This window comes from Dipodomys spectabilis, unplaced genomic scaffold (genome assembly GCF_019054845.1).
Source record: "Dipodomys spectabilis isolate Male_0828 unplaced genomic scaffold, ASM1905484v1 ptg000062l, whole genome shotgun sequence".
Lineage (NCBI taxonomy): Eukaryota > Metazoa > Chordata > Mammalia > Rodentia > Heteromyidae > Dipodomys > Dipodomys spectabilis.
Window position 1 is genome coordinate 1,162,994 of NW_024870739.1, and position 71,658 is coordinate 1,234,651.

Genomic DNA, 71,658 nt, shown 5'->3' on the forward strand with positions numbered 1-71,658 from the left:
TGATGATCTCCGTTCTTAGGTCTTGGGATCAGGCTGAGAGTGTCCATGGTGCTCAGAGCATGGGGGTTCCTGATACCCACAGAAGCGCTGCTGAGAGGAGCCTATTGGGATACTTACAGAACTAGCCCAGGGCACCTCCATGCTTGGCTCTGCCTTCTAGCCTCATTCAGCTGAAGCCTCTTCCTATCACTGCAGAATTTAATGCAGAAAGTAACCACCAGGAGCCTCACCTCCATCTGAACACATATCCTTGTTTCTTCAAAACCTGTCATCACCTTTGTGATAAAGTTTTTCATCCTCCATTTCATAGAGACTATAGAACAACTCAGGAAAACAGCTTCGACTTCCATTCCAGAAACAGCCTGCACTTGAAGAGGTGTACACACACACACACACACACACACACACACACACACACACACACGATGAATGACATGCATTACATATTTCCATTCACAAAGGGAATATTTAAAGGTATAAAGGCATGATCAGACCATAGCAAGTCCAAGACCCAGCAGGATGAGCCTCCAATCTTCTAGCTACATATCTTGCAACTGGAGCATGAAGTGAGATGCAATGGGCTTGGGCAGCCCTGACCCCACATGGTCTTGTTGGCTGTGGCCCACAGAGCATCTCCGCTAGGGTCTCTCTTCTTGCTGCCTCTGGCTTTCTCATCAGAAGTTCCACATTTCCTGGATTCATCAGTTTCTTTGTCTCCCTGATTGCATCTTTTACTTCATGTTCACAGCTTCATGCATTAACTTCTCAGAGATTCCTTACAAGGATGTGTGTGTGTGTGTGTGTGTGTGTGTGTGTGTGTGTGTGTGTACACAAGCACACCAGTCCTGGGGTTTGAACTCAGGGCCTGGGCAGTGTTACTGATTTTTTTCCCCACAAGGCTAGTGCTCCACCACTTGAGTCACAGCTCTACTTCCAGTCTTTGAATGGTAAATTAGAGATAAGAACCTCAGAGACTTTCCTGACTCTGAACCACTATCCTCAGCCTGGTGTGTATCTAGAATACAGGCGTGAGTCATCAGCACCTAGCTCCCCACAGGGATTTTGGTCCTAGTATATATTGCTTGGTCTCCCAGGGTTTCTTGTGAAATCTAGATAGAAACCTCAATGAATCTGTAAGTAACATGCCTGCAAAATCAGCCTCACATATGCAATACTAAGGTTGACCACCAGTAGGGGCTGTTGTCAGTCATCAGATTACAGCAGCTGTGGCTTCTGAATGTTCAACAGCTGAATGTGGAGCTGCCTGGGGTCACAGATGCCTAGGACGCCTGGGGAAAGTCTCAAATGTGTGTATACTTTATACCCTTGAGGCTACTATGGGTGAAGCCTGGTCACTTCCTGGGATGGTTTCAAGGCTGCCTTTTAAATGTTGTCAATGTCTTCAATAGCCACATTTTTTTAGCTTACAGTTTTTATGTTTTTTTTTTTTATTGTAAAAGTAGTGTACAGAGGGGTTACAGTTACATGAGTGAGGTAATGAGTACATTTCCTATCAAGCATTGCTACCTCCTCCTTTGTTTTCCCCCTACCATCCCTTCCCTTCCCACCTACCCAACTTCCCCCCCCCCTCCCCACCAAGTTATAAAGTTTGTTTTCTACATAGTGTCTTGTACATCTCATTGTTTTAATGGGTCAACCTTTATCCTTGTTTCAGGATTTTTTAAAATTTCCCTTCCCCTTCCCAAATTAGAAAAATGTATATACAAGATGCAGGGCACCAACGTCAAATACAGTGAAAACAGGGGTTATACCGTGGGGGAAGAACATACAAGAGAAACAAAAGAATCACATAGTACATTTTAGATATGTTTAAAACAGTAGCAAGCAAGAAAAAAAAAGTTGTGTCCCTATCTTGGGGTTCATTTCTTATATGGTCATATGTACATAGCTTTTGACCTTTTCTGCTTGTCCTCAACTTATGCTAGTTATTGCAAATAAGGGAAACAATGGGACCTATGTTTCTTTGGGCCTGGCTTACTTCACTTAATATATTTTTTTCAAGTCTTTCCATTTCCTAACAAATAGGGCAGTGTCATTCTTTCTGATGGAGGCATAGAATTCCATTATGTATGTATATATATGTATATATATATATATATATATATATACATATATATGGCACATTTTCTTGATCCATTCATCTACTGAGGGGCATCTGGGTTGGTTCCATATCTTAGCTGTGGAAAATAATGCTGCAGTAAACATAGTTGTGCTGGTAGCTTTAGTATAGCCGTGTTTGTAATAGTTTGGGTAAATGCCCAAAAGTGGGATGGCTGGGTCATAGGGAGCTCTATGTGGAATCTTTTGAGGAACCTACACATTGCTTTCCAAAGTGGTTGAACAGGTTTACACTCCCACCAACAATGCAATAGAGTTCCCTTTTGGCCATGTCCCCTCCAGCATCTGTTGTTACTAGATGTCTTGATTATAGCCATTCTAACTGGGGTGAGGTGGAATCTCAATGTTGTCTTGATTTGCATTTCTTTTGGGGCTAGAGAAGTTGAGCATTTCTTCATGTGTCTATTGGCCGTTCTTAGTTACTCTTCAGAGAAGTTTCACTTTAAGTCTTTAGCCTACTTATTTATTGGGCAGTTGTTTCTTTGAGGATTTGTTGTTGTTGGATTTAGTTTTTTGAGTTCTAAGTATATTTTAGATATGAGACCCTTGTCCATTGTATGACTAGTGAAGATCTTCTCCCAATTCATGAATTTTCTATTGATCTTGTTAGCTATATCCTTTGTCATGCAGAAACTCTGCAATTTCATGCAATCCCATTTGTAAACTTTCCTTTGATTTGTTGTGTTTTTGGGTCTTTATTAAGAAAATTTTGGTCTGTGCCAAAGAGCCTTAGAATTTCTCCTATTCCTTCCTGTAATGTTTTCAGGGTGTCTACTTTGACATTGAGGTCTTTGATCCATTTGAAGTTGATTCTGGTGCAGGATGATATATGGGGATCTAGCTTTAGTTTTCTACAGGTGTTTAACCAATTTTGCCATCACCATTTACTAAAGAAATAGCCACATTTTTCTTTGGCCTAACATTACCTTTGCTTATTTTCTGGCCAAACTACACTACTACTACTACTTCACCTTGATCTTTTTCTCCTTCTTATTTAAAAATTTTTTTGACTTTAAATTTTTTATATATTTTTATTGTAAAGGTACTGTATAGAGAGTTACAGTTACACGAGTAGGGTAATGAGTAAATTTCCTATCGAGCATTGTTACCTCCTCCTTTGATTTTCCCCCACCATGACTTCCCTCCTCACCTCCCCAACTCCTCCCTGCCCCAACATTGTAAAGTTTGTTTTCAACATAGTATCTTGTATATCTCCTTGTCACAATGGGTCAACCTGCATCCCCAATTAAGCATTCACTATAACCCTTACCCTCCCCAAATTACAAAAATGTATATACAAGATGCAGAATACCGGAATCAAATACAGTGAAAACAGGTCATACTGTGGGGGAAGAACTTACAAAAGAAACAAAAGAATCACATAGTGCATTATAAGTACATTAAAAACAATAGCAAGAAAGAAAAAACCCCTTGTGTCCCTGTCTTGGGGTACATTTTGGTTAACATCATCTCATATGGTCGTATATACATAGCCTTTGACCTTCTCTGCTTGTCGTAGACAAGTACTAGTTATTGCAAACAAGGGAAACCATGGCACCTATGTTTCTTGGGGCCTGGCTTACTTCATTTAACATAATTTTTTCCAAGTCTTTCCATTTCCTAACAAATGGGGCAGTATCATTCTTTCTGATGGAGGCATAGAATTCCATTGTATGTATATTATTATAAAAGTGTTGTACAGAGAGGTTACACTTGTATAAGTCAAATAAAGAGTACATTTCTTTTTGAACAACGTCACCCCTTCCATTGTTCTAAGTTCTCCTTCCCATTCCCACTGACAAACAAATATAGTTCATTTTCAACTTAGTGTCCAGTGAGTACTACTGCTGCATTTGTTCACTCATTATCCCTCCATTCCTGTGCCTCCCCTTGTACTCCCAAAGCCATATAAAATAACAAACAACAACAACCCCCCAAAAACAGCTAAAAGGGAAAAAAAACCTCTTGTTTTCAGTTCCTGGACTTAATTTCAATAAATATTATTTTGTATGATTAGATGCACATAAGCATTGAACCTTTCTGTTCCTCTCCTAAGAATTCCTCCTTTGCTCTCACTGTGTATGAATGCATCACTGTAAATTGGCCAGAAGCAGTTATGAGTAACTATGCCACAGATCGAACACTGGGCTCTCTTCTGATTTCCTTACCGGGTTTATCTGTCTATCTTGTGAAGTGGAAGGGAGGGCAGTCAATGGGGACTGGAGTGCAGTGACCAAGTAGAGAAGGAGAGAAGTTACCTTTGGCTTTTGAATCCTGGGTGGGGTTGGTGTGTGTTAGGCTTTGCTCTCAAGAGTTGAAGACAATAATTAATTGAAATTGGAAACACAAATGGTTCTTTTCTATATCATCATTTTTTCTATATCATCATTCACTGAGATAATGGTTGTGTCACCCGAGGTGACAGTCTGAGGAGGTCCGTGAGAGTAAGAGATCCTGTTAGTGTCCAACTACTGCCCTGTCCCTGGGTACTTGTGCCAGTTTTCCCCAGTCACTGACACAGAAAAGAATTTCAGACCCAGACATGCAGTAAATATGCTAAGGTCCTAGCAGAGCTGGATTCTGCAAGCACAGGAGAAAGCAGACACATTTCTTGGCAAAGTGGCAGCACCGGACAGAATGCAATGAGCCTGCTAGCAGCAGGGGTAAACACTAACGTTGGGGAGTGGCTTAGCTTTAACATTCCTTTAGATACGGAATGCTCTCTTATTTTGAGAAAAGGATAAGCATCTTGTTGTTACAATGTTTCCATGTTGCCACTCTGGCCCCAACACATTAAGTCTTGGTCAGTTCCTACTAGATCTGGGTCTTTGGAACATACATGTCTGATTTTTCCTTTGCAAGCATTTCTTTCATAGAAGGAGACGTTTTTCTAAAGGTTTGTCTCATGTGAAAGATGTGCTCATTCTAGGCCCAATAATGTTTTTAAGCAAGTTCAGCAGTGTTGGTTTTCTACTATATGCTATCACTCAATGTTTCTTGAGGACCAATGAGAAAGTTATTACTGCTCCTATCACGTTATTCACTAATGTGTGTTTTGAAAAATATTGTTGCCATATATTACATTTAAAAGCAATTTCACAATAGCATTTCCTTTTCTTTTTTTTCCTTTTGTGCTGGTTCTGAGGATTGAACTCAGGGCCTGGACACTGACCCTGAGCTTTTTTGTTCTAGGCTAACACTCTATCATTTGAAACACAACTTCACTTCTGGCTTTTCTAGTGTTTAATCAGAAATAAGAGTCTCACGGACATTCCTGCCAGGGTTAGCTTTGAACTGTAATCCTCAGATCTCAGCCTTCTGAGTATGTAGGATTACAGGTGGGAGTCACCAGCACACAAAACACAGTGGCATTTACACATATGCATATACTATACTTGATTATATTGTTCACCTCTATCACTATTTTTCACTTCCTCCCCCCAAAAAACATTTTAAATGGTTGTGTGTGTGTGTGTGTGTGTGTGTTTATGCTGATCATGGGGCTTGACCATAGGACCTGGGTGCTATTCCTAAGCATTTTTTTTTTTTTGGTTGAAGGCTAGTACTCTACCACTTGATCCAGAACTCACTTCCGTCTTTTTGGTAGTTTATTGGAGATAAGACTCTCACAGACTTTCTCCTGTCAGGACTGGCTTTGAACTGCAATCCTCAGACCTTAGCCTTCTGAGTAGCTAGGATTACAGGTGTGAACCACCAGCACCTGGCATCATTCTCCTATTAACAAAACTTCAGTTCACACCCTCCATGTGACATATGTTGTTGGAGGAACAAAGAAAGAAGTGGTAGCAGGACATTCATGGCTCCTTTTCTTAAAAAGCCCCATTTAGTGTGGGGGAGACAAGCAGTGAATCAGCAGGGCTAATGTTACATGTTGATTGCTGGAATAGGGCAAGAGTGACACAGGATGATAAAACCGCACAAGGCCCTGCTACCTAACCCTAATGGAGAACATGGAACCACTTTCCAAAGGAGGAGAACTCTCAACTAAGACCTAGATTCCATCCCCAAACAGCCTTCTTCTCCACCTCTCTTCTGACTCCAAGAATCGATTCCAAATCCCAAATACACAACTGAGCCAACAGAAAAGCCAAGTCCAGCATGGACAGCAGGAAAGGCTCACATCCCCCACTTCTTTCCTTGTTCTGATTGACAAACACAGAGAGCCAGATGCTCTGTGCATCAGCAAACTGCAGCTGCACATTTTTCCTTTCTCTGGAATCCAAGAAGTTCCCTTCATTAGTTCTAGGCACTGACTAAATATTTTAGGTTTAAACACTCAAAGAACAAACATGGAGATAAGGTTGTAGGAAGTATTTTTGCTCCTGAGCCAATTCCCACAGCCCTCACTTAAAGCTCAAAAAAGCAGTCCCAGCTTGTGCACAAACCTGGGTAGACTCTCCTTTCTCACTGTCTGTCCTGAGGATACTGATGCCTTCCTTCTGTGAGGAATTTTCCCTAACGGATGCTTTGGCTAGATCCTTGGAATCTCAACCAGCTCCACACTGCAATCTCTTGTGAGGATTCCCTGCCTCCACTTCTGGGGCAGCTTCTTCTGATATTGGTTTGGATAAAAAAAAATAGCCAAGATAAACCCTTTATTTTATATTTATAAGCCTTTCACACTCCCGAAGCACATATGCCCATTTATTCTCAAACACCTGCAATGCCTGTTTTCATTTGCATGGGACAGGGAGGGCTCCAGCTTAGCACCTAGGAACATGAGTCTTGGCTCTACAAGGCAGGAATCTTGCCATCTCTTAGACATCTTTGAGATGCTGTTGTCCTCCCTGTACCTGTTATTGTCTCCTGGGTCTGTGAGAGCCAGAGAGGCTGTTCGTGCAGCAGCTCTGGTCCTGGGCATGCAACAACCAGCAGAGGTTCATTCATAACTCTAGAGTTGCAAGGCAGCAACATGTCTATGGATGGGGAATCTGATGGCTCAAGTGAGATCAGACAGAACCTAGACTCAAATATGAGTACTGACATTTGAGCTTTCAGAATCTCTCTGGGTCTCAACTCTTCTCCAAGAGTTCCCTGATCAGGTGAGGATGGGTCTCATTCAGGGCTTGGTACAGTTGATCTTTGCAGATCCAGTCCCAGGACCGGCTGAAGCTGAACAGCTTCCGCATCTGGTCTGGCCTGGTGGCCTGAGCCCGCACCTGCTCATACTGCTCCTCACTCAGCATGTGTCCATGCAGCAGGTCCAAGACAGGATCCACAGATGTCACTCGGGCCACCAGCTGCTCCCGATGCCTGTCCACAAAATGTGGCAAGGCCAGAGCATCTCGAGGTGAAGGTAAGTCTGGGAATGAGCAAAGAAAGACTAGTACAATAACCTCTGTCTATGGTTCCTATGTCTAACTTTTAAATTCATCTCATTTGTATCTATGACAATCTTCTCCTGGAAGTAGTTGCACATCAGAAAACCACTACTGTCCTGACTTATAGCAGCAACCAGCCTAGAATTTTTCCCAAGCAGGAGGTAGGGCTTAGGATAGGGCACTGAGACTGTGAGTGGTGGCATGCTAGGACCTTACTTAAGATGAGCTCCCAACAATGAGCAGACAGTGTAACCAAGACTTTCACTGTCTTGGAGAACTGTTACTGACCTGCTGGAGGTGGTGTGACCACATTGGCTGCACCTCTGATGTCTCCTGGAGGGAAAGAGAGATGAAGACAAATTCATAACAGCTAGTTACACACAACACAGCACAAAACTTCTACCTTGTTGAGATTCTTGGATTTGGAGAACAAATTACAGACAACTTGTGATCAAATCTGGATTAAGGACTAGGGGGCCTAAGACAAAATTCTGGGGGTCTCTTCTTTATGCACTTGTGAAAACTGAGGGACTAAAGCTGTGCTTGTAGGCTAGTAAAGACAAAGGATAAATCTAATGGGCAAATGAGAAAATATTACCATAATATTTTATTTTGGGTTTTATCTTGTCAAAGCCTGAGCTGGATATCTGGTGGAAAATTACTAAAGTCTCTTGGCAGATATCCTTAGCTATTTGAAATCCTTTTCTGAATAGAAATCTATTTCCTTGTCCTTCTATACTCACACCACATATACATATATTGACTTTGATGACAAAATCAAGCTCAAATGTAGCTTAGCATATTGGGAATTATCAATCAATTTTTTTATATCAATCAATTTTATCACAATATGCACAAAAAAGCAAATGGATATGCATAGTGGTCACTGCTCCTCATGTGAACAAAAGCCTGAAAATGTGTACTGACCTAAGTTTAGTGTCATCTAACAGTGCAGGGGAAGTAGACACAAGGTCTCCTATGTGGTGCTGGGAGCCTTGGTTTCATTAAGGCAGAGGGATGGGCTGTTCTTCAAACTCTTGTTCATTAGACAATACTATCCAATTTCAATTCATCCACAGGCTAGAGCATCTGGTGACTGAGTGGCCAAGAATTTCAAAGTAAAAATAGGATAAACTGCAGATGACTCAGATGCTTATAGGACTGCATATGAAGGGTCATGATTCCAGTTTTGGGTATCTGTAGTCTTTCCAAAGAGGAAGGAAATAGACTTGGGGGAGCCCTGAGGGACAGAATGAAGACAGAGAAGGAAGAAGTTGGCTTAACACAAGGAACAAGAACAATATTGCTAGTAATTGTTAAGGTGCGAGTGTTTATGAAAGGTCATTGCCTATGGTATGCATCAATAACATTTTATTTAACATTTTCAACAACCCTATCATACTTATTTTATAGACAAAGAATCCTATATTCATCGAGGTTTAGTAATTTTCCCAACATGATGTGGTGGGTTCAAACCCAGGTTGGATGAATCTGGCTGGTTATTTACCCACCTACCTGTGGCTCCAAGCCAAGACTGCAACTAGCCCATCCTCTCACCACACAGGACAAGCTTGCTGCAGCAGCTCAGGAGGGCTACCACTGTTTGACTGATGGCAGTGGCTGGTTGTCCAGAGAAGCACTGAGTAGGAAATCTAGTGTTGTGGGTAAACTAAAAGATTAGATTTCTTTGCTTCTGAAAATTCATTATGGGATTTCCTTTTATCCTTGAAATCTCTGTCTGATCCAGGAGTGAGAATCTGATATTGGTGAAGTAATTTAGCCCATAAACCACTGAACCATTCAGTACCTCCTTTTTCATTGCACAGCCTAGCCTATGTGAGAAATTGTGCCAAAGATCTTATGAATATGTTCATTCAAGGCCAGTGCAGAGACACCAGGCTACAAGGGAAGGAAAAGGGAACTTTGAGCCAGATTGATTTGAGTTTAAACTCTGATTCTATCAGTTGTTTTATAACTCAAGAAAGGCATACAGATTCTCTGAGGTATTTCTTCTCATCAATGAATTGTAATCATGCACACAGCATCCTGGTGCCTCCCATTCACTGACTTTATTTCTCCCGCTTCTGTGCTTTCTGGTCTTGTCTTGTCTTACCTGGCTTCACCTTGGCCTCCCATAGGACAGCTCCATCTTTCTTGTCACTTATTTGTAGCCTGATCCCAGGACCCAAGTGGGCAACAGAGATCTCAGAGAAGAGTTGAGATTCTTCAGGGCTCCGATAGCAGAATTTCAGTTCCTGAACAGAGAAAGGGTTGCCAGAAGAAAAGCCACAGTTCATCCAAGCCCCTTCTTGGCCCTACAGGGACCCTGGATATCTCCTGTGCTGAATTCAGGCACCACTTCCAGACTACATGTCCTGACATACATAGCTGGATCTCCCGCTGAAGAGTTGGGGCCCATCCTATTAACGGTACTCAAACACCCTAGACCAGATCTTTCCCCCTTCATCTTCAAATGATTCTTCTTCATTTCCCACATCTTGAAGAACCCTTGGTTCTTCACCTTCATAGTAACCTTCATTACTAAAGCGTTCTAACCTCTACACATTCCTAGTCAACAGAAAACTTACGTTCATTACTTTTCCCAAATCAAATCCAAGGCAGGAATCTTGATTCCCAAACATTCTCCTCTCTGCCTGATTCCTGAACCAAAGTGACAAAAGAAGATCTCAGAGAAGAGCTGGGATTTTTCAGAATCCCAAATTTTCACTTTCTTCAAACTCAGTCAATCCCAGTACCATCTCATGAGCACGCAGGTTCCAAATCTTGGCATTATCTTTAACTCCTTCCTTCTTTTCTCTCCTGATAATGGCCAATCCACCAAGTCCTATTGCTCATACCTTCATGATAGCTTTGTAGAGCTGTTACAGAGAACTATAGTCCTTTGTTTTTGGTAATTGCGTGTGTTGTTTGGCAATTGCTTGTTGTTCAGAGTCCATCAACAGTCCTCCATCTCCAATGTACCTCCCCTGGTCAAGCCACCTTGAATTCTCCCCTGTGGTCTTGGAACAGCCATTTGTCTTGTTACTCTGCTATCTTTTGTTGTAGCCAGAGACATCTTTATGCGAGAAAATCAGCTGTTGTATTACCATGTTTAAGATCCTCCAAGGAGCTGGCTTATGCTTGTAATTCTAGTTACTCAGGAGGTTGAGATGAGGGGAACAATTTGAAGCCAGCCTGGGCAGAAAAATCCATGAGACTCTCATTTCCAATTAACTACCAAAAAGCCAGAAGTGGAGGTCTGGCCCTAGTGGTAGAATGCCAGCCTTGATTGAAAAAGCCAAGTGAGAGCATGAGGCTTTGAGTTCAAGTCCAATACTGGCACAAAAAATTTAAAAAAAGACTCTCTAAGCACATATCATTGGAATTAGAGCAAAATGCAAATTCTGCATCAAATCCAACTGGAACAATGAGTCTGGAGAAACTCTGTCACTGGTCTGACTCCACTTTTTGCTGCTTGTGCTAAGCTGTCATGCTGGCCTCCTTTGTCACCTAGAGTTATCAAACTTGCTCTCATTTCTGCCTCAGAGCATATTCCTTCTCTCTGGAACGTTCCACTACAAATTTCCTTATGCTCAAACCCATTCCTGTGACTTAGGCCTCAACCCAAGTGGCATCTTCTCAGACACCTCTGACCAATCAGCCTAAGTCAGTCACAGTACTGTGTCACCTCAGGGCACTTAGCATTACTATGTTTTGTTAGTATTTATTTGTCTGCAGATTCCACCTGGTATGATGCTAATTTCCCAAAGGAAGGGATCTACCCCTGTGCCAGGTCCACGGCTCTCTCTTCACTGAAACCCACCATTAGCACTGGATTAATGTCTGTGGAGTGACTGAATTGGGCCCTTTTCTCATTCCTTGTTATCAACTGACACTGCAGGGTAAATCCCAGATAGTCACCTGTGGCTAGATGTGTCCCAACTAAAAAGGCAAACATGACTTGCTCCTAACTACTAGATGTAGATTTGATATGTTCTATCTGAGGAAAATAAATTGGATCATCAGAAATCCCTTAGAGGCATCAGCCCTCAAGAATGGATGGCTTCTGCCTGAGATGTTATAGCAAGATTTATTTTTTTCTGGTTGTTTAACACCATTTCTCACCCTTTTATTCTACTTTTCATCTTGGTTGAGTATTTCACTTCAAAGTCTTCTACGACACTGCTATGATCTCTTTTGATCTTCCTCCTGCTGTCTGTGGTTGCCTATGCTTTCCTTCTAGCATTAAAGAAAACATAGAACTCTCTGGTGTATTTCAGCAGAGCTTCACGGCTGCCGTGATGACAACTGGCTGTTGGAGCTGTCTTCTTTGGAATTAAAATATCTAATAGCTAGTTACAGGGGAAGTTTCATTAGCGTGAGTATTTCTTGTACTTATCCTTGTTGTAAGTGGAATAATTTGTGGCTGGAGTGGGCAAAAATCAGGCCACTTGACTTTCTTCAATAGACCTAGAGAGATTCTTGGAAATGATTTTATTGACCAATTTCATTAACTAGACCCCTAGTTTTGAGATCTGTTACAAAACTACTAGTCCTTTTGGGTGTCCATTGCCTATAGTAACATTGTGGGACATGTCCTTCCTGAGCCACTGTCATGTCAGGTGTGTCAGAATCCTCACAGCCACGTGCCCCATCCTCCCACCCCCACCCCGGTTCATACACAGATGACCATCTAGTGATGCTGCTCTTCCTAACCAGTAAACCTGAGTAATGTTGAAAATCTGGATATTATAAGCAAAAATCCAGCAGCCCAACCCCATCTGTCTTTGTGCAAAGCAAGTACATGTCGGTAGAGATACTGAAAAAGAACAAAATGTACCTCCCTCATGTCCAGGCATTACTCTGAGTTTCACAGCCTGACCTCAGTGCCAAGTGTGTCAGGATGCAGGTGAGGGAGAAGACCAGCCAGACCTGCTGCACACAGAACATCTATGACAGTCTGGTCACCAGGAACCTAGAAAATGTCCATCCCCTCCCCCTCTCCACCACAGGCTCATGGGAGGCCATGTCTTTAACAAGCACAGCTTACTGCTTCAGTGTGCAGGAGTTGCTAAGATGTTCTGTTTACTTTCTGAGAAACCTCAATCTAGAGCACAACGGTCTCATCAGAGCTTCTTCTACATTCCCCAGCCAAGGTCTAAATCCTGCAGTAGTTTCTAACACCCTCTGCCAAGAGGCCTGAGAGGTCCTTCTGCTATGTTTCCCTCTACTATAAGGAGTACTAAACATAGTGGGGCCTAGTACAGGTGTGGGCTTGGTTCATCGATACTCTGTAGCCTCCAAACTTTCCAGTGTCCTCAAGTCAAACACATCTGTTTTCTTTTATCCTGATACTGGGACTTGAGCTCAGAGCCTGAGTGTTGTTCCTTGCGTGGCTTTTTTGCTTAAGGCTAGTGCTCCACCACTTCGAGTGACAGTTCTACTTCCCATTTTTATGCTGCTTCCTTGGTGATCAGAGTCTCTCAGATTTTCTGAGTTGGGTTGGCTTCCAATAGCTATCCTTCGATCTCAGCCTCCAGAGAAGCTGGAGGTGATCCTACCTGTTCTCTTATTCTTGAATGTGATCCTTCTGCCCCCAGCTCCCTTTTCTCCAATCTTTGAAGTATACATGCTTATTTCAAATGCCCCTCACTTTGACCCAGTTCCTGGGAGGCCCTGGGTCCTATCCTTCATGTTTGCCCAGGCATGCCTACAATCCTGGCAAGGTGCAGACCTCTCATTGCTCACCTGGGGGATGATTTCCAGCGACTCAGAACCAGACACATTATAGCGAGAGTTCAGGTAAAGAGGATCCAGTGGTGGGGGCTTGTGTATGTGCACAAACTGGAACTTTTCTTCTTTATCATCTATGGCCTAAGGAGCATAAGAAACAATGATGTCAGGAGATTCCTGCCCCACAGAATCTCCTGTGGATTACTCACTCACATCAGAGCTCCTAATTACAAGAAGCCCATTTTTATTCCCATTGAAGATACCCCTCCTGGTCTCTCTGTGAGCCCTTCCTGCCCAAGCTTTCAGGTTGTCAGTGTCACCTTCTGAATGGTGCAGTCATTGGGGATCAGGTAGAGGTGGAAGGTGAGGTCCTCAGGTTGGCAACGATGATAGAGCAAGGTTGTGGAGGTGATGCGGATGAGGCGTCGGGCCTTGGGGATAATTCTCAGCAGAAGTCCCACTGGAGAGAAGCTGGGGTTCTCCAGGACTGCGCAATGCGACTCCACCCTGGCTGGCTTCTCCAGCAGCATCCCCTCCTCTTTAAAGTGGGCCACATGGAACCAGGAGATGTCCACATGTTCATCTGTCAAAAGAACGCATTTGAGAAGCATGGCTTCTGTGCCCGTTCTGACTCAGGTTCGTTTGGAGAAGTAGGACCCCAGGGTTAGGCTCAGAGACCTTCCTGGAGAGAAGCAGTGGTTGGCTCCGAATGGTCATGTCCTTGCTAAATTCGTGTTGAAATGGTAAACCCTTGGTGCTGCTGTTAGGAGGTGAAGTTTTCTGGGACTTACTGGGGTGTGGGAGGTAGAACCCTCATGAAAGGGATGAGTGCTCTTACGAATGAAAGACACAAGAAGAAAGAAAAGCTGGTGGCCAATAGACACATGAAGAAATGCTCAACCTCCCTAGCCATAAAAGAAATGCAAATCAAAACAACATTGAGCTACCACCTCACTCCAGTTAGAATGGCTAAAATCAAGAACTCTAAAAACAACAGATGCTGGAGGGGATGTGGACAGAAGGGAACCTTACTGCATTGTTGGTGTGAGTGTAAACTTGTTCAATCACTTTGGAAAGTAGTATGGAGGTTCCTCAAAAGACTCCACAAGAGCTCCCCTATGACCCAGCAATCCCACTTTTGGGCATTTACCCAAATGATCACAAACAAGACCACACTAAAGCTACTAGTACTACTATGTTTATTACAGCATTATTTACCATAGCTAAGATATGGAACCAACCCAGATGCCCCTCAGTAGATGAATGGATCAAGAAAATGTGGTATATATACACAATGGAATTCTATGCCTCCATCAGAAAGAATGACATTGCCCCATTTGTTAGGAAATGGAAAGTCTTGGAAAAAATTATATTAAGTGAAGTAAGCCAGGCCCAAAGAAACATAGGTCCCATGGTTTCCCTTATTTGCAATATCTAGTATATGTCTGAGTCAAGCAGAAAAGATCAGATAAGGTGATGTTAGGGAAATGAACCCTAAGATATGTATTCAAATGTTTTTTTCTTTCATGCGATTATTTCTAACACATTGTTGCTTTGTATGTCCCTCCCCCATGGTATAACCCCTGCTTTCACTGTATTTGATGTCGGTATAATTTGTGGAGGGGAAGGGGAAAAACAAATCGTTTAAATTGTGATACAGGTGGACCCATTGCAACAATGAAATGTACAAGTCATTATGTCGAAAACGAACTTCACAACTTTGGTGGGGGGGTGAAGCAGGGAGGATTGGGGGGGGGAAGGAGAAGGATGGGAAGGGATGAGAAGGGGAAACAAAGGAGGAAGCTACAATGCTTGATAAGAAATGTACTCATTATCTTGCCCATGTAACCCTTCTGTACAGTATTTTCACAATAAAAAAAGTTAAAAAAAAGAAAAAATAAAAAAGTGATAGAAAGGCATAAAGAAAAGCAGAAGGAAAGAAAGAAGAGACCTATAGAGTTGCACTGAATGTGAGAAAGGAGATTCTTACTAAACAATCTCTTGGCACCTTGATCTGGGGCCTCCTAGCTTCTAGAAGTGTGAGAAAATAGTGTTCTTCATATACTACCTGGTCAGCATATTTTAATTTAGTAGCCCAAATAGACAAGGCATCAGCATAGGGATAGAGGCCATGCAGGAGTGGGGTCTCATGAGCCCTGGACAATCAAGTCTCCAGAGTGGGAGGCCCACAGGAACCTTAAGCCTTGAGCAAACTGAGACCCATGACCAGAACCTGACCATAGAACTGGGAAAGACACAGAACTTTTGTTAGTGTGCTGCTGTGGAGCCGAAAACTTGCTGGCAGGTTTGATTTCAGGTAGGTAGAGAACAAGCAGGAGGAAGGGGCTTTGGGAAAATGGAGTGACGAATGGCAGATTCCATTGGCCAAGGGTTTGGCCACCATTGAAATCTTCATATTGGGAAGAACCCAGGCCTCTCCCACTGTGTGGTCTGGGCAGAAGTCATATCTGCTCTCCACTGTGGCAACAGATGTGCAGTTCAGGCTAGATTAAGTGGGTCACCCCATAGAGGACCTTGAGTCTAGAGTGGGGAAGCTCAGGTTAAGAGGCAAATGGAGAAAATTTTGGCAGTGGCAGTGTCAAGTGACCCAGGAATCATTTGACATCCTATAGTGAAAAGATCAATGTCTGTGTCTTCAGCAAGTCTCTCAGTCTCTCTCTGTCTCTCTGTCTCCTCCTGTCCCATCCCTCCCTCCCTCCCTCCCCTGTGGGTTATTGGGGCTTGATCTCAGGGCTTGGGTGCTATCCTTGTGCTCTTTTTGCTAGCACTCTATCACTTTAAGCCACATAACCACTTCCAGTTTTCTGGTGGTTAATTGGAGATAAGAGTCTCACAGACTTTCCTGCCTGGGCTGGCTTTGAACCACAATCTTCAGATCTCAACCTCCTAAGTAGTTAGGATGACAGGCATGAGTCACTGGTGCCCAGCTCTTTCTTTCTGTTGATGTGAACTTGGCTGCATCCTTGGGTATCAGTATCAGCATAATTAGTTCATGACCTCACTTTCCTCAAACTTGTTGCATAACCTGTTGTTAACCCTAGGACTAATGAGGATGCTTCCAATCCATTCCTTTTCTGCCTCATTCAGGAAAAACCAGGTTCTTTCATCTCAGCATCTGACCAGGGCACCTGGTGGGAACACTGATGCTACAAGAGAAGGAGGAGGAAGGTTTGTAGTGGTAGAGACACTGGCCCAGAGATCAGAAGTGGCTCCATCCCTATGTTGCCTGGCAGCCAGTAGGCTGTTGGAGTGGGGGTTCCTCTCATAGCTGTGTGTTTAGGTTTCATCTGATCTCATCTGGGCCCACATGACCTGGTGTTGGCAGCCTGAGTTCCAGCTCCTCCCAACAATATGGTTTGCATTCCCTGTCCTACTGTCTGTCAGGCTTAGACATTCAAGCCTTTCTTTGTCTAGTGCAGATCAATGCTATTGTCTTAGTCATTCCATTCATTGCCCACCATATGCAGCCACAGTGGATCAGATCTAATTCTAGACAAGCGAGTTTTAGGAAATCTTTGTTCTCAAAGCCAAGATGGCTTCAACCTAGAATAATCTATAATATATATTTTATGTTCTCATAACAATATAAGCTAACATTTTGGAGCTTAATTGGTTTATACCTAGCAAGATGGAGAGCATCATTTATCAGTAATATCCATATTCTGAAAAGTGATATAATATGTAAATAGTTGGTGAATGCTGGAAATGCGTAGATGGAAATGATTGGTAAATATGTGATTTTTGGAACACATTCAGATACTCTTTGTTTTTTTACAATGGTTTTCAAAGACTTTGAAAAGCCTAAGAGAAATTTACAAGTTTTAAAAAAGTCAGGTGGGTACCTGTGGGTAGCTCACAATTCTCAGTAAAGCTGAGATCTGAGAATAAAGTTCATGAGACTCTTATCTCCAAGTAATCAAAAGAAAAGCCAGAAGTGAAGCTGTGGCTCAAGTACTAGCCTTGAGCAAAAATGCAAAGGGACAGCACCCAGGCCCCAAGTTTAAGCCCCAACACACACACACACACACACACACCACATACACACATGCCAGTCACAGATGCATCACCAATTATTCATCAAATCATTCTCTATCATCAATTAAATGAAACCTGTGCCTAGTCCATCATTCATATGGAAAAACCACATCCAGTTTTCTTAACAGTCTCATTAAACTGGTAGACAGGAGGTGCCTGGTCCTTAGCAGTGGCAGAACTTCATCTGATGCCAGCTGTTTTGTGGAGCTCCTGCTGCCAACAATATGGCTTGGATTCCTGCCTGCTTACCTCAGCCTGTTCACCCATGCTAGAGACTTAGGGTGCATTCTGTTGCTCTTCACATGGGACCTTTCCCTACAGCCAGCCTGATCTTTCTTCTTTTTTAATAAGTTTTTTTATTGTGAAAATACCATACAGAAGGGTTATAATTACATGAGCAAGGTAGTGAGTACATTTCTTATGAAGCATTGTTGCTTCCTCCTTTGTTTCTCAAGCCTGCTCTTTCATGCAGGAAAAGAAAGAGACTTTGATAGCTGCCCATGCGGGGTGTGTGTGTGTGTGTGTGTGTGTGTGTGTGTGTACTGGAATTGAATCCATGACATCCCACTGTTCACAGACCTTGGGCACTAAATATTTTTTATTAGTTCACTCAGCCTTAATTTATACAGTCCTATATTCGGATATTTCTACTTAATACCACAGCTGAGCATTTTACCTGTTTTCCAATGGGCTTCTAAGTGATGCTGTTTATACAAACAGCATTAGTAAATCCCAGATAATACTGTTATTGAAGTGATTACTTTCTATTTAGGGACACATTAAGGTAAGCTAGGCAAAAGTAATAATAAGGCTGGGAGATGTATGCTGCAAATGAGAAGAATATTAGTCTTGATTCTCACTTCCATAGCCCTCTGCACCTTGCTCAGGAAGCCATGAGGCCTCTCTGTATCACCGGTCACTCTATCTGCCAATTCAGGCCCCTTGTCACCACCTCCCTCCTCCCTGTCCTTCCCTCCTTTACCTTGGAGGGCCAAAAAGTGAGGGAGGTGCACAGCAGCTACAGCTCCCTGCTCAGCTGTGATGCCAAACAGAGGCCCTGCCACCATCCAGGTGTGCTGCAGGGAAGTCTTGTCCAGGAACGTGTCCCAGGAACAGAATTCAATATTGATGGTCACGTCCCTGATTACCACAAAGCTGAGACCCATGTTGGGACAGTGGTAGAAGCCAGCCACAGGGAAGTGAACCCTGGAAAGAAGAGGGAGACAGATACCAAGTCACACAAAGTCATGAGCACCTGCTGATACCAGACTCAGTGCAGGGGCTGTGGGTGCAGTGCATGGTCACACTTGATTCCAGTCAGAGATTTAGGGCTTGAGTGCTGGCTCCTCCGATTTCTGACTGTGGTCCCTTGAGCAAGTCATTTAACTCTTAAATTTCAGCTTCCTCATCTGTAACTAGGGGACATGCCATGCCCATCCCATGGAGTTGTGAGTGTAAGTGCAAACCTACAGGGTAATAAACACATGCCTGGGAGCTGTGGGCTGTTTCTACTATGATGACAGAGACGAGGAAAGAGGCAGTGTTCTTATTTTAAATATCATGTGGTCAAAGAATATGCTTATAAGTTCCTAAAAATGGATTGATAGATATCCTTTACAGGGGAAATAAACCAATATTAGATTAAGAAAACAAACAGCATATGTAATTAATAAGAATAAACATGTATGTAAATGATAAACCCTTGGAGTGGAACATAGTGCTTTGGAGAGATAATAAGTGGTTTTTCTCAAGGATCTTCATTTGGTTTGTGGTGGGAGGGACAGGTGATGGTTTTGTTGTTTTGTTTTTTGATTTGGTAGCCTTTTATTTTTTGCATTTCTAGAAGTCAGTGGTGAACTATTCTTAAACAAATAATAGAAAAATAAATTTCAGGATAAAAAAACCGATAATGTTAAGTTGCTGACAATAACCCCATCCTAATTGTTTCAGATTTGATTATCAAGGCTAAGATGGACATAAAGAAAACCAATTCTGACTTTTTTCGTTCTTTCTTTCTTTCTTTCTTTCTTTCTTTCTTTCTTTCTTTCTTTCTTTCTTTCTTTCTTTCTTTCTTTCTTTCTTTCTTTCTTTTGTTCTTTCTTTCTTTCTTTGTCTTTTTCTCTTTCTTTCTTTCTTTCTCTCTTCCTTCTCTTTCTTTCATGGTAATGGTATGGACCTTGAGCTCAGGGCCTGAGAGCTGTCCCTGAGTTTTTTTTAATTATTATTTTTTTATTGTGAAAATACCGTATAGAGGGGTTACAATTACATGGGCAAGGTAATGAGTACATTTCTTATCAAGCATTGTTGCCTCCTCCTTTGTTTCCCCTTCCCATCCCTTCCCATCTCCCACCCCCCTGCGACCCCTCTTTCCTCCCTGGGTTTTGTTTTTATGTGTTCATGTTTTTGCTAGTACTAGGGCTTGAATTCAGGACCAAGGTACTATCCTTCAGCTTTTTCATTCAAGTCTGGTGCTCAGCCACTTGGGCCACAGCATCACACTTCTGGCTTTGTGGTGGGTATTGGGTGGGTGCTGACTGTGGGGCTAGGTGTTGGGAGTGGATGGGTGGCAGCTTGAGTTGGTAGAGCCCCTTGCCTATGGGTACAGGCTCCAAGCAGAGCCTCACTCACCTGTACAGGCTCTTCTGCTTCTCAACTACTTCAATGGCCACAGGCCCCATGGGGCCCCAGAAGTCATATTTCTTCCCTACATGCTCCATTTTCAGGTCATCTAGAGAGATAAGAGAAGCCACATGGAATTTTTTCATGTGCACTGCTTTTTCTTCTGGAAGAAGAGGACAGGGGCCAGCTCTATGCTCTCAAGAAATGAGTAAATGAGAAAATCCAGCCCATAGATGGATCATGGTTGGGATCTTGCAGACTAAAGCCTACTTTGGTGTGTTCGGAGTGTATCTTCAGCCCATCTCTGCTCTTGGGCTACCTGTCTGATTTCTGAGCATACCTACTGCACTGCCCCTAACCTAGTCTCAGCCTTCCTCCCCTCCTACTCATCTAGAAGTGCAGTTCTTCCCAGCCTGTCCTCCATGGACAGGTTAAGAGAGAAACCTTGCTGTAAAATGGAAGAGCCCCTGAATAAGGAAAATATTCCCAGGCCTCCACAACCCATAATGCAAGTCAAGGGCCTGGTGCAGAGTCTGATGGATGCCATAGATATTGGAGTTAGAGAGGAAAGCAGAAATCCTTCCAGAGTCTAGGAGAGGACATGCCCTGTTTTACATCAGAGGAAAGGAGATAGATGGAAGCCCTCCCACCATGGCCACCCCCACCCACTATGTTTCTTTAAATACCTGGAGATTGTCTCTGCCACTTGAGTGAGGTGATGCTCTTACTCATCTCTCCTCTGTCTTGGCCTTCAGTAGGGCTCAGCACACTTGGCTTCCTAAACACAGAGATGCTCATCCTCCCACAGATGTCTACAGGACATCCCCCATTAAAGTTAAATGCACATGAGTCTGTTTTTATCTGAGCCTCTCTTGTTGGCCCTGTGTCTTTGAATGGCTCCCATCCATTCATGCATCCACAGTAGTACAGGTTGCCATATTGATTCCTTCCTCACTGCTGGGAATTGATTGTATACCTAGTGTTCATGCATTGAAAATTTAGTTCCTCTGCAACTTGGGAGTTGGGGGTGGGGGAGGGAGGTAGGTTGGGAGGGAAAAAACTGGGAGAAAATGAGAAAAAAGGGTCACACTGTTAAAAAGAAACTTAATACCTGAACAATCTAACTGTAATCCTCTGTACATCATTGTTAGAATAAAAAAATTAGTCCCAAATGGGACCTTTAGGAGGTGAAGAGAGAGTGAGGACTCTACCCGCTTGAGCATATTGTTGTAAGAGTGGATTGATTATGGACAGAATGACTTGGGTATAAAATTGGGTTTGCATCCTCTCACTCTCTCACATGTGCTCCTTAGCCTTTCTGTCTTTGCTCATGGATGACAGAGACACACAGAGCTAGGAAGAAACCAAGAAGCTACAACAACTAGAGAGAGGTAGGACAACATATTGCACCTCCTGGTCCTCAAAGAAATTGAGCTTTCTCCTTTCTCATTGTACATGCCAGGTTCTAGAGCTATAAGACATAATTTATAATTACATTTTATAATTCTGTTAGAGCATCACAAAATGAACTAAAACAATCACTATTCCTGAGAGCCAATCACCTGGACAGCCTCAGTTTTCTTTTCTTTTATTCTTTTTTTGGGGGGAATCCAGTCGTGGGGCCTGAACTCTGGGTCTGGTCGCTGTCCCTCAGCTCTTCAGCTCAAGGCTAGCGCTCTACCACTTAAGCCACAGCACCACTTCCGGCTTTTTTCTTTTTGCTTATGTGGTGCTGAGGAATCGAACCCAGGGCCTCAGGCATGCAAGGCAAGTGTTCTACCACTGAGCCACCTTCCCAGCCCAGCAGCTTTCTTTTCTATTCTGTACCCGTCTCCTCCTCATTTTCCACCTTCATCCCAGACCTGGCATCTGTGACCTGATCCGCTGCAGGATCCTCTAAAAAGTGTGTCTACTTCTAGTCTGGTCCTTCTACTTTCTGGAAAATAAGCTGATCTCATAATATGAGCACAATACACCATGTTGAGGCCTGTGATGCCTCTCCATTGCCTGAGGAGACAGAAAGTACTTCACATAGTCCAGAGCATCTTGCTGTGGCCCCTGTTTCCCTCCATACCCACCAGTACCTTAAGCTCAATGTGCTAAGAAGTTACTTGGTTTCACTACAGAAGCCCCGCTTTGGTAGGTTGGTGAGGGGTCTGAGGAGATGTGTTTTTGTGGAGGGCCCAGTGATGGGGAGGCCGCTGCTGGTTGGCATGGACTACTCTTCCAATAATACTGCCCTATACACTGGACTTTCCAACCCACAAAAGAACTGAGTTCTCTGATCCCTCATAGTCTACCGTTGCCTGGAGTCAAGTCTTTCTCTGTCCAAATAACCCTTCCCTTCTCTTGGAACTCTGCTTAGCTCCGTGCAGTGTCTTTAGGTGAAGTCAGATACATCAGTGGACTCCCCTTAACCCCACATGTAACCATAGATCCTGGGAGACCTCATCCCTGTTCCCTGCTTGGCTGAGCTCCTGGCAGGTGAGCTGTGTGGATCTTGTTCAGTGCTGTGTCCTCAGTGCTGTGTCTTGCTGTGTCATGTGGGCTGCATGCTCAGTGGGTCTGCAGAGAATGTTCAGTGAATGGTGGACTCCCTCTCCCAAGCCTGGAAGCCCATTCACTTCCATTTTAGGTGAGGCATGGTAGCCTGGAGCTTGAGGACCAATGGGTTCCATGGTCATGAGCAGAAATAGGCCAGAGGGAGGACAAGGGGGTGTAGTGCATTTCCTCAGCATGGGAGAAGATTCCCCCGCCCTCAGGCATCTCTTGAACCCAGGGTGTCTGTGTGGGCATAATGATGATATATGTGCATGATGATCATGATGGTGATCTGTAACCCAAACATCTCTCTGTGTCTTATAGTGACTCCTTCATTATCCTAGCTCTCTGTTCATTTGAAGGAATTTGTTCCAGTTGCCACTATCTACTGGATCCAGAGGCCTAAGTTACTCACTCACTCCCGGCAGGACATATGATTATCTTTTCACTAAATAACCCTAGTTTCTACCTCACTGTAGGTGCTATGGTCTCTTGTTTTCTTCCTGGATGTTTGTCCCTTACACCACCCCCAGGACCCTCGCCTCATCTCTGGGTTGGCCAGTGGCTCACCCTTGCAGGAACTGAGTGGGCCAGATGGAGTTTCATTTCTCCTCCTTACCATCTGCTGGAGATGATTAGCTCAGGTCTTTCTTGCTTCAGGGCCCTCAGCTCCCTCTTCACCAGTTCACTCAGCGAGTCCTGGTCCAAGCTGTAAGCACAGGGAAGCCTGGTTCTCCTGGATCCACCACAGGACCTTCAGGACCTCAGGGTCTTGGGTCCTAGATTCTGCCACCTACTGAAGGCACCTGTTCCAGTCACTCTGAGGTGGACCTGGAGTGAGGAGGCTGACGAGGGAGGGAGTGTTCTTGGGCTAAGGCTAACATGAAGGAAAGGAAATCAGTTGGACTGGGCAGGGAAGACTCTGCTGTGAAGTTGTCCCAGTGGAGGATTTTGCCAGGTCCCAGGATGACCCTTGGAGTTCAGAGGAGGGGCTGGGACTTCATAGTCCAAAAGGGATCAGTCACTGGCAATGTTTGAACCCTGGGCTCTCATTGATACAGGGCTGCTGTGTCTGCGGTTTGCTCTTCATTCCTGAAGGGAACATGAGTGACTGTTGATAGTGTCTACCATAGAACAGCTGTTTAAAGTGTAAGGAAAGAGTCCCAAGATTTCCTTTCCAAGAAAAGGAATGCCTACGAATGGGGAGTCCTGGTTATCTTCTCTCAGGGCACATGCTCAGAGGTTTCTGTTGGCTCTGTAATAGTTACTGTCTGATCTGGGCCTATGGGTTGTCAATCTCTGACCTGCCACAGATGATTCCTGCTCTGCTGCTGTGAGGCAGCACAAGGCAGGAGATGAACGGATCGTTGGCTATAAAAGGCCATTCTTTGTCATTGTTCTCTTTCAGAACTCTTCTCCTTCAGGAGGGGGATGAAGGCTCAGAATTCAGAGCTCTCCCCTGTCCCTGGGACAGGAATTCTTGTCTCTGAGAGGAAGCAGAAAGCTTCACAAGATTTCAGGTCTCTTCTGAGTAATCTAAAGTTTGACAAGTTGCTGTTGAACTAGGGCCTGAATCTAGATCTGCTGGCAGCGGCTATCTCAGGAGAACATACTACTGGAAGAGGCTATCTCAAGAGAATATGATTGTTGAACTGGAGTGCAAAGCTAGACCAGGCAGAAGAGTCCTCCAGATTCTAGCTTCAATTAGTTGGCCCTAGTCATGTGGTATTAGATTCATGGCCCAGTGGGATAAGATTGTAGGAAGATCTATCCCTCCCTCCCCCCGTCCCCCGCCTTGTATGGCTCTGTGGCACCCTACCTCAACCCCCTCCCCTGCCTCCTGCCCTGAAGGGTCCCACAGTGTCCTACCACAGGAACTTGAGGTGACAGGGAGGATGCCTGAGCCCCTCATAGAGCAGCTTCACACCGTGGTCACCCAGGTTGTTCTGACGCAGGTCGAGATTCTTCAGGCTGGAGCTGGTGCTGAGCACAGAGGCCAGGTCCTTGCAGCAAGTGGGGGTGAGGCCACAGTGGACCAGCCTGCAGAGGAGATGCACATGCTTATTGTCTCAAGGACCTGCTCATGTAGGAGCAAGGAGTCTGCTCTCTCTTTCCAGTAACTGTGACTCTTTGGGATCTTGAGTGACATTAAAGGAAGACAAAGACTTTCCAGGCCAGCCCAATACCCATACCAATACTAGGAGTTTTCCACCCAGCAGGGTCGTCAACCAGAAGCCTCCTCCAGTGGCTGGGGAGCAGCAGCCCTGTGCTATTGAAGGCCAGGCTGACCCATAGTTGCCTCATACTGGATCCACCATTCCCTCTGAGGATCCCCTAATGGGCCTGATGGATCCCAGGCCTGGTGGCAGAGGGCCCTGTGGGGATGGAGGGTCTCTGTAAATTGTCCATGACACTGGATGCCTTCAACATGGCTGTTTCTCGTCTGCCACTGTGTGAATCTGGTAATGGAGTGCCATAGGCCCTCTTTTGCCTTTGTCTAGCCATGAGCAAGGTCAGTCAGTCCTGACCCTCCTTTTCTAGGCCCAGGTAAATAATGGACATTTCTCAGGCCATGACCAACAGGGGCTTGCCTGAGCCTATTTTTCATGCAGTGATATGTACAATTATTTTTTAAAGGTACTTGGATAATAAAGGAATAATAGTTTTTGATCCTTAAAAAAACTGTTTTAAAACCTGTCCAAATTGGCAGTGACTTGATTGCTTTTTATTTTCTCTTGCAGCCAAGGAGTGCCTCAGTATGAGGCAACTGCTCTTTCTCATTCCTGGTGGAACTCACAGAAATCCTGTCCCCCACCACACTGGAGGAATGATTTACTTGGTGTCCCATTTGTATACCTACCTGAGTTTGTTAACCACAACGGATCCTGCCAAGTACTCCAACTCCATGGGCACAGGACGATTGTGAATGTTAAGGGAATCTTTAGTATATGAGAAAATCAGAGAGCTCCTTATTCAAGAACCAAAATTGAGGGAGCATGACAGATTCAATGGAATGACAGCCTATCCTGAGCCGTGTAGTATAGATGGAGATGTAAAATGTGAGCTGTCCCAGCTTAGGGGCAGCTGCCTTTTTGATCTGCAGAGCTAATCCCATAGCTGAGCTACTGCAGGAACACTGCAGTAGAGGAATAGGTGTCCTAGCTTGCTTCTGCTAGACACAGGGGAGGGCCTGCCTTAATGACATGATATCCAGAGCAGAATGAAAATTGTTCATGGGCCAGGAACTATATTTGGGAGGAGAATCAAGGATGGAAGAGAAAGCAAATCTACTAGATCCTTCCTGATAAAGCTTCTTTCCCTTGAACCTTGCTTGTCCCTGGCCCAAGCTGCAGTGTGAGTAGCTACAGAAGTTCACAGGCAGAGGCTGACACTGTATTGAGGACATTTTTTTCCAGCCCATTTCACCTTAAGATGCACTGTCCCCTTGAATAGTACAACTTCTTTTTGTGTGTGAAGGTCCTGAGGCTTGAACTCAGGCTTTTTTGTTCTACCACTTGAGCCACATTTCCACCTCCAGCTTTTTGGTAGTTAATTGGAGATAAGACAGTCTAGGCTGGCTTTGAACTGTGATGCTCAGATCTCAGCCTCTTGAATAGCTAAGATTATAGGTATGGGCCATAAGTACCCAGTCTGGTGCACCTTCTCTAGAGAACATATTTAGCAATGCATAGTCTTTATTCAGAAATTCTCAGAATGTAGGTACAAATCTTATTCTATGATTCAGGGTGCCTGGAGGAGGAGGTTAATGGCAGTTCTCTTTAGAGTGCAAAATGTAGGGGTTGGAGGCATGGCTCAGTAAACTTAAGTACCGAGTTTGAGTCCCAAACGCAGAACTGGGAAAAAAAGAATGGAGTGCAAAATATGTTAACCCAATACCATAATAGCAGAATGATTAAAATCTAATGGTGAATCCATGTAGTAAACATCTATTTGCCTCTAGAAAGAATAAGGCAACTTTGTAGTATGTTTTGGTGTGGGAACATCTCCAAGATCTATTTTAAGTGATAAAGTTGTGGTACAGTGTTCATTGACTGTAGAGTATGACTTATATAAGACAAGGACTGAGCATGCGTTGTGTGACTCATGGCTATGAATTCTCTGGGGAGTGCTGCCTGGGATCACCTGGGAGGCTGAGAGTCTGGACTGAGTATGCACTGTGTGACACATGGTCATGAATTCTCTGTGGGGTGTCCTGCCTGGGTGTGCTGCTCTACAGCTGGATATGTTCAATTCCCAATAGAGTACTCAGGACCAAGGCATCTGCATATCTGTGAGTAATGAGTGGTTTTGGCTAAGAAAGAGCACAGAGCAAGAGATATCTCAGCTTATTAGATCTAACTGGCTAACATGTGGGAGATACACCTACTAGCTTGAGTTTGTTCAACAAATACCTAGAAGGAACTATGGAGGGCCTACTGTGGGCTATACTTGTGGTTAGGTAGGGGTTGATAAGACCTTCTGTCAGCTCTCTAAAAATGTTCTGTTTACTATGGGGATAGACAAAAAAAAAACACTTATCTCTTATCATCCTAGCTACTCTGGAAGCTGAGATCTGAGAATCACAGGGTCTCTTATCTCCAATTAACTACTAAAAAGCTGGAAGTACAGGTTTGACTCAAGTGGTAGAGTGCCAGCCTTCAGCATAAAAGCTAAGTGACAGTGCCCAGGTCCTGAGTTCAAGTCCCAGTACCAGCAATAAATAAATAAATAAACAAACAAACAAAATCACCACTCTAATGTTTCCTCACATCACTGAGTAAAATTCTAGCTCCTCATCTTGGACATCAGGACTCAAGCGACCTGGATTCTTGTCATCTCTGACCCAATGTCTTTTTTTAAAAATATCCATCTTCACTTGTAAAGCTATACCCAGAATATGTAAAGATGTCAGGAATATTAAACACAAAAAGCAAATAATCCAGTTACTAAATGGGCTAATGAACTAAATACACAGGTCTCAAAAGAAGTACAAATAGCTAATGTGTACATAAGGAAATATCCAACAACCTTAGACATAAGGGAAGTGAAAGTCAACCTGTGAGATTCCATATCAACTTAGCCAGAATATCAACCATGAAGAAAACAACAGCAGATGCGGATGTGAAAGCAGGGAATAGAGACCCTCAGACACTTTTGGTGAGAATGTGAATCAGTGTGGACCATATCCAAATCAGTACGGATGTTCCTCAAAAACTGAGTACTAGCACATAATCCTGCTGTACCACTCATGGCTCTATCTAAAGAACGCACATCAAATACAACACAGATACCTGCACACACATTTATTGTAGCACTATTCACAATAGCAAGCTACAAAATCAACATGTCCAACAGCCTATGAATAGATAAAGAAAATGTGGCTCTCACACACATTATTCAGCTATAAAAAGAAATGAAGTTATTTTGCTCCCAAGAAAATCTATGGAACTGGTGATGATAATAAAGAGCAAGACAAGCCAACTCAGAAAAAATATTGAAAAATGTTTACATATGTGAAATGTACATGTATACGAATCATATGTACTAATACAAAGTTAGCTGAGTACTGGTGATCAATGCCTGTAATCCTAGCTATTCAGAAGGCTGAGATCTGAGAATCACAGTTTGAAACCACTCCAAACATGAAAATCTCTGAGATTTTTATCTTCAACTAGCCAGCAAAAAGTGGAGCTGTGGCTCAAGTGGTAAAGAATCAACCTTGAGTGAAAAAACTAAGGGAGAGTGCCCAGGTCCTGAGTTCAAGCCTCAGTACTGTCACCTAATAAAGTCTTTTATAATTATGATTAGCAGAAACCATCTATACAGAGAACCTCGAAAGGAGGAATGGGGAAAGAACAGGAGGATGCATGTGAAAGTATTACATTATGGGTGTGTGTCTGTGTAGCTGAAAATAAATAAAGCCAAGCAGTGAGAACTTGGGTATAATAAGTATAAGGGTTAAGAAATAGTAATAGAGGGAATGAATTTGACCAAAGTACATTATATGTATCTATCTATGTTAATGTCACAAAGAAACTTCTCTGTATAGATGGTTTCTGCTAATCATAATTATAAAAGACTTTATTAGGTGAATGAATACAGAGTTGCAAGCACAGGATGAAGGAGAGGAAGATGCACACTAAGAGTTCACAGTGCAGGTACAGAGGTGGAGGTGCAGTTTGTTGCCTGTCCATTGGATGCCTATATTAGCAAAGGTAGTCCCACCAGATAATGTGATTTTGTTGTGTTAGGCTGTTGGTAACTTTCAGTCCTTTTACAATGTTTTGGTGTTATCACTCAAAAATGGAGACAATGGGTCTGGAATAAAATTATTAATCAAATGGTGACACGGGTGCCTATTTTCTGTAACTTCTATGAGCATTCTAAAGAACTGTTGTGCCAGTCATTGTTCACTGCTTGGACACAGTATTCATTTGGGATAAAGTCCTTGGCTGGCAGGGAAAAATGTGAAACCACAGTAACGTTTCGTTAATTCATGTTGGCATAAACCTAGAAAAGATTAGGAGAGTGGTCCATTTTATTTTTTTTTTTATTTTTATTTTATTTTTTTATTGTAAAGCTACTATACAGAGGGTTACAGTTACATGAGTGAGGTTATGAGTACACTTCCTCTTGAACATTGTTACCCCCTCCATTGTTTTCCCCCTACCATCCCCTCCCACCCTCCCTTCCCCGAGGTTCTTTTTTTTTTTTTTTTGATTGTGATTAAATGATTACATAATTTCAAAGTCACAAGTTCATTCTAACTTCCCTGGAGCAAATTGTCTACCACAGTCTGTAATATATAACAGTGTTCACATGTTATATACCATATTTGTGATCAGCAGCATGAGGATATTTAGTAGTGGTTCAACCAGATGAGCGGGAGTTCTTTGTTTCTTAAGTCCTGTTAGTTTTGTCGTATCACCTAACCTTTTGGATTTAGCATCCACTTATGAGGGAGACCATGTACCGTTTGTCTCTTCGTTCTTGGCTTACCTCGCTCAACATGATTCCTTCTAGCTCCATCCATTTCCCTGCAAATGCCATTATTTTGTCATTTCTAATGGCTGCATAATATTCCATTGTGTATAGATACCACAATTTTTGGATCCATTCATCTGTGGTGGGGCACCTAGGTTGTTTCCATATCCTAGCTATTGCGAACAGTGCTGCAATAAACATGGAGGTGCACGTGTCCTTGTATATTGGTTCCTGTTGTTCAGGGTAGATGCCTAGAAGTGGTATGACTGGGTCGTAAGGGAGGTCAATCTTTAGCTTTCTAAGGACCCTCCAGACTGCTTTCCAAAGTGGTTGTATAAGTGTACATTCCCACCAGCAGTGTAATAGGGTTCCTCTTTCTCCACATCCCCTCCAGCATTTGTCGTTGGCTGATTTGTGGATGTGGGACATTCTGACTGGGGTAAGGTGGTATCTCAGGGTTGTCTTTATTTGCATTTCCTTCACCACCAGGGATGATGAACATTTCCTCATGTGTTTCTTTGCCATTTTTATTTCTTCATTTGAGAAGTCCCTCTTTAGTTCCCTTGCCCATTTAGTAATTGGTTTGTTAGGTTTGGGAGGGATTAGTTTCTTGAGTTCCCTGTATATACAGGATGTTAACCCCTTGTCTGATATATTGCTGGTAAATATTTTTTCCCAATTAGTTGGTTGTCTTTCTAGCTTAGTTGCAATAGATTTAGCTGTGCAGAAGCTTTTTATTTTAAGGTAGTCCCATTTGTCGAGTCTCTCTCCAACTTGTTGTGACCCTGGGACTCTGTTCAGGAAGTTCCTTCCTGTGCCTATTAGTTCAAGTGTCTCTCCTACTCTGTCCTGCAGTAGTTTCAGAGATTCAGGTTTAATGTTAAGGTCTTTAATCCATTTTGAGTTGATGTTGGTGCATGGTGATAGGCTGGGGTCCACTTTTAGTTTTCTGCATGTGGCTGCCCAGTTTTCCCAGCACCAGCGGTTGAAGAGGCTGTGTTTCTTCCATTGTATGTCTTTGGCTCCTTTGTCGAATATCAGCTGGCTGTAGGCCTGTGGATTTATATCTGGATCTTCTATTCTGTTCCATTGGTCTTCGGGTCTGTTTTTGTGCCAGTACCATGCTGTCTTTGTGATTATAGCTCTGTAGTAGAGTTTGAAGTTCGGCATGGATAGCCCTCCCATATTGTCTTTATCCCCTAGAATTGTTTTGGCTATTCTAGGTCTTTTGTTGTTCCATATAAATTTTTGGACTGTTTTCTGTATTTCAGTGATGTACGTCATTGGGATTTTAATAGGAATTGCATTGAATTTGTATATTAATTTTGGAAGTATCACCATCTTTACTATATTAAGTCGGCCTATCCAGGAGCATGGGAGGTCTTTCCATTTCCTAGTGTCTTCTGCAATTTCTTTCTTTAACTTTTTATAGTTCTCATTAAATAGTTCTTTTACATCTTTGGTTAGGTTAATTCCTAAATATTTTATTTTTTGGGAGGTTATTGTGAATGGGGTTGCTCCCTTTATTTCCCTCTCTTCCTGTGCGTTATCAGTGTATAGGAAGGCAACTGATTTTTGTGGGTTTATTTTGTATCCTGCTATTTTGCCGAAGTGACTTATGATTTCTAAAAGTTTGGGGATGGAGTTTTTGGGATCGTGGAGGTATAGTATCATGTCGTCTGCAAAAAGGGATAGTTTCACTTCTTCTTTCCCTATGCGGATCCCTTTAATGTCTTTTTCTTGCCTTATTGCCCTGGCTAAGGGTTCTAGGACTATGTTGAAGAGGAGTGGAGACAGTGGACATCCTTGCCTTGTTCCTGTTTTTAGGAGGATTGGTTGTAGCTTTTCCCCATTAAGTATAATATTGGCTATTGGTCTGTCATAAATGGCTTTTATTGTTTTTAGAAATGTTCCTTCTATTCCTATTTTCTCCAGAGCTTTTAGCATGAATGAATGTTGAATTTTATCAAAGGCCTTTTCTGCATCTGTGGCGATAATCATGTGATTCTTGACCTTGGCTCTGTTGATATGCTGGATTACATTTATTGACTTACGTATGTTAAACCATCCCTGTGTCTCTGGGATGAAGCCTACCTGATCATAGTGTATTATTTTTTTTATGTGTTTCTGGATTCTGTTAGCTAGAATCTTGTTAAGGATCTTTGCATCTGTGTTCATCAAGGAGATTGGCCTGTAATTCTCCTTTTTGGTTGGGTCTTTGCCTGGTTTGGGGATGAGTGTGATATTGGCTTCGTAGAATGAGTTTGGGATAGCTCCCTCCTTCTCTGTTTCTCTGAAGAGCTTGAGGAGTATGGGTATTAGTTCTTCTTTAAAGGTCTTATAGAATTCTGCTGTGAATCCATCTGGTCCTGGGCTTTTTTTTGTTGGAAGACTTTTGATAGCTTCCTGTATCTCATTATAGGATATTGGCTTATTTAATTGGTTAACTTCTTCTTTGCTCAGTTTGGGTAACTTGTATTTCTCTAAAAATGCATCCATTTCCGCCAGATTTTCTTCCTTTAGAGAGTATAGCTTTTGAAAGTAGTCTGTTAGAATTGTTTGGATATCTTGGGTACGTGTTGTGATGTTTCCCGTGGCATCCCTAATCCTATTAATATGGGTTTCCTCTCTTCTTTTTTTAATTAATCTTGCCAACGGGCCATCAATTTTGTTTATTTTTTGAAAGAACCAGCTTTTTGTTTGGTTTATTTTGGTTATGGTTTTCTGATTTTCTAATTGGTTAATCTCTGCTCTCAATTTGGTTATCTGGCTTCGTCTAGTAGCTTTAGGTCCCATTTTTTCTTGTTTTTCTAGCTGTTTTAGTTGCAACATGAGATTATTTACTTGGTCTGTCTCCATTCTCTTGATGTGGGCACTGAGGGCAATAAATTTGCCCCTCAGGACTGCTTTTGCTGTGTCCCACAAGTTTCTTTGTGAGGTGTTTTCATTTTCATTGAGTTCTAGGAAATGCTTTATTTCTTCTCTGATCTCTTCTGTTACCCAGGCCTTGTTAAGGAGTGTGCTGTTCAATTTCCATGTATTAGAGAAATTTCTGCGGTATGCTTTGTTATTGAGAGCTAGCTTGATTCCACTGTGGTCAGATAGGATACAGGGGATTATGTCGATCCCTTTGTATTTGCTTAAGTTCCTTGCATGAACTATGATATGGTCTATTTTGGAGAAAGTTCCATGAGCTGCTGAGAAGAATGTGTACTGTGTTGTTTTAGGGTGAAATACTCGGTAGATGTCAGTTAATTCCGCTTGAAGTATGGCCTCACTTAATTCGGTAGCTTCTTTGCCAATCCTCTGGTTGGTAGACCTGTCCTTTGGTGAGAGTGGCGTGTTAAAGTCTCCTAGTATTATCGTATTGGGATCTATTTTATTCTGTAAGTTTGAGAGCATTTGTTTAACATATCTGGGTGCACCGATATTTGGGGCATATAAGTTGATGATGGTTATATCCTCCTCTTGGATTGTTCCCTTTATTAATATGTAGTGTCCGTCCTTGTCTTTCTGTACTGATTTTAATGAAAAGTTTATTTTGTCAGATATCAGGATAGCTACACCTGCTTTCTTATTGGGGGAATTTGATTGGTAGATCCTTTTCCACCCCTTCACTCTGAGTTTGTTTGTATGTTTGGCTGAGAGGTGGGTCTCCTGAAGGCAACAGATGGATGGGTCTTGTTTTCTGATCCAGTCCTCAGTTCGTTTTCTTTTAATTGGCGAATTCAGCCCATTTATATTAAGAGAAAGTATAGAGCGATGCATTGTTGTCCCTGCCATTCCGTTTTCCTAAGTTTTTCTTCTTTCCTTTCCTCCTGTGCTTGCTCAGTTAGACTTTGAGTAATGCCTGTTTGGGGCAGGTCCCAGTTCCTGGTTGCTTTCTTCAGGTTGTGTCCCCCCTCTTAGAATTCTTTGTAATGCTGGCTTAATGTTTATGTATTCATTTAGTTTTTCTTTGCTATTAAAAGTTTTCAGTTCTCCATCGAATGTGAATGCTAGCTTTGCCGGGTATATCAGTCTGGGTTGGCAGTTATTGGCTCTCAGGGCTCATATGGTGCTTTCCCAGGCTTTTCTTGCATTCATTGTTTGTGTGGAGAGATCTGCAGTGATTCTAATTTTTTTCCTGTTGTAATATAGCTCCTTCTTCATTTTTGCTGCATGCAGGATTGTTTCCTTATTATTCAGATCCATCATTTTTACTATAATGTGCCTAGAAGTGTTTCTCCCGGGATCTTGCTTGTTGGGTGTTCGATAAGCTTTTGTGATGTAGTTAAGATGGTCGTTTTTGAGGTGGGGAAAATTTTCATTGACTATCTTGTTAAATAGGTGTTGCATTCCCTTGCTCTGGAATTCCTCACCTTCGTCCACTCCGATTATGCGAAGGTTAAATTTTTTAGCATTATCTGCTTGCTCTTGAATTTCCCTTTGGTTTAATTTGAGTGATTTTTCCATATCTGTCACTTTTTGGTCCAGTTGGTGTATTCTGTCTTCTGTATCTGACACTCTACCTTCCATTTCATTCACTCTGTTGACCGTGGCTTCTATTGTGGTTTGCATGGTGGAAATGGATCCCTTTATGGATTCAATGTTGGTTCTCAGAGTACTGATCTCACCTCTCAATGAGGTGAGATCAGTATGCATTACCTCTAATTTGGCGTTTATCTCACTTCTTACTGAGGTTTGTGCCGCTTCTATTTTTGCATCCAACTTTTGTTTGATGTCCTGTATATCTTTTGATAGTTCATCCTTGTGCTCTTTCAATTTCTGATCCATTTCTCACTTTATTTCTTGAGTCATTGCCTCCAGCAACCCTTGGATGTAGTTTTTGTCTTCCATTCCTGCTTTGCTCCCACTGGGGCTCTCCCCTGCGTGGCTGCTGGCTTTTGAGGTTAGCTTGCTGTCCTGGGTAGTGGTAAACCTTGTGATTTTTCTCTGTGATTTTCGCATGGGGGTTCAGGAGACTGCTCTTCAATCTTGTTTTGGTGTGTCTGTCTTTGCTTGGTTGCTGATTCTCTATTGGTAGAGAGAGTCTGTGTCTGATCTGGATTCTGTTGGGAGCCTATTTCCAGCTGCTATTCACTTAGGATTCTCAGCTCTCTGCTGTAGCAATTCCCGCCTTTGGAAGGGTTGAGCAGCCTAGACTGCTTGTGTTTGCTCCTGCGGGTGCTCTTGGGAAGATCAGATGCTCTGGATGCACTCTCCCAAATACTGGAGTCTGCTATGGGCTCCTGATGTGTTTTTGTTTGTTTGTTTTGGGCTGGTTGTGGGCTTGAACTCTAGGTTTGGGTGCTGTCCCTCAGCTCTTCAGCTCAGGGCTGGCACCCTACCATTTGAGCCACAGCCCCACTTCTGACCCTTTTTGCTTTGTTCAGGCGCCGGTCCCCTGGCCTGGTTCCGGCCCCAGCCTGGAGCGCGCTCGTTAGGCCTGTGCTAATGTGTATACCACCTTGGTTATGCAGCCTGGAGGACACAGTTCAAATTTCTTCTACTGTTGGTAGTCTTGACCCAGGGGCACTGTTCCTGGCTTGAGCATTTAAGCTCCCTTCCCGGGGCGCTCTTGCTCTGGCCTGGTCAGCAGAGTGTGCTCCACCGGCTGGTGGGGCTCTCGAACAGTTCCCAGTTTTAGTGGGTCCTGTGGTCCGGGTGTTGGGGTAGGGAGTCTAGGTCAGGGTCTGGGGATTCCCTCCAGCTCTGGTCTCCCTTGATGGATTCCCTGTCCCCTGATGGGTACTCACCCTGTAGGTCGTCAGTTGTTGTTGCAGTCCGTCAGTTGTTGTTGCAGTCCGAGTTCAGTTGGGGTGGTTGCGGGCTGGGTTGGGCGGCCCCCCGCCGGGTCGTTGCGATCGCGATTGGGCAGGTGTTCTGCGGACAGGTCCCTTTGTGGCGCTGCTTGTGCCGGCGGCTTTGGCGGGATGGAGCCTCTCCGCTCCGGTGGAGAGTGATGGGTGGGGTGGGATCCTCCTGGAGACTCCCGGCTGGTAGGTTTCTCTGTTCCTGGCGATCTGCTGTTCTGCAATCCGGTACCTGGTGATCTGCAAGCAGCCCCCTGTGTCTCTGTGTCTCCGGCAGCCCCCGCCGGGCCGGCTGGCCGGCGGCTTGGCGCACTGCCGCGCGGCCAGTAAAGGTTGGGGGAGGGGTCTTCGCTCTTCTCTGTTCTGAAATTCTTCTTTTCCTCTCTTTCTTTTTTTGTTATTTTCCACCTCTGGTTTTTCTCTGAGTGTTCGTCTTTTTGTTGTTGTCGGTCTCTTGGGGAGATTAAAGGTTGGAACTCGAACTCTCTTTTTGGTTGGAGAGAGCTGTGGCGTTTCCCTACTGCCCCGTCGCCATCTTGAGAACTCTTTGAGTGGTCCATTTTAGATGTCATTAAAAGACTTTTTTTTTTTGGTCGGTCGTGGGGCTTGAACTCTGGGCCTGGGCGCTGTCCTTCAGCTCTTCAGCTCAAGGCGAGCGCTCTACCACTTGAGCTACAGCGCCACTTCCTAGAAGACATTTGGAGCCTGTTGAGGTGGCATTGATGAGTGCCAGCAAGATCATGGACACTGTGTGAGAGGATCTTGGTATTAACTGAAAAGATTTCTGACTGTGAGTAGAGGATCCTGGATGGAGCAAAGGAGAAAGCAGGTGCTTCTGGTGGGAGAATGAACACAAAGTTGGAACCATAGCTGTGTGTGGATGACCCTGGAGACCACTGCACTAAATGAGCCTGTAAGTGTGGAAGCAAGGGAATCTTTTAGACTGGATACAGAATTGAAGCTTCTGCCACTTACTGAGAGAGAATGCATGAGAAGAGGAGGATCATTTTTATGGATCTATGGCCTGTACAATCATTGCACAGGGGCTGGTGCTAAGAAGGTCCTGTGATTGTGGCTTAATGTCTGGAGTCTGCCATCTTTGACAGCAATGTTTGCATTTTTGTTTTGACATCAAAGTTCAAAGGGACAGTGGGATCTCTGGTCCTGTGTGATCCTCTCTCTGGGTAGCTCCTTTCCTTCCCTGTGTGGAAAGAGCTCTTAGCCATTATTTCCCTGAATCCTGGTGTCACAGGGTCCCAGCCAGCCTTCTGTAATGCTAACACTGTTGCTAAGGTGCCTGTTTTTAGCTCTGTTCCCAGCCAGCCCTGATGAGATAGACTTTCATTGAGTGAAAACATTTTATTGAAGGTTAGAATGCTTTCTAACTACTTTATACTAACCTATCACCCTAACAACTGATTGTAAATAGGGCATGAGGCTGACTCCTTACTGACAAAGAGCATGATCAATGTCACAGTTTGGGTTAGAATAAAAACCTGAGCAGACCAGCCCTCCTCAATATAGGGAGACAGACAGTGCACCCCTCTGTGCAGAAGTAAAGAGCCTAAAGGAAATCTCCTTCAACTCATGTATGTCTGTTTTTCCTTCCACCAATACTGAGATGAGGTCTTACTCTCAGCCTTTGCTTTCAATATTCCTCCTTCAGGGAGAACCCAGCCACACCCTGACTCACCTCAAGGTGTGCAGGTGGCAATGTGGGTGTCTCAGTGTGTCACAAAGACTCTGCACTGCAGAGTAACTCAACAGGTTTCCACTTAGGTCCAGCTCCATCAACCCTTCGCTGTCCTTGAGTGTAGAGAAGAATACTTTCCAAGATGTGTCAGTGAGGGGGGCCCGTGTAGACCTAAGGGAAAGAGAACATGAGGGACATAAGCTGCATGCAGAGTGTGAGGTCCACAGCCCTGCACAACAGAGAGGGCTCTGTTCCCCTGAGCACTAGGCCTCCTGGGCAGTGCCATCACCAGGACTGACCAGGCCTTCCACTTTCCCTTCTGTCCCCTGTTCCTCATCCCCTCCTCTGTCCAGGTCCTTGATCTACACCTTTTAACATGCGTCCCGAATGCTCATTTTGTGTTTGCTTTGGCTGCAGTCTGATGTCATCTGTTTTTATTCATAGTGGCCCACACAGGGGGATCTGAAAGAGAGGGGGAGCTTGGTAATTAGGACCACCTTCCTGCCTTCCGTGCAGGTACACCTGTCTTTATTGGCAAAGAATACTAGAGCCTCAGTAGCTAGAAAGAAAAGGAAAAGATGGAAGAGTTGCTCTGAGGATGACTGTGTGATGGTATCTTGCAGCTGATCTTATGTACTGCTGTCCATGCTGGTTTGCCTGGACCTTTCCCTTCCCAGGATGGTGAGGTTGCAGAGATGACCTCAGGAGAGAGCTGGCAAAGGGGAAGGTGTAGGAGCAATGTTTCCATCCCCAACTGGAGAGGATGAAGGCTACACCTGAGAGTGATAAATAGACTCTGCTATGTGTGACTTCCATCCATTTACACACAAGGCTAGCAATCTTAATGTGTTTCAGACTTCAACCATTGAAGTTCTATTCCAAGTTGCGGAATGAATTTTATTTATTTTTTTGGCAGATATTTCTACTTTGACATCTCAATAGCTGCCACTTTGACCCAATATATCCCAATATGTTCCATACGCAAAGAAGAGCAGAGAGTAGGGGATAAAATTCTAGAGCAAACACTTCGACTGTCACTTGGACTTAGTCTCTTCTGCTTCCAAAATAAGAAGTGCTTCTGTCACTGTAGAGCTTCTGTAAAGGGAATATTTCAGAATCATCAAAATTCCTAATGTAGTTTGAAGCTGTCAGAAGAATAAACTTCTGTATTGTACTCCTATAATCTCAAAAAATCAAGAGGCAGGAATGGGAAGATAATAGTTAAGAAGTTAGCAAGAGGAAGTGGCACAGTAGCTCAAGTGGTAGAGCGCTGGCCTTGAGCTGAAGGGCTGAAGGACAGAGCCCGGGCCCAGAGTTCAAGCCCCATGACTGACAAAAAACAACAACAACAACAACAAATCCTAAACTCCAAAACATTGTTTCTTGGGGAGGGTAAGGGAAATAACAAAATGTTGAAATAAGGATACAGGTTGATCCATTGTGGCAATGAGATGTGCAAGACACTGTGTTGAAGATGAACATTGGGGGGGGGGGGGGGGAGATGTAACAGTAGGGAAACACCTGCAGCTCTCTTCAACCAAATAGAGGTCGGGTTTCAACGCTGCATTTCTTCAAAAGACCAACAACAACAAAAAGGCAATTACTCTGAAGACACAGGAAGTGGGAAAAAAAAAAAGAAAAGAAAAAGGAAAAACTCCAGACCCTACACAAAGACAATAAAGTAGGAAGACCCTTTCCCCACCCCTTGCTGCCGGCGGGGCTCTGAGCTGAGCCTCCTAAGCGACCCGGCTCAGGACCCACCAGGGACCACAGAGCCGCAAGCATCCCAAGGCTCCTGGAGGATTCCCAAGAGCCAGTGCCGACCTGGAGAATACACACAGAAAACTCGGACGGCAGAACCCGCACAGAGACCTCTCCATGGCGCATAGCCTTGGCCCGGCCTGCGCGCAGCCCAGCCCTGAGTGGCAGCTGGTGACCACCCCAGATAGGCAGCACACCGCCTCTCCACGTCGGCCTGCGGGAATAGCACAGCCCAGCCCTGCTCTGGGCCAGGAACGTCTCCAATCTCTGCACCAGCCCGTGGGAACAGCCCAGCCCAGCCCGGGGTGGCAGTGGCAGCTGCAATGGGACAGCAGCGGCGGCAGCAGTGGTGAGCGACCCTAGACTCCCGGCCCTGCATCTCTCTCTCCTAGCCCCCAGAAGCAACCCAACCCAATTCGGGGCTGCAGTGACTGCGGCGGTGGTAGCAAAGGATCCCAGACTTGCAACCCCAAACTCGCTGCGAGGCCCAGCGCCTCCCTGCACTGGCTTGCATAAGTGGCCCAGCCCAGCCCTGGGGTGGTGGCCGTGGCAGCTGTGGTGGGGTGGTGGCAGCAGCTACAAATGACCCTAGGTCCCTGGTGCCTCTCCCCGCCTCCCCCACCCCTAGTCCGTGGAAGCAATCCAACCCAGCTGGGGATGGTGGTGACTGTGATGGGGACAGCAAACGACCCCAGACGTGCAGTGCCATGTGGTGCCTCTCTACACAGTCTCGTGTAAGCAACCCCAGCCCGGAACAGCAGCGGCAGCAGAGATGGTGGCAGCAGTAGCAAAGGACCCGAGACTCGCAGTGCAACCCTGCCCCTCCCTGGCTGGCCCGTGCAAGCAGTCCAGCCCATAGCGGGGCAGCAGCGGAGAGAAACCCCAGACCCATAACACCAAACGGGACAGCATAAACAGTGGTAAAGGCTGTGAAACACAGACCCAGCCTGCACCACCACCCAGAATAGCCCACTTTCATCTCAACAAACAGGGAACACAATGTTGAACAGCAACCTACAGTGCACAAGACCAGCGATCTGCCACAGCACCGCTGGACAGCGCCTAACCAATACCAGGATAAGCAGGAACCCTAGTCATCTTCACTGCCTGCCTCTGACTGGTCAGGATCTGAGTGCACACCCCAGCAGAGGGCAGAGTGTGTCTGCCCACCACAGACTAACAGGAGTAAGCCCTATGTGAGTCAGACCAGCAGCTGGAAAGCAACTCCTCCCACAACAGATCCTCCGCCCAGGTAAAATGCTCTCAACCAGCCCAGTGCCCAGAGCAAGCTACATCAATTGATCCAAGAACAAATCCAGACCCAAGCAAAGGTAGCCACCTAGTGACCAAAACAATCAGGGCCTGTAATTGGTCTCCAACAATTCCTGAATCCATATGCAAAAATCCCAGCGAAAAATTACAAAATTCATCAACAGCCAAGACAGTAAACCAGACTCAAAGGCCAGCAACCACCCAGGGGAGAATGCCAGTGGAAACGAAAAAGAAATGGAAGACAAACGCTACATCCAAGAGATGATACAGGGAATGACTCAAGAATTAAAATGAGAAATAAATCAGAAATTTAAAGAACAAAGGAACGAACTATCAAAAGAGATCCAGGGCTTCAAACAAGAAATGCACTCAAAAATAGATGCAGTACACACCTTGCTAAAAGATGAGATTAATACTCTATAAATTATAAATGGCTCAATCTCTTCCATGCAAAATTCAATTTCCTCCATGCAAACCACAATGGAAGCCACAGTTAATAGAATAAATGAAATGGAAAATAGAATATCAGATAGTGCAGACAAATTGCAGGCACTGGAAAAAGAAGTGATGGATATGGAAGAAACATTCAAAACATGCCAAAGGGAAGCCCAAGAACAAGCAGATAGTGCCAAGAAATTTAACCTTTGTATACTTGAGGTGGACAAAGGGGAGGAATACCAGAATAAGGGAGTGCAATACTTATTCAATAAGATCATCACTGAAAACGTCCCCAGTCTTAAAATGAGAAAATCTTACCTACATAACAGAGGCCTACAGAACACCTAACAAGCAAGATCCCAGGAGGAACACTGTAAGGCACATTATAGTAAAAATGCTAGGTTTTAACAAGAAAGAAACAATCTTGCACGCAGTAAAAGTAAAGAAGGAGCTATACTACAATGGAAAAAAAAAAGTACAATCACCGCAGATCTTTCCACACAGACACTGAATGCAAGGAAAGCCTGGAAAAGTACCATCTGAGCCCTGAGAACCAACAACAGCCAGCCTAGACTGGTATATCCAGAAAAGCTAGCATTCACATTCGAGGGAGAAACTAAAATTTTTAATAGTAAAGAAAAATTAAATGAATTCATAAATAATAAGTCAGAATTACAAAGAATATTAAGAGTGGGACTACAATCCAAAGAAAGCATTCAAGAACAGGAATCCAGACCAGATAGATGTCGTTAGGAGACCAACTTAGTAAACACAGGAGGAAAGGAAAGAAGAAAAACTTAGGAAAGTATAAAATGACAGGAAATACAATATACCTCTCTATAATAACCATAAATATTAATGGACTCTGTTCACCAATCAAAAGAAAAAGAACAGCAGATTGGATCAGAAAACAAGATCCATCAATTTGCTGTCTTCAAGAGACTCACGTCATAGCCAAAGATAAAAGCAAACTCCAAGTGAAGGGATGGAGAAAGATCTACCATGCAAATGCTCCCAGCAAGAAGGCAGGAGTTGCCATTATGATATCTGATAAAATAAACTTTACACTAAAATCACTATGAAAAGACAAAGAAGGTCACTATATAATAATACAGGGAACAATCCAAGAAGAGGACATCACCATTGTAAATCTATATGCCCCAAACATTGGCGCACCCAAATATGTTAAGCAACTACTCTCAGATTTACAGGAAATACAATAATACTAGGAGACTTTTTTTTTTGTCGGTCATGGGGCTTGAACTCTGGGCTTGGGTGCTAGCTATCCCTGTGCTCAAGGTGAGCACTCTACCGCTTGAGCCACAGCGCCACTTCCTATTTTTTTAGTGGTTTATTGGAGATAAGAGTCTCATGGACTTTAATGTCCAGGCTGGCTTTGAACCATAATCCTCAGATCTCAGCCTCCTGAGTAGCTAGGATTACAGACATGAGCCACCAGCACCCGGCATTAGGAGACTTTAATACTCCACTGCCACCAAAGGACAGGTCCACCAACCAAAGAATTGGCAAAGAAGTCTCTGAATTAAATAATGTCATTTCTCAAATAGACTTAACTGACATAGCAGGTTTTCCACCCAACAACAACCCCAGTAGACATTCTTCTCAGCAGCCCATGGAACTTATTCTAAAATAGATTATATCTTAGCTCATACAAATAATTTAAGCAAATATAAGGAGATTAAAGCTGGGCGCCGGTGGCTCACCCCTGTAATTCTAGCTACTCAGGAGGCTGAGATCTGAGGACCTCAGGATCTGAGGATCAAAGCCAGCCCGGACAGAAAAGTCTGTGAGACTCTTATCTCCAATAAACCACCAGAAAACCAGAAGTGGTCTGTAGTTCAAGTGGTAGAGTGCTAGCCTTGAGCTGAAGAGCTGAGAGACAGCATTCAGGTCCAGAGTTCAAGCCCCATAACTGACAACAAAAACAACAACAACAACAAAGAAGATCGAAATAATCCCCTGTATTTTATCTGACCATAATGGAATCAAACTAGTTCTCAACAACAAGGCATACAGTAGAAAAAAATCAAACACATGGAAATTAAACAGCACACTGCTGAGCAACACAAGGGTCACAGAAGACATTAAAGAAGAAATTAAAAAGTTCCTACAATTCAATGAAAATGAAGACATATCACAAAGAAACCTATGGGACATAGTGAAAGCATGCCTGAGGGGCAAGGTTATTGCTCTCAGTGCACATATCAAGAAAACAGAGACAGACCAAATAAACAATCTCATGATGCAACTAAAACTGCTAGAGACACAAGAAAAAGTTGAACCTAAAGTCGCTAGATGGAGTGAGATAACCAAAATAATAGCTGAAATTAAGATAGAGACTAAGAAAACTATAAATAAAATTAATAAAACAAAAAGCTGTTTTCAAAAAAAATCAATAAAATTGATGGACCACTAGCAAGATTAACTAAAAAAAGAAGAGAAGAGACCCAAATCAATAAGATTAAAGATGCCACAGGAAAAATTACAACAAACATTCAAGACATCCAAACAATTATAAAGAAATATTTCCAGACTCTATACTCACCAAGGAAGGAAAATCTAGCAGAATGGATGAATTTCTAGAGAAATACAAACTGCCCAAACTGAACCAAGAAGAAATAACTAACTATGCAATAACCTACAATGAGATAGTGAGATAAAGGAAGCAATAAGAAACCTTCCCACAAGGAAAAGCCCAGGACCAGATGGATTCACTACGGAATTCTGTAAGATCTTTAAAGAGGAACTAATACCCATACTGCTCAAGCTCTTCAGAGAAATAAATGCAGAGGGCGTAATCCCAGACTCATTCTATGAAGACAATATCACACTCATCCCCAAACCAGGCAAAGACCCAACCAAAAAAGAGAACTACAGACCAATCTCTTGGATAAACACAGATGCAAAGCTCCTCAATAAATTTTTAGCCAACAGAATCCAGTAACATTTCAAAAAATCATACATTATGACCAAATAGGCTTCATCCCAGAGATACAGGGATGGTTTACATCACATCAACAGATCCAAGGTGAGGAACCACGTGATTATCTCCATCGACGCAAAAAAGGCTTTTGATCAAATACAACATTCATTCATGTTAAAAGTTCTGGAAAAAAATGGAATAGAAAGAACATTCCTTAAAACAATAAAAGCCTTGGGGCTCAGTGGTAGAGTGCTTGCCTTGCATGCATGAGGCCCTGGGTTCAATTCCTCAGCACCACATGAGCAAAAAGAAAAAAGCTGGAAATGGTGCTGCGGCTCAAGTGGTAAAGTGCTAGCCTTGAGCTGAAGAGCTGAGGGACAGCACCCAGGCCCAGAGTTCAGGCCCCACGACCGGACCCCCCCCCCCCAAAAATAAATAAAAGCCTTATATGACAGACCAATAGCCAATATCATACTTAATGGGGGAAAACCTACAACCAATTCCCCTAAAAATAGGAACAAGGCAAGGATGCCCACTCTCTCCTCTCCTATTCAATATAGTTCTGGAATCCTTAGCCAGAGCAATAAGGCAGGAAAAAGACATTAAAGGGATCTGCATAGGGGAGGAAGAAGTTAGACTATCTCTTTTTGCAGATGACATGATTATACCTTAATGATCCCAAAAGCTCCATCCCCAAACGATTAGAACTTATAAATCACTTTGGCAAAGTAGCAGGATACAAAATTAACCCACAAAAATCAGTCGCCTTTCTGTATACCAACAATGTACAAGCAGAAAGGGAAATCAAGAAAACAACCCATTCACAATAACCTCAAAAAAATAAAGTAGGAATTAACCTAACCAAAGACGTAAAAGATCTATTTCATGAAAACTATAAAAGCCTAAAAAAAGGAATAATAGAGGATACTAGGAAATGGAAAGATCTCCCATGTTCCTGGATAGGTAGAATTAACATCATGAAAATGGCTATAGTGCCAAGATTGATATACACGTTCAATGCAATTCTCATTAAAATCCCAATGACGTACTTTACTGAAATAGAGAAAACAGCCCAAAAGTTCTTATGGAACAACAAAAGACCTAGAATAGCCAAAGCAATTCTAGGTAAAAGAAACAATGCAGGAGGGATCACGATACCAAATTTCAAGCTCTACTATAGAGCCATAATAACAAAGACAGCTTGGTACTGGTACAAAAAGAGACCCAAAGACCAATAGAACAGGATAGAGGACCCAGATATAAATCCACATATGTACAGTCAGTTGATATTTGACAAAGGAGCCAAAGAAGAATCATAACCTCTTCAACTATTGGTGCTGGAAAAACTGGGTGGCCACATGTAGAAAAATGAAAGTGGACCCTAGCCTATCATTATGCATTAAGATCAACTCAAAATGGATTAAAGAGCTTAACATCAAACCTGATACTCTGAAACTACTGCAGGACAGAGTAGGAGAGACACTTGAACTTATAGGCATGGGCAGGAACTTCCTGAACAGAGTCCCAGGGTCACAGCAAATTGGAGAGAGACTGGACAAATGGGACTACCTTAAAATAAAAAGTTTCTGCATAGACAAAGAAATAGTAACCAAACTAGAAAGACAGACAACTGTCAGACTTCTCAGTACCAGCATTGACATGCTAAGAAAATAAATCTGATTATAAGATAAAATGTAAAGGCTAGCTCAATTTCCCCATAGAAATGTATAGGAAAAACAGTAGATAGATATGTTTCAAATCATTCATGATAGAATTTTGGGTGATATTAACTTTCACCTTGTGCTTATTTATATAAGAAATATCTATATCTTGTGCTTATTGATATATTCTTATTATCTACAAGGAACATTTTGTTATATAAAATTGCCTTAACAATCTAAATACAAAGCCAGATGCTGGCAGTTCATCCCTCTAACTTTAGTTACTCCAGAGGCTGGGATTTGAGAATCACAGTTCAAGGACAGGTTGAGCAGGAAAGTCTCAGGGAGGAGGGACAGCAGTACAAGGCAGGGCCAGCCCCATGGCCCCACATTCAGAGGACCTCAGGAAAGACAATGGGAGTTACCTTGAACAGTTAGAAGCCACTGGTAGCCGGGCGCTGGTGGCTCACACCTGTAATCCTAGCTACTCAGGATGCTGAGATCTGAGGATCGCAGTTCAAAGCCAGCCCAGGCAGGAAAGTCCCTGAGAGTCTTAATTCCAATAAACCACTAAAAAACTGTAAGTGGCACTGTGACTCAAGTGGTAGAGGCACTCGCCTTGAGCTGAAGAGGTGAGGGACAGCGCCCAGGCCCAGAGTTCAATCCCCAGGACCGACAAAAAAGAAAAAGAAAAAAAAAAAGAATCCACTGGGATCTGCTTTGGAAACATATGGGACCCACAGAAGAACAGGAGAGCAGGGCCGGTTTGGATACTCACAGAACTACCCCAGAGGGCCTCCCTGCATCTCCTGGCCATCCACCTTCACTCAGCTGAAGCCTCTTCATGTGTCTGCAGAGCTTAAGGCAGAAAGTGACCACCAAGAGCTCCACATCTGTCTGGATATATATCCTTGTTTCATTAGCCCATCTTAGTGCAGATGATAGGATTCGCTCATTCTGAGACTCATATAGAAAGTGAAACATCTCCACAGAATATGGCTGCTGTAGAGGGTTCTCCACTTGGATCCAATCCCACATGTGCAACAACCTCAATCGATGAAACTTGCAGGTGAAGATCTTTTCCAGCACATCTACCACCGGTTCACTTAAAAGACCAAATAGGAAGTTTATGGTTGGTGCCACCAACAGATAACTTCTGTCCCCTTGTGTTAATCTTATTATATCTGTGAAACAGTCAGGCAAGTCAATGCCCCCCTCCTCATCCCACAAGATGAAAGACATTGCTGCAAAGAATGCCTGGAAACAAGAATGAAGGAAGCTGTAGAACTGAGACTGGCTGTGTTTTTGAAGAACACTGATCTCTGAGAAAGTGATAATGATGGTCCTATCTACTCCACACTTGCTGAGGTCATCTACACTAAACAAAGTCTTGCTTTGCCAGATGCCCATAGTAGCCAGAGTGCAGATCTTCCTGATCTGGGTTCCCAGGAGCTGAGCTGGGAGAGTCTGGACAAGGTAGTGCAGACAGAGGGCTGTGGTGGTCTGGGAGGTGAGTGGAAGGTCCTCCCCCCGCTTCATCTGCTGCTTGAGGCATGTGCAGACCAGCCACGACACCCAAGGCACCAGACACAGAGTCAATAGTGCGGGGTTTGATTCAACCAAGCTAAAGGCTTTGAGTGCTTGGCTCTCCTTTGAGAAATACTTGTAGAAATACTCCTTCCTACTGGACTCAGAGAAGCCCAGGACTTCCACACAACGGGGCTGCTTTAAGAAAGGGATAAGCTTCTGTAGAGCTGTGGTCTGAGCTGTGATGAGCAAGGAAGCTTCAGGAAGCATGATTCTCCTCAGCAAACTGCACACCAGTGTGTGAACCAGCTGAGGCTGGCTCCAGTGCAGACAAAGATATGATTCCATCCCCTCTGCAAACAATGGTAGTTCATCCACACCATCGATGATGAAGAGCAGCTGCTCTGGCCTCGTGAGAATCTCCTTGAGGTGGCCAGATGAGTCTTTCATGATGACCTCTTCCAGACTCAGCATCTTGTGTTGGTCTAGCTCCTTGCAGCTGATGCAGAAGATGTGCTGGAAGTGGTCCCTGTACAGCTGACCTTCCTCCCAGGCTACCTTCACCTGCCTGGCCAGAGTTGACTTCCCAATTCCAGCAGGTCCATACAATATAACTGTTTGAGGTTCTTCCTGGGTACTTGGTCCTGGGCCAAATAAATCTCCAATGTCAATTAAATGTCCTACTTCCTCCATTTCATTCTGATGCCAGTTTTCCTTCGGGAGGAGTTCCTGGCCTCTGAGATGAGGTTTTTCTAAAAGTAACAGCTGGGTGAATTTTTGTTGCAAATCCTCATTTTTCCAGAAATGTGCTGGGCTGGACTCCTCTGTCTTCAGATTCTGGAACTTTTCTTTGGTTCCTAAGTAAAAGAGGAAGCAAAGATATATGTTATAATTGATTTCATTCATTAAACAGCAGAATGAATTTAGGCACTATTCCAACCACATCATTTGCTGGCTGCAGAAATTGGGGGAAATGACAGAAGACAAGTGACTAGAGTAAGTGGCTTTTTCCTCACACATACATTCTGAACTCTGTTATTCTCTGTTGCTATGAGAAACACCTAAAAGAGACACTCTGAAAGAATGAAAGCCTTCTTTTGAATCATAGTCTCTGACATTTCGGGTTAGATGTCCTTGTTGTGTTGGACTTAGGTGAGACCAAATATGACAGCAGCAAGAATGTATGGTCTAGGAACATGCTCAACTTATTTCAGCCAGGGAGCAGAGAGAGACAGGAAGGGGGCGAGACTTTAACTTTCAAAGGCATGGCCTTATGTTCTGCCACCTCCACCCAAGCCCCACCCCCTCTCTTTGTACCACCTGCCAAGAATGCTATCAGGTTACAAAGCCATCAGTGGTTGAATCTACTGGTAAGGTAGGAGCTCTGATGACACAATCACCTATGTGTCAGGGAAGGTGGTATCTTTAGTGCTGGGCACCATGCTTCAAGGCACTGGACCTTGGGCTGTGCAAACTGTGGGCCGAGCAGAATTATTCTGTGTTTTAAAGAAAAGCCTGTGATGTTGGGTATTGCAGAGAGCAAGGGAGAGAAGAGTGCCATTGGGATGTAAGGAGAGGTGAGCAGCTTAAGCCCTCTGATGATACCTCAATAGAATCTTTATTCAGATCTTTATGCAAGGGGATTTTTGCGTAGAACCTGAAGGGTACCAATTTTGTACTATGGAGTGGAGGTGACTGCCACGCCTACTCCGGTGGAGTCTGCTTAGCATGGGAAACCTGCTTTCAGACCTGAGAATGGGGCTTCACAGAGACCTATCTCTGAGAATGGGACTTCACTGAAGTCTACCTCAGAGAACGGGGCTTCAAAGAGGCCTACCTCCTGGAAAGGCTGGCAAGCCCCTGGGAAAGATGTGTTTCTGTTCTTGTTTTTCTTTTCTTCACTGTATAGGAGTGCCTATTAATCTTTTACTGTTTCTGCTGCTCATTGTACTTACTCATGCTCAACGTTCCCTTATTCAAGGCTCTTTCTTAAGAGTGTTGACGACTCCAATATCTGATGAGTGTCTTAAAAATATGACTAACTCACCAGAGTTAAGTGCTACTCTGAAAGCCCCTCTTATGGAGGCTAGTAGACAAGTCATAAGTAAATATAAAAGTATTGGGAGTTTCACGACGTCATTTCAGCAGAAGGAATTGTTTGTAAGAGATTTACAAGAAGCTGTAGGCGCGGCTAGAACAGAAAGAATGTATGGCAATTGCTGAGATAACTATTTAGGAGGAAGAATTTCCTGCTACTCTCTTTCATTTACTAAGAGACTTGCTAGATGTAGGCCTCCTTGGTGTTTACTATTAAAGAAGGAACAGGAAAGATCTTATGGGACAGTTAAGGCCTCTATAGAAAAAAGTAATGGTTAATTGGTGATAAACATCGAAACCCATTGTATTTCTTAAAAATAGAGGTAAAGCCGGAAACAAGTGCCTATCAGGCGACCAGCTGGTGACCACCCAAGAATGAAGCCCTGCAGCAAGATTGTGTAACCTTTTGCCCTTTCTCATGGAGACTTTTGCTATAAAAGCTTGTTATCCTCTGCATTAAATCCCACTCAGCATCCACTCCTCTTGTGTGTGAGTTGTCTGTTTGCCATCTCCCCACCTATTCCAGTTCCTCCACTAGGTGTCCTCCGTCGTCCCGACAGAGCCGGTCCGCAGCAGGTGACCTGTAAAGGGATAGCTCCTAGGAAAGAAGGTTTAGATGTGGATTCTGAGACACAGGGGAAGAAAGATTTATTCCTGGGCCCTGTATCCTTCCTCTTCAGTTTCCCACCCCAGGTCTCCAGGTGTACTTTTGGGGATGCAAAAAGTATACTTTTTGGCATGACTCTCAATCCAGGGGTCTCAGCCCAGCCTAGAAGGTCTCAGCCTTCTAGTTAAGCTCAGAAGTGTCAGGCAGCCTTGTTAAATTCCTCTGTCTCATTTCTGGGGATGTCTGAAGGCTTCAGGGTTCAGGCACTCAATATTGCTGAGCCAGGTGGGGGTGGAGAGTGGGCTATGGCAAGGAGACATGGCAGCAGGGAGAAGGAAGTAGAGGAAAGGGACTGAAGATGGGGTTTTTCATAGTATTTAGGCCTCAGCTGAGACCAGCCTCCACTTCCTCGCTGACAGCCTCATGCAGAGTGATGGTCTCAGATGCTGCTGGGAGTCCCCACACTGGTTCTGCATGGCTCCTCTGTGTCATTTCTATCCCTCTCTGAGCCTTATCTCTTCCATGAGGGGCTATAAGCTTCCACCTTCCAGTAATGCAAATCATAATAAGAGCTTCATTAAATGCTTATATTTTGTTACCTTGAGATTTTTTTTTTGTTGTTGGTCATGGGGCTTGAACTCTGAACCTGGGCGCTGTCCCTCAGCTCTTCAGCTCAAGGCTAGCACTCTACCACTTGAGTTACAGCACCACTTCCGGTTTTCTGGTGGTTTATTGGAGATAAGAGTTTCACAGACTTTCCTGCCCGGGCTGGCTTTGAACAGCGATCCTCAGATCTTAGCATCTTGAGTAATTAGGATTACAGGCATGAGCCACTGGCGCCCAGAGAGATTTTTTTGGTTAATGTCTGCACACAGAAGTCAGTTCTGAGGCTTGCAATTAGTACCTCATGCTCTTTTTTAGTTGTTACTGAAGGCTGGTGCTCTACCACTTGAGCCACTTCTGGATTTTTGGTGCTTAATTCAGGTAAGAGTCTCATAGACTTTGCTGTCCAGGATGACTTCAAACCATAGTCCTCAAAGACCAATTATAGGCAGCAAGATTTTTAAATTAGTTTTTTAAAAAAATAGTAGCAATCACAGTGCACACACACACACATATACACCCATATATGCACACACCAAACTCATCCCTGTAACCAATGCTTGAGATAATGAGCTTAAAAAGAGAAAATGTTTCTTTTGGCTCATGGTTTTGAAACTTTGAGTCTATAACAGACAGGCTCATTGCTTTTGGGGGCTCTCCTGAGACAGCACATCATGGCAGCAGTGTATGGTAAAGCAAAAAGTGCTCCTCTTGAGAGCTGCACTTGAACCCAGGGCATTCCCACTCAGTGCTCTTCAGAATGGCAGCCTCTCCCCTCTGAGATCCATATTTTGGGGTATCACATGGGGGCCTTAAAGAGGGTGTGGAGTTTGGGATCTATTAAGGGTCCTGCAGTCAGCCTGCTAAATCCTGCATAGGGTCGTGACTCACTGCTCCCTTGAAAGAGCAGTCTACATCACTGCCTGAGAAGTGCCTGGTAGGAGAGGTCTGTGTTGCTTTGGGGAGAAACAGTGGGAATGAATGGGGGCTTTTTTTTCTTATTGACAGGGACAGTGAATTGATGATGGCTCTGCCTGGGCTTGGGTGCACTACAATATCTGGCTCATTTGATGGAGAAGTGATGGACCAGGTCCTGGTCTGCCGATCGCCAACCTGGGTCACCAGGACACTTTTGTGCCACTCACCACTCATGAAGCCAGGCAGGGATCCCACATTCTCTTCAGGAATGCTAAGTTGAGCAGCTGAAGATGAAATAGCCCCAACAAAAACTCCTCCTCCTCCTCCTCCTCCTCCTCCTCTTTCATCTCCTCCAACTCCTCCCATGTTTTCTTCTTCTTTAATAATATCAGGGGATAAAGTAGAAAAATGATAGGCTTTGAAAGCCATGTGTGCTCCTGTCAGGGAATATTTGAGAATATTCATGGGGAGTTAATAGTGAAGGGAAAAGGAAATCAGAGGATCCAAGTGTGCCTGTTTCCCACTCTGTATGATCACTCACTGCAAGGCTCTCACTGACATCATTTCTCTTAGCCTGGTAAACTCCACTTCATCATTCTAAACCCAGCATTGTCAACTCCAGAGAATCAGCCAATTGATGGTATTGGAAGAAGGGAAGGGACAGGGATTAAGTTGGCATTTGGGAATGGATAAAAATATGGAAAAGGAGTAAGCAGAGAGAACTCCTGTGCTTAGGAAGGATAATGGGAAAAGAGGATTGGAAGGGGCATGACAGGATGGAAGAAAGAAAGGATGGAAGGATGGAATAATAGGAAAATGGAGGGATGAGAAAATATGGATGAGAGGATGAGGCATGGAGTCCACAGAAGACATAAGGATGGCCACATGGGTGGAGGAAAGAATGGTTTGAAGGATGAGGGGTTGTAAGGAGAGTTGCTATCAGGAGGATGGAGTGATAGAAATGTAGAGCTAGGAGAATGGAGGAAAGGGAATGAGGAGCACTCCTCTATACTACTCAGATTCTTTCTTCTTTTTCAGTAGGATTGCTGGGAAAATGGGAGCAGCAGTGCTGACAGGAGGAGAGGTATAGGAGAAGCAACACTGAACATGGTCTCAGAACCCAGGAGAAAGCCCAGTACTGCCCATTGCATGCTCCTCTGAACTCTCTTGTTCTGGGGCCAAGATATTCAAAACAGGAAAGTCAAGTCATCCAGAGGAAACAGAAATCAATGGCCAGTGAAGGGGTGGAGTCAGGACAGGCTTGTAGAGCAGCAGGGGCACACAGCCAGCACACTACAGCATCACCATCACTCAGAACCTGCAGAGAGAGCCAGGGCATGGATGTTACAGCAAGGGAGGGTGGCTGGGCCCTGGTTCTCAGGATGGAAGGTCCTGTGTCTGCCAGGGCAGTTCCTCAGTGGAACACATTGGGATAGGTGCCTTCGTTTTCTTGTTTGATATCAACTGTGCATGAATTGTGCCTTTGCCTGGGCTTGGACACACAACCACATCTACCCAATGTGTAAGGAGTCTGGGTCTAAGTCTGCTGATGACCATCCTGAGCCACCAGGCATGAGGACACATTCGTACCACTCACCTTTTCTTGTTGAACAGGGCAGAGACCAGGCAATGTTTTCAGGAATGCTTGATTGAGCAGCTGAAATTGAAAATGTCTCATTTTCTCCTCCTCCTTTGTCTTTTACTGTAAGATCATGCGATAGAGCCGAGATACAGATCATTCTGCCAGCCATGTCTGCTCCTAGAAGGGTGGATTTGAGGATATGAATGGGGATTCCATAGTGAAGGAAAAAGGGAATCAGAAGACCTTAGTGTTGCTGTTTTTTTCTCTCTCTAATCAGTCACTGCAAGGCTCTCACTGAGATCATTTCTCTTGGCCTGCTAAACTCTTATTTATCATTCAAAACCCAGCATTTACTTCTGCAATGAACGTGGTTGTGCTGGTGACTTCAATGTGGCCTAGTGTGTGGTCAATTGGATAAATGCCCAGGAGTGCGATTTCTGGCCTTAGAGAAGCTCTATATTTATTTTTTTTTAATTTTATTTTGTTGCAAAGATGCTGTACAGAGAGGGATTACACTTACATGAGTAAGGCAATGAGTACATTACTTGTCACACATTACTTGTTACCCCTTCCCTTGTTGTCCCACTATCCCTTCCTACCTCTACTTCCCCCCCACCTGAAGTTGTAAAGTTCATTTCCAATATACTGTCTTGTGAGTATCCTTGTTGCAATGGGTTATCTGTGTCTTTGTTTCAGTGTTTTGTTATTCCCCTTCCCCTCCCCAGATCAGACAAGTGTATATACAAGATGCAGGGGACCAAAATCAAGTACAGTGACAACAGGGGATATGCCATAGGGGAAAGAACATACAAAGGAAATAGCAACAACAGAAAAATCACATAGTACATTTAAAACAGTAAGAATAAAGACATACATCCTGTGTCCATATCTTGGGGTTCATTTCACTTAGCAACACCTTATATGGTCATATGTGCATGGCTTTTGAGCTCTTCAGCTCAAAAGATTATCCTATATGTATACTAGCTATTGCAAATAACAGAAACCTTGGTACTTAAATTTCTTTGGGACTGGGTTACTTCACTTAATGTGATTTTTTTTTTGCCTTTTCATTTCCTAACAAGTGGGGCAGTGTCATTCTTTCTGATGGAAGCATAGAATTCCACTATATGTATGTTTGTGTATGTGTGTGTACATGTATGCATGTATGTATATATATATGTATGTATATATATACATATATATATCACATTTTCTTGATCCACTCATCTACTGAGTGGCATCTGGGTTGGTTCTATATCTTAGCTGTGGCGAATAATACTGCGATAAACATAGCTGTGCTGGTAGCTTTAGTATGGCCTTGTTTGTGATCATTTGGGTAAATGCCCCAAAGTGGGATTGCTGGGTCATAGAGGAACTCTTTGTGTAGTCTTTTGAGGAACCTCTATACTGTTTTCCAGAGTGGTTGAACAAGTTTACACTTCACACTGCTTTCCAAAGTGGTTGAACAAGTTCACATCTCCACCAACAGTGTAGTAACATTCCATTTTGGCCACATCCCTGCCAGCATCTGTTAATGTTAGTTTTCTTGATAATGGCCATTCTAACTAAGGTGAGGTGGAATCTCAATGTTGTTTTGATTTGCATTTCTTTCATGACCAGATGTTGAACATCTCTTCATGTGTCTATTGGCCATTCTTACTATTTCTTCTGAGTTTTTAGCCCATTTAGTAATTGGTTTTTTTTGAGGTTTTGTTTGCGGGGGATGGCTTAATTTTTGAGCTCTAAGTACATTTTAGATATGAGGCACTTGTCTGATGCATAGCTAGTAAAGACCTTCTACCAAGAATGTGCCTATAAATCTATAAGTAAACATAATGGATGGTGAAAAAACAAAAAATTACACTTGGGCATTAAGCAGAACTCCCAACATTCACACAGTGAAACCAAAGGAGGATATTTGTAGGAGAGTATCACAGGAGCTTAACGTTTATGTATATATGATTATATAAAATGATGTTTATCAAATGAATTCCAAGAAATGGAAACAAGAGGTGTTTTTTCTTCTGTTTTTCCCCTTTTGTCACTGCTTTTGATTTCTTTACCCTTTGTCTTGTATGTAAGTTTATCTAATTTGGAAAGGGTAATGGGAAGCACAGAAATGATGGGACAAAGGATGAACTAATTCAGCAGTGATACTTATTAGACAATGAACTATACAACTTGTAGGGGATGGGGAAGTGAGGGAAAACTGGGAGAAAACAAGAGAAAAGATGACACTGTTCAAAAGGAATGTACTCATTACTTCACTTATGTAACTGTAGCCCCTCTGCACATCATCTTTATAATAACAATAAAATAAATTTAAAAACTCAGCATTGTCAGTTCCAAAGCATCAGCCAATTGATGATGTGGGGAAAAGGGAAGGGAAAGGTATTAGGTGGGAGAAAAAGCCAAGATTTTGAGGTGTGGAAATGGGTAAAAATATGGGAAGGAGGGAGCAGAGAGGACAACTGTGCTTAGGAAGGATAATGGAAGAAGAATGGGATAAAAGAAGCTGGAAGAATGGTGGGACAGAAGGATGAGAATAGGAAGATGGAGGGACAAGAAAATGTGGATGAGAGGATGAGGTATGGGGACCATGGAAGACATGAGGATGACAACTTGGGAGGCAAAGGATGGACTGGAGGATGAGGGGTTGAGGTGAGGGGGGATGGCATCAGGAGGATGGAAAGACAGAAAGAAAGAGCGAGGTGAATGCTGGAAAGGGTGATGAGGCATATCATTCTTCTGACTGCTCAGATTCTTCCTTCTGTTTCGGTAGGACTCAGGATATTGGGAGCCACAGCACTGACAGGAGGAGAGCTGTGAGAGAAGCAACACTGAGCGTGGCCTAAGAGCCCAGGTGAGAGCCCAGGACTGCACATTGCGGGTTTTCTCAGCACTCTGGCTCTGAGACACAGATATTTGAATACAGGAAAGTCGAACTCTAGAGGAAACAGGAGATTACTGGCCAGGGAAGGGAGGGGTCAGGACAGGCCTGTAGAGCAGCAGGGCACACAGCTAGCACACCACTTCCTGCCCTGTCTCACGAACCACACAGAGTCTGCAGAGAGATCCAGGGCACAGACTCTGCAGCAAGGGAGGGCTGGTTCTCGGGATGTGAAGGCTCTGTGTCTGCCAGGGCAGCTCTTTGGTGGAACACATTGGGATAGGTGCCTTGGTTTTCTTGTTTGATATCAATTGTGCATGAATTGTGTCTCTGCCTGGGCTTGGACACATAACCACATCTACCCAATGTGTAAGGAGTCTGGGTCTAAGTCTGCTGATGACCATCCTGAGCCACCAGGCATGAGGACACATTTGTACCACTCACCTTCTCTCACTGAGCTGAGCTGGGGCCAGATGCTCTCTTCACCCATGCTGGATCGAGCAGCTGAAACTGAAGCTGTTCCATTTTCTCCTTCTTCTATTTCTTCTTCATCTTCTGATGGATCAAGTAATGGAGCAGAGCTACGATAGGATCTACCAGCCATGTCTGCTCCTGGAAGGGTGGATTTGAGGATATGAATGGGGATTCCATAGTGAAGAGAAATTAGACTATCTGAGTGTTGCTGATTTCTTCTCTCTCCAGTCACTCATTGCAAGGTTCTCACTGAGATTGTTTCTCTTGGCCTGGTAAACTCCTACGCACCATTCACAACCCAGAGTTGTTAACTCCAGAACATTATCCAATTGATGGTATTGGAAGAAGGTAAGGGAAAGGGATTAGGTGGTAGATAAAGCCCAGGAGAGAAAGTTTGAGATGTGAAAATGGGTAAAATATGAAAAAAGAAGTGAGCAGAGAGAATTTCTGTGCTTAGGAAGGATAATGGGAAAAGAGGGATGGGATTACAGAAAATGGAAGACGGGTCCGAAGGAAGGATGACAGAGTCAGAAGACGGAGAGACAAGAGAATGGGGATGAGAGAATGAGGCATGGAAGATATGAGGATGACAACATGGGAGGAGGAAAGGAAGGATTGGAGGATGAGGGGTTGAGGTAAGAGGGATTGCTATTACAAGGAAGGAGTGATAGAAAGAGCAAGGAAAATGCAGGAATAGGGATGAATGGTACTCACTCCTCTATACTGCTTAGATTCTTTTTTCTCTTTCAGTAGGACTCTGAGACATCTGAAGCTGCAGAGCTGGCAGGAGGAGAGGTGTAGAAGTAACGCGGAGTGTGGACAGAGCCCAGGACTGTGGATTGCTCCTTTCCTCAGACCTCTCTGGCTCTGAGGTGCAGATATTCGAAAACAGGAAGCAAAGACCTCTAGAGGAAACGAGATTATTGGCCAGGAAGGGGGTGGGGTCAGGACAGGCCTGTAGAGCAGCAGGGGCACACAGCCTGCACACCACCTCCTGCCCTGCATCACTAACCACACAGAGCCTGCAGAGAGAGCCAGGGTACAGACTCTACAGCAAGGGAGGGTAGCTGGGCCCTGGCTCTCAGCATGGAAGGCTCTGCGTCTGCTCTGGCAGCTCTTCAGTGGAACACATTGGAGCTGGGACAGAAAGCATCTTTCCTAGCTCCCATGGTTAGGAAACAATCCCAACCCCTTTGCTTAGGCTGCCATACTAAGAGAGGGCCACTGAGGTGAGCCACCGATGGCATGGTGAACAGGGTTGGCTGCTGGACATGTGCACAGAAAGTGAAGCATCCCTTCGTAATAATCTCAGGGAAACGCCCCAGCTACACTGAACAGCCACATCATTACATATGAGCACAGCTAACTTCATTTCACTTCTTTGTAGTGTGGTTTCCTTTCTGTGTTCTGCCTTGCTTTGCTTCGATGAAACCACATCATCTCCATAGACAGTAGCTCATGCTGGGAACTCAGCTTACAATGTGGGCCTAGCGTTGACAGTTTGTTTTCAATTCATCACATTTTGTCCATGGCCCCAAAGAGTCGTGTCTGTGTAATAATCCAAAATGCATTTAATCCATCTCTAAGCATCTCTGAAGTCTTCCTAGGTCCAATGGTGTTCAAATGTCGAAGCACTAAGATGCTTCAAGCACTGGGGCATACTTGTAGCTTACAGTCTCTAGGAAGCAAAAAGTAAGTAACAGACTTCCAAGATCAAAGGATACAGAGTATACATTCCCATTCCAAATGAGCGAAGTTGAGATACAGAAAGGGATGACAAAGCAAGGCTGGAATCCAGCAGGGAAACATTTGATCCTGTGTCTACACACCAGCATGGGTGCATGAGGTGAGGCGCAATGGCCTTGGGCAGTCCTGTCTCCGTGGCCTTATCCAGCATCATACAGCATCACTCCTCGGGGTCCCTCTCCTTGCTGCTTGTGGCTTTCTTGCCAAGAATTCCACATTACTGACATCTCCAACTTCCTTGTCTCTCTAACTGCCTCTTGTGCAGTGTGCTTTACCCTCTCATTAATTCCATCTCCCTGGTACGTATTATTGCCTAGGCTTCCTTGCCTTCATGATCCTGTAACTTGCATTCAGCATGCCTGCAAAACCAGTATCCCATGACCAACACCACCTAAGCCTGCCGTTAGCCAGAGCTGTAGTCACACCTGTTGGGGCCATAGCCACTATGGCTTCTGAGCGCTTGGGCAAGTGAACATGGAAAGCCTGATGAGGATACGGGGCCCCAGCAGTGCCCTGTTCTCAAGGGAAAGTCTTTCAATGTGTTTATACTTGGATGACCCTTGGGTGGAGTGTGGCCCATTCCTGAGTGGCCTCAAGGGCACTCCTGGCTTCTGAGTGGCCTCAAGGGTTGTTTTGGCTGCTGCTGCTATTCTTTATTGTTGTTGTTGCTGACATCCTCCTCCGCCTCCTCCTCCTCTTCTCCACCTCCTCCTCTCCTTCCCATCTTCCTTCTTTGTCTGTCCAAAGGCTTGCACTCAGGGCCTTGGCCCTTGTCTCTGAGCTTTTGTGCTAGAGCCTCTTGTACATAATCTTCACCATCCATCACTCATCAGTATTCTGGTTTGATCTCTAATAAGAATAATCCATGAAGCTCTGCTTATTTCATTTCAGAATTTCTTAGTCTGGTTATCCAGATGTTTATAAATTATTCCTGTACATCAGTACTCAAGTCTGAAAAGCTGCCTGTCAGGTTAGTCACCGTAATGACTTCCCTTTTCTATCTTACTATTTTTCTGTCTTACTCAGATTTTGCCTTGCTATGACAAAAAAAAAAATCTGACATAAGCCACTGAAGGGGTAACAGATTTATTTTGGCTCATGTTTGTACATGTGTGAGTACAAAATCTACTCATTTCCAATCAACAGATATAAACCATTCAAGGGATGATGGATTTATTTTGGCTCATGTTTGTAGATGTGTGAGTACAAAATCTACCCATTTCCAATCAACAGAGTAATTTTATCCATTCTCTTTCCTCAGTCAAGTCCAAGCAAAAACTCCAATTCTTACATGTCTTCCAAACTTGCTCCTTCCCCAAACTCCTCTAACTCAGTAATAGCACCATTATCTCCTGAGAAGTTAGGTTTCAAGTCTCTGCCTCATCCGTAAGTCCTTCATTTCTTCCCTGGTAATGGCCAACCTACCAAGTTTCATCAACTCTCCCTGTTACAAAGGCAGGTCGTCCTTTCGGTTTGGATAGTTGCCTGTATTTGAGTATTCCCAAATTCACCAACCATGCACCCTTTCCATTGCTACTTCCCTAGCCAAGTCATGAATTCTCACCGTGGTACTTCTGCTTGGTTGTCATCGATTTTTAACAACCAGAGACAATGTTATAAAAGTATATTAGGTTCCACATTCCCATGTTTAAGAATACCTAGGGCCTACGGGCCTTTAGAACAAAATGAGGGGCACCTGGAGATGTGCCCTGGAGAACTCTGCCTCGGATTTGACCCCGTCTTTTCTACATGTGCTGAGTCTGCCACGCTAGCCTCCTTTTGAAGGAGTTACCAAGCTTGCTCCCTGTCTGTGCCTTTGAACACATTTCTTTTTTTGGGGGGGGGGCCCGGTCGTGGGGCCTGAACTCTGGGTCTGGGCACGGTCCCTCAGCTCTTCAGCTCAAGGCTAGCGCTCTACCCCTTTGAACACATTTCATCATTGCTGTTTACTGCTGCATTTCTCTGTAACTCTGTACAGAAATCCATATGTGTTTGAGTTCTTCCTGTTACAAAAATCTCAAATAAAGCATCATCTTCTCAGAGACAATCAGTCCAAGTCTTAGTGATACCATATTTGCTTCAGAGGACGTGTCACAACAAACACTTGTTTAGTATTTGTTGACTTATTTGCAGGTCCCCACTGGGGATGCCAGTGTCTTGAGGGAAGGGATCTACCCATAGGCCAGGTCAGCCACACTCTCTCTACACCAAATCACATCCTTGTCTCTGGGTTCATGTCTGTTGAGTAACAATCAGATCTTCTTTCATCCAGTGTCAAAAACTGACACTACAGAACAACCCACAAATATGCACCTGTGGATTCAAGCCCCCCAGCTGAAAATACAAACACCACTTGCTGCTAACCACTGCCCATATTGTCCACCTGGAGGCATCAGAATAGGATCATCAAGAACCCCTAAAAGGCTGCAGTCTTCACTATCAGAGAACTTCAGTGTGAGATGTTAGATCAAGACTAACTTTATCATTCAACCCTCTTTGTATTGTACTACAACTCTTCTTTTTCTCAAGGGTGATTATTTCCTGGAAGTCATAAAAATGATGCATTTGTCAAATGTCTGCTACTAATTATTGTGTATTATTTCACTTTTAATCCTCTAGAACACCAGTATTTTTTGAAAATAATCATTTTTTTATTGTGAAAATACTGTACAGAGGGGTTACAATTACTTGGGTAAGATAATGAGTACATTTCTTATCAAGCATTGTAGCCTCCTCCTTTGTTTCCCCTTCCCATCCCATCCTCCCCCTACCCCTCCACCCAATCCTCTCCCCCCAAACACATCCCCCCTACCAAAGTTGTAAAGTTCGTTTTCGACATAATGACTTGTACATCTCATTGTTGCAATGGGTCCACCTGTATCCCTATTTAAACGATTTGTTTTTCCCCTTCCCTTCCACAAATTATACTGACATCAAATACAGTGAAAGCAGGGCTTATAGTGTGGGGGAGTGACATACAAAGCAACAAAGAAATAATCTTATAAATGTGTTAGAAACAATCTCGTGAAAGAAAAAAAAACAATTTGAATACATATCTTAGGGTTCATTTCCCTAACATCACCTTCTCTGCTTGACTCAGATATATACACTAGATATTGCAAATAAGGGAAACCATGGGACCTATGTTTCTTTGGGCCTGTCTTAGTTCACTTAATATAATTTTTTCCAAGCCTTTCCATTTCCTAACAAATAGGGCAATGCCATTCTTTCTGATGGAGGCATAGAATTCCATTGTGTATATATACCACATTTTCTTGATCCATTCATCTACTGAGAGGCATCTAGGTTGGTTCCATATCTTAGCTATGGTAAATAATGCTGCAATAAACATAGTTGTGTTGGTAGCTTTAGTGTGGCCTTGTTTGTGATCATTTGGGTAAATGCCCAAAAGTGGGATTGCTGGATCATAGGGGAGCTCTATGTGGAGTCTTTTGAGGAACTTCCATAGTGCTTTCCAAAGTGGTTGAACAAGTTTACATTCCCACCAACAATGCAGTAAGGTTCCCTTCTGACCACATACTCTCCAGCATCTGTTGTTATTAGAGTTCTTGATTTTAGCCATTCTAACTGAAGTGAGGTGGTATCTCAATGTAGTTTTGATTTGCATTTCTTTTATGGCTAGGGAGGTTGAGCATTTCTTCATGTGTCTATTGGCCATCCTTCTTTCCTCTTCAGAGAAGTTTCTCTTTTTTAGCCCACTTACTTATTGGGCAGTTGTTTCTTTGAAGATTTGTTGTTGGGGGATTTAATTTTTTGAGTTCCAGGTATATTTTAGATATGAGACCCTTGTCCGTTGTATGGCTAGTGAAGATCTTCTCCCAATCCGTGGGCTTTCTATTGATCTTGCTAGCTATGTCCTTTGCATGCAGAAGCTCTGCAATTTCATGCAATCCCATTTGTCCAACCTTTCTTTGATTTGTTGTGTTTCTGGGTCTCTATTAAGAAAATTTCGGCCTGTGCCAAGGAGACCTAGGGTTTCTCCTATTCCATCCTGTAATGTTTTCAGAGTGTCTGCTTTGACTCGAGGTCTTTGATCCATTTGGAGTTGATTCTGGTGCAAGGTGATATATAAGGATCTAGCTTTAGTTTTCTACAAGTAGTTAACCAATTTTGCCAGCACCGTTTACTGAAGAGGCTGTCTTTCTTCCATTCTATTTTTTTTAGCTTTCTTATAGAAGATTAGATGGCTATAGGTCTGTAGGTTCATTTCTGGGTTTTCAATTCTATTCCTTTGGTCCTGAGGTCTTTTCTTGTGCCAGTACCAAGCTGTTTTGATTACTATGGCTTTATAGTAGAGTTTGAAATTTGGTATTGATATTCCTCCAACAGTTAGAACACCAGTCTTATCTCTTTTGTGTGATTACCTGTGTATAGTGCTTCTTCTACCAGTTAACAACAACAACACACAAAAACCTCTTGTACAGGGCTGGGAAGATGGCTCAGTGGTAGAGTGCTTGCCTTGTATGCATGAGGCCCTGAGTTTGATTCCTCAGCACCACATAAGCAGAAAAAGCTGGAAGTGGTGCTATGGCTCAAGTGGTAGAATGCTAACCTTGAGCTGAAGAGCTGAGGGACAGAGCCAAGGCGCAGAGTTCAGGCCCATGAGCAAAACAAGACAAAACAAAACCCCAAAAACCTCCTGTACATTTCCAGTGGGGCATAGATGCTGTTTTGATATTAATCAATTGTTGAATCTCATATCTTCTACACCATCTTTTAAATAAAAACTGAATGGGTCAGGCACTGGTGGCTCACGCCTATAATCCTAGCTACTCAGGAGGCTGAGATCTGAGAATCATGGTTTGAAGCTGGCCCAGATAGAAAAGTCCCCATGAGACTTAGCTCCAATTAGCCACTCAAAGAAAAAACCAAACAAAAACAAAAACAGAACCCCAGAAGTGAGGCTGTGACTCAAGTGGTAGAGTCCTGGCCTTGAGCAAAAGAGCTCAAAGACAGTGTCCAGGAACTGAGTTCAAGCTCCACACAGAAAACACACAGACACACAGACACAGACACAGACACACACACACACACACACACACACACACACACACACACACACAAATGGATAGGCAAGGTGGATTTTTCACTATGGGAAATAACTCTTTGTGTACTTATACTTGTTGCAAATGTGACCATCGGTGACCTGGAGGAAGTGGAATCATTAGACCATCTTGCTGTCTGCTAAGACTTACAGGGATTCTGAACATACATGTATTGTGTTTAGTTCATAATCTGGGTCTTGGTTTTGAGATCTGATATGGACTAACAGAACTTGTGCTTTGGCTGTTGCCCATGGTATAGATGTGTGCTGTGTTCTGTGCTAAGTCTCAGATGTGCAGCCACTGTCATGTCAGTTGCCTCAGATGCCTCACACCCTGGCTCATGTACAGACTGCACTCAGTGAGCCTTCTCTGATCCTAGGTAGAAGACTTGGACAAGGAGGAAATTTTGCATTTAAAGTCCAGAGGTGCAATCTCACCTGCCTTTGAGCAAAGGGAGCATTGGGGGACATACTGAGAAAGAACCAAAAGCACCCTCTGGTGTCCCAGAACTATCAGAGGCTCACAGATATACCTCAGGGTCAGTACAAACTCTCCTGAGGCTGCTGGACATACAAAGAACAACAACTCCATATTTACTTTGCAGACGGCCAACAGAATGCCTACACATGTCAAATGAACCATTGCTTTTGAGTGACAGCTTTATATTTGATTTACTGTGTCCTCCCTAAACGTAAAGTTTATAGAAATTTCTAGTCATAAAATTGTCCCTACTTCTTGACAGCATTCAGTCTAGAGCACAACTATTTCCCCAATTCCCCAATCATGACCTAATCCTGTAGTCGTTTCTAGCATCCTTACATTGGAAGCCCCAAGGTTCTCCACAGCATGTATGCCCTGATGTAATGAGGAATGAACCCAGTGTGTTTAAGTACAAGTGTGTTCCTCGGTACATCGTGATAGAAAGGCACTGACATCCCATAAGTTAAAACCTTCCTGTGGCCACCAAGCCAGCACCATCATCCTACCTTCTCCACGCTCTTCTCTTGTACTGAGGTTTTGAACTCAGAGCCTGGTGATTACTAGTCTGGTACTCTACTATTTGGGTCACATCTCCAGTCTGATTTCTGTTGGTTATTTTTGAGATCGGGTCTCAGTTCCTACCTGACATAAGCCTGTGTTGTGCTGTGACAACATGATTTGCATCATGGCCAGGATCAAGGCATGGCCACCATGCCCAGCTTCTTTCTGGAGATGGACTGTTATAGGTCTTTTCTGTTTGGGCTGGCTTTGAATGGAGATTCTTCCAATTTCCTCCTCATTTTGAATATGATCCTCCATCCGTATTTCTTTCCTCCAATCATTGAAGAATGTATGCTCATCCTCTGTTCCCTCATTTACTGTCCTCCTCTCCCATCCCTGTGAAAACTGCCCGAGAGATTTCCCCCAAGCATGCCTGTGGCCTGACAAGGGCTGACCCAGCTGTTCCCCTGGGCATGATTTCCAGCTTTCCTGAACCAGACACAGTACAGCAGCAACCCAGGTAGAGGGGTTCACCAGGGATGGTTTGTGCACTCGCCCAAACTGGAACTTTCCTCTTCATCATCCATGGCCTGAGGAGCATATAGAACCATGATTTGAGGAGATTTCTACCTCACAGAATCTCTCAGGTTGAGCAGAGGCAAAATTATTAACCCACATCAATGTTCCTGTTTATAGGAAGCCAAACTTCATTACCAGATGAGGCTACCTCTTACAGCCTTCCTGCTCCTCAAGTTGGAGGTGGGGGTGGGGCAATGTGGTGGAGGTGATGGGGATAAAGTGGCAGGGATCCACCCAAGCAGAACCCTGATGGGGAGAAGCTGGGGATCTCCAGGACTATGTCATGTGACTCCATCCTAATGGGCTTCTCCAGGAACATCCCCTCCTCTTCACATTGGGCCATATTTTAAAGGGAGATGTCCACATGCCCTTCTATCAAAGAACACATTTGAGAGATGTTTACTTCCTGTCCTCACCAAGTCAGGCTCAACAGGATCAGCAGCACCCCAGGGCCTAGGCCAGAGACCTCCCCGAGGGACAGTGCTGTGATCTGAATAGACATTCTGCATCTTCTCCAAATCCATATGACAAAATCCAGGTGAGGTCAGGTGTTTGGGGACTTGATGAAGTTTTGGGATTAGAACCATCACGATCAGGTTCTTGGCCCTATGAAAGAAAAACAAAGACAGAGAAAGAAAAAAAAATGAAGGAGGGTAGAGAAAAGTTTCAGAAAAATGGAAGAAAGGTAGAAGAAAAGACAGTGTCTGAGGTGGGTGCATTTCTGGGTGGATGTAGCTAGAAGGGACCACTGTGAAAAAAGGACACTTGATAGGCATTTGGTCTGCTAGCATCCAGGGTGGTGAGAAATTCATGTCTTATTTGTTTATTTGCTACACTGCATATGACTGTATCCCCAAAGGACTGAGAAATCAATATAGGGAGGGAGGACGAGCCTGTTGAAGGGCTGAATGGGCTTCACAGGTTCAGGACAACACAGTCTCCAGAGAGGGGGCACTCCAGGAACCTTAGGCATTGAGGCAAGCCAGCCCCGGGGCCTGGAGCTGGGAAAGACACAGAACCCATGGTTATCTGTGCTGCCCTGGACCTTGTAATTCTGAGCAATGCTGGCAGATTAACTCTCTGTAGCTGGAGAACGGGATGAGGGAAGATGGAGTGACTAAAGGCAGACTCTGTTGGTTGAGGATTTGAGCACCATTGAAACCCTTCATTGTGTGGTCTTGGCCCCTTCAGTCCCAGGAAGCTGCTGCTCCCTACTCATGGCACAGGTATGCAGCCAACTTAAACTGGGTGATGCCAACCAGATTATTGAGTCTAGAGGGGACACCGCTCAGGTTTGGAGACAACTGGAGATTATTTAGGCAGAGCAATGGGATCAAGTGCCCAGGGACATCCACACTGGAGGATCTCACAGTGGATCAGCAGATCTCTCTCTGTGTGTGTCTCTCTCTGTGTCTCTGTCTCTGTCTGTCTGTCTGTTTCTCTGCTGGTGTAAACTTGGCTGTATCCTTGGTTATCAGTATCATTCGTTCATAGCCTCCTTCTCCTCCAATTGCTGCATGACCTTAGGTTAGCTCTATGAGTAGGTCTGTCTAGGACCAGGCTACTTTGTTCAAGCTAGCCTAGAGCCTCACATACTTCTGCCTTAGCCTTCTGTGTGCTAGGCTTATAGGTGTTTGACAAAGCTGAGAATTCTTTGTAAGATTTTGGCCTTTGAGCTTATATTTCTTGGGATTTTTGTGAAGATTCTTTGGAGATGACTGACATTGAATACTTTGACCCCTGTCCTCTCTTAGGAAGCCCCTCTTCTCTCATTATAGTTCTCGTGGAACCTGGGGAATGCAAGGTATTTTCCCTGTAGTATCTGCAGTGGCCCCTGGTTAGGGTGAGCTTACTCAGCAATACTTCATGCATGGTCCTGCGTTTAAAAAGGTCTTCAAGTATCACAGCTGACAAGGTAACCTGTTTCCTTCTGGGTCTATAACTGATCTAGTCTATGGGAAAACATTAATAAATATTAGATACTATTCTTATTGAGGAGATCGTTTTCCATTTAGGGAAACTTACAGGAAATCAAAATAATTTATCCTAAACCAGAGAGACATATGCTTCAAAACAGATACATTCACAAAAAAGTGGGACCAGGAAAAATGCTGATCTCCATCAACATAACCCTCTCCACCTTGCTCAGCAAGCTGAGCTTCTGCTCACTCTCTAACATGCTATACTATATATTTCAGGCCCCTTTCACTACCTGCTCTTCCCTACTCTGACCCCTTTTGCCTAGGAGAGCTATGAAGTAAGGAGGTGTACAGCAGCCATAGCCCCTTGCTCAGTGGTGATGTTAGACAAAGGCTCTGCCACCATCCAGCTGTTCTGCATGCTACTCCTGTCCAGGGACTGATCCCAGGTGCGGAATTCAATGTTGATGGTCATTGCCCTACTCACCACAAAGCCCAGACCCATGTTTCTGAGACCCTGGAAAGAAAAGGGAGAAATCCCCAGACTCATAAGCACCTCCTGGATGCCAGACCTGGTGCTGGGGCTGTGGGTGCAGTGCGTGGTCACACCTGACTCCAGTCAGAGGCCTTGGGCTTGCGTGTTGTTTCTTCTGATTTCTGACTAGTTTCATGAGCAGGTCACTAATCCCACTAATCTCAGCTTCCTCCTCTGTGACTAGGGAAATTCTACACCCCACTCTTAGCATTGGGAGAGATGAGGAATCCAACGCAATTCCACAGCATAGCACATGGCTGGAGCTATGAGTTATTCCTACTATGGAGACAATGGCCATGAAACAGGCAAGTGTTCCTATTTAAACAGCATAAGTACCAATAGTTAATACGAGTCTCTCTGTCAATGTTAATGATAATCAGCTCCCGGAAATGAACAGTGCTTGGCAGGGATGATAAGTGCTTTTTCTCAAGAATCCCCATTTGAGCTGGGCATCCGTGGCTCACGCCTGTTTCCTAGCTACTCAGGAGGCTGAGATCTGAGGATCACAGTTCAAAGCCAGCCCAGGCAGAAAGTCTGTGAGACTGTTATCTCCAATAAACCACTCAGAAAACTGGAAGTGGTGCTGTGGCTCAAGCAGGAGAGCGCTCATCTTGAGCTGAAGAGGGCAGGGACAGTGTTCAAGCTTAGAGGAATGGACAGAGGAGAGTTTCTGTCGTGGTCCAGGAGTGCCAGGGTCTCCTGAGTGAAGCCATGGTGAGGACAGTATATGAGGAGCCACAACATGTAATGGAAGAGCTCAACAATGACTGAGTCATTTGTTATGAGTGAGAGCAGAAGCTCCTGCAGGGCAGGGCCTCACATCCCAGAGGGGGCTTTGCACATCGATATGGGGAACAAGGCAGGAGCCTGTGGTCCACAGGAGACAGTGGTGAGAGGCGAGAGGCATGACAAAGCAATGCCAGCAGCTAACTTTGTTTGGATCCTGGTTTAGAACACATCACCAACAAGAACCCATTCCTGATAACGGAGTAAATGGGATCACAGACTGGGTTTAGCTGACAGGAAATGTGGGATGATGCATTGAGATGTATAAAGGTAGAAGGAAAAGGTGCTGTGGTATCTTGAATTTCACATGTAATAGTAGGGAAAGAGGAAGGAAGAAGATGGTTGAAATGAATTGGACTGAGTGAGTAAGGAACATGCCACAGCATGTCCCCGCTCCTGAGCAGGTGTTCTGAGGACATGACACCACTGCCCTCTCACTCAGCCTTTCCTCCCCTTCCCCCTGGGCCAGAAGTGACACATCCTTGGTGGGCATATTGAGTGAGAAACCTATCTCAAAATATGGGTGTGCAGGGACAGGGAGGCAATTCCTATGTCCTAGGAGCAGAGAACAGGAGACATGGCCCTGGTGCGGAGCCCAACACAGGCCATAGACACTGAAGTAGGACAGCTCCAGCCCCAGAGCTTATGAGAGAGGTACGCCAAGCCCTTCCAGGTTCTAGGGGATGATGGTTGCGTGATCACGCCTTCAAGGTGGAGAACTCTGCTGTCTCCTATCAGATGCAGGGTATGCACAGCTGCGCCCACTGCTCCTGATGCCTTTCCTTCCTTCCTTCCTTCCTTCCTTCCTTCCTTCCTTCCTTCCTTCCTTCCTTCCTTCCTTCCTTCCTTCCTTCCTTCTTTCCTTCCTTCCTTCCTTCCTTTTTTCTTTCTTTCTTTTTCCTTCCTTCCTTCCTTCCTTCCTTTTTTTCTTTCTTTCTTTTTCTTTGGTCTGATTTCATTATGTCTTCCACCTTACATTACTCTGTCTGGGACAATCTCAGGCTTCTTCCCCAAATGAAGTGTGGGTGGAGAAAGAGGCCATACCTCCACCAGTTCCTCCTAGGAGAGTAAACTGGTGGGTGGTTCTCCAAGGCAGAAGGTGTCTTTTTTACCCATCAGACCTTATGAATGGAAAGCAAATGGAAAATTGAAAAAGAAACTCATCAATTAGGGGGTCACCTGAACTGGGGTGGTAGTGCTAGAAGGGAACAGGAAAGAGGTGACTGTCTGCTTCTCTCCATCACGACTCCAGTGGTGGTAACAGTGCTAGCGCAGGGCAGTGAAGGATTAAAGGTCTGGGCTGTGGGGGTCGGGGCTGCCCCCAGGAGCTGTCAATCACCTTCCTGGTTTATCTATCATCAAGGTCTTTCTCTCCCTTTTTGGGAGTCTTTGAGCAGTGGTCCCCTAGCTCCCCTAGGGTGAAGGTCCTGTCCCCAAAGAGCCAAGATGAAGAAAGGGTTGGAATCTGTGTCATTCAGTTTTCTTCGCATAAGCCCACTTTGGACTTCAGCTCTTGGCTCCTCCTTAAAGATGGATCAGAGGGAACTTCATCCCAACCTTCTAGATGATCAGAGATCACTGTCATTGAAGTCTCTCTGTCACCCACAACCTTAAAAAGCAGGAACCAATCTGAGAGTCAAAGTATTCCCCTTAAGCCTGCCATTTGGCCATGGCCCCACCTCTCCCAGATGCTGTCCTCCTGAGTTCTTCCGGACTGGCCCTCCAGGCTTTGAGGATGGAGGTGGAGGAGCTCAGGGCCAGTGGGTCCCCCAGTTTGCCACATGCCCCTTCTTACCCTGCTGTGGCCTCTGCTGCTTGGTGAAGTGCTGCTGTGGCATATGGGTTTTCAGCAGGGCTGATCATGTGTGACTTCCTACACACAGAGATGCTCACTCCAGATGTGGGGGGGGGGTGGAAAGGGGAGTCACACCTATCTGGTGTCATCTCCACTTAAAGGCCATCTCATCTGAACTTGAACTCAGCCTGTAGCTCTCCTCTAGGCCCTGTCTGTACCCCACCCACTCATCCCAAGGCACTGGAAAGTAAATTCCTGAGGGAAACTTTAAGAGAGGAAGAGGCTATGAAGATGCCCTCTTTAGGTCGAGATGGATCTCTTTATTACAGGAGGGGATTTATTGTGACCAGAGTGAGTTTGCTTAAAGGAAAGAGCAAGTTTGCACACTGTCTTCTGACCTCTGCCTTTTGTCATGGATGATAGAGATAAATAGATTCAGAAAGAAATCCAGAAACTACATCTGCCAGAGTGAAGCAGGCTCCACACTGGGTCTTCTAGTTCTTAAAGGGTCTGGGATCTCTCTTCTCTCCCTTGTGCATTCTAGTCTCTAGATCTGCAAGAAATAATCCCTGCTCCCATAAATTATCTACTCTTAGGCATTCTGTTACTGAAGTATAATACAAACTGAGGTACTCTCCTTCTCTGAGGGCAGATTACCTTGCCCATTCCTCTCAAACAGCTCTCATTTCTTTTTTTGTTTTGTTTTTTTAGGTCCAGTTGTGGGGCCTGAACTCTGGGCCTGGGCACTGTCCCTCAGCTCTTCAGCTCAAGGCTAGCGCTCTACCACTTGAGCCACAGCGCCACTTCTGGCTTTTTCCTTTTTGCTTATGTGGTGCTGAGGAATCGAACCCAGGGCCTCAGGCATGCAAGGTAAGCGCTCTGCCACTGAGCCACCTTCCCATCCCACAGCTCTCATTTCTATTTGTCTCTCTTCACTGCCAATGGCTTCCATCCTAGTCCTACATCCCGGCGTCTGTGGTCTAAACCACTGCAGAGTTCACCCAGTGCTTTCCCCACCTCTGCTGTGGTCCTCTTCACACCGCTTTCTAAACCGCAGCTGATCTGGTAATATAAACCCAACACCTCATTTCCTGGCAGAAGCCCTGTGAGATCTCTCCACTGCTTTTGGAGAAATAGAAGATCTGACTACCTCCATTCCGGCCTATGCTGCTCTATCCAAATTCACTGACATTTAGACAAGTGGGCCCCAAAATTATCGTGCTTCACTTTATACACAAATAGCTCATAACACAGGTGGTTTTGAAGGAAGCTTCCCCCTCCCTAGATATTGGGAATCATCAGGTTTGGAGTGGGGACTAAGAAGCTGCATTTATACAAAGGGTCCTGGTAACCCTGTTGAAGTGATAGCATGGAATCCACTTGGTGTAGCACTGACTACACGTTGGCTTTCTAGTCCTCCAAGGGACTGGGTTGTGTCTGCCCTCGGAGCCTCCAGCTCTGCCTGCAGCCAAACCTTCCCTGGCCCAGGTTGCCTTCCCTTCTTTCAGTGCTCAGCTCAGCTCCCTAGGGTGACACTGGACAAACAGTGGACTCCCCCTGTCCCCAAGGGCTACCACAGGCCCCATGGGAGACTTGTCCTGTCTTCCTGATGTGTGGTGTCTGCCTTATTCCATGTGCTGTCCTCAGATCCCACTCATAGTGCCTGATGCACAGTGAGTCTGCAGGAAGGTTTGCTCAGCGAATGGATGGCTGTCATAAACCCAGGAGGAGCTTGTTTCCCCTCCATTTTAGGAAAGGCACAGCAGCCAGATGCTAGGTGGATTTTATGATCATTGGTGGAAATGTGCAAAAGTGGGAAAACACAGAGCGTCAGCACATTCTCTAAGAGTGGGGAAAAAGTTGTGAATTCAGGTCCCCTGAGGTCAGAGCAGGCTGTCTGTATTTCAAAGGTTTCTCTGTGTCTTTGTCTCCCTCTTGTGGTGATGGCTTTCATTGTTCCAATCTCTGCTCACGGAAGGCACAGCTGGTTATCATGCTGTGGGGGCCAGAGGCCTGGCTCAGTCGCTCCTTTGCTTTCACATCTCTTGATTTCTCTAATGGAAAGGTCGAAGCTGGAAGTTGATTTAATTCTACTTTTATTAAATAACCAAAACTTCTCTTACTCCAGGTCAGGTGGGTTCTTGGCTTCTTCCTGACTCTGTTTGCCTCTTCTGCTACCCCAGGACCCTTTCCTCTTCCTGACTCTAGACCAGACAAAAGGGCTCAGGTTAGTTCCTGGGTTGGCCAGAGGGAGTTCTGCATCCACCACTTACCTGATGCTGGAGAGATACTGCTGATGGCTTTCTTGCTCCAGGGCCCTCAGCTCCTCCTTTACCTGGTCCAAGCTGTGAGCTGGGATCTACCACGGGACCTTCGATTCTGCCACCTACTGGAGGCATCTGTCTTAGGGTCAAGGCCCTGGAATTCAGGCTCCATGTAGAGCTAGAGGAGGAGGCTAACTAGGTTGTCTTTGGGCCAACAGTGGGACACAATGGGCAGGCTGAGAGAAGACCCTGACACCCCAGACAGGTCAACATGGATTGAATGAGATACCCAGGATTTCATGGTTCAGCAT

General features: G+C 44.3%; 1 protein-coding gene across 5 annotated transcripts; it reads right to left on the reverse strand.

Moving 5' to 3' along the window:
- Nucleotides 1–6,738: 6,738 nt before the first annotated feature.
- LOC122108583 (NACHT, LRR and PYD domains-containing protein 1-like) lies at nt 6,739–56,520 on the reverse strand. Of its 5 annotated transcripts, none has more exons than XM_042680573.1 (15): nt 56,391–56,520; nt 55,647–55,814; nt 52,328–52,489; nt 45,757–47,362; nt 36,903–37,073; nt 24,300–24,470; nt 23,050–23,139; nt 20,576–20,667; nt 19,899–19,998; nt 18,253–18,476; nt 13,535–13,797; nt 13,230–13,355; nt 9,595–9,736; nt 7,770–7,814; nt 6,739–7,462 (listed from the first exon to the last, which is right to left on the reverse strand). In XM_042680573.1, the coding sequence occupies exons 2-15, from the start codon at nt 55,804–55,806 to the stop codon at nt 7,173–7,175; spliced, it is 3,642 nt and encodes a 1,213-aa protein (XP_042536507.1). In that variant the 5' UTR covers nt 55,807–55,814; nt 56,391–56,520; the 3' UTR covers nt 6,739–7,172. The 5 variants fall into 5 exon arrangements, 3 of the variants coding, with proteins under 3 accessions (XP_042536507.1, XP_042536508.1, XP_042536509.1); XR_006147599.1 differs by lacking the exons at nt 6,739–7,462; nt 7,770–7,814 and adding exons at nt 10,070–10,142; nt 12,322–12,413 and having other exon boundaries at nt 9,722–9,736; XR_006147598.1 differs by lacking the exons at nt 6,739–7,462; nt 7,770–7,814 and adding exons at nt 10,070–10,142; nt 12,322–12,416 and having other exon boundaries at nt 9,722–9,736.
- Nucleotides 56,521–71,658: the final 15,138 nt, after the last annotated feature.

Bases quoted from the DNA above. Each gene is read 5' to 3' on its own strand.
- LOC122108583 (XM_042680573.1), bottom strand. From the start codon at position 55,806: ATGGCTGGTAGATCCTATCGTAGCTCTGCTCCATTACTTGATCCATCA. The intron at 24,471-36,902 runs GTGAGTCAGGGT...TCTCCTCTGCAG, and splicing joins TGCCACCTGCACACCTTGAG to GCTGGTCCACTGTGGCCTCA. The intron at 7,463-7,769 runs GTCAGTAACAGT...GCTCATTCCCAG, and splicing joins GGTCACACCACCTCCAGCAG to ACTTACCTTCACCTCGAGAT.